General features: G+C 39.5%; 1 protein-coding gene across 7 annotated transcripts; it reads left to right on the forward strand.

The window, feature by feature from the left end:
- Positions 1-30,425: 30,425 nt before the first annotated feature.
- On the forward strand, positions 30,426-49,491 carry LOC149817717 (uncharacterized). 7 transcript variants are annotated; one of them, XR_016427291.1, is made up of 7 exons: positions 30,426-30,765; positions 32,038-32,156; positions 32,368-32,751; positions 32,912-35,994; positions 36,129-37,947; positions 48,856-48,958; positions 49,058-49,491. XR_016427291.1 is itself a non-coding variant. In XM_089985119.1 (5 exons), the coding sequence occupies exons 3-5, from the start codon at positions 32,521-32,523 to the stop codon at positions 37,555-37,557; spliced, it is 4,743 nt and encodes a 1,580-aa protein (XP_089841245.1). In that variant the 5' UTR covers positions 30,426-30,765; positions 32,038-32,156; positions 32,368-32,520; the 3' UTR covers positions 37,558-38,415. The 7 variants fall into 7 exon arrangements, 5 of the variants coding, with proteins under 5 accessions (XP_089841245.1, XP_089841250.1, XP_089841246.1 ...); XR_016427290.1 differs by having other exon boundaries at positions 48,856-49,491; XM_089985119.1 differs by lacking the exons at positions 48,856-48,958; positions 49,058-49,491 and having other exon boundaries at positions 36,129-38,415.
- Positions 49,492-53,633: the final 4,142 nt, after the last annotated feature.

Here is a 53,633-nt window from a genome sequence, read left to right on the forward strand (position 1 = left end):
CTGCAATGTCTTTACTTACGCCGTCGCGTCGAACGATGCCAAGGCTTCTGCTTTGTTATATATGTAGAATATTTCGTTCAGTTACACACCCTGAACAATAGTATATGCATTTCTTTACGCCGCCGCTGTATAAAGCACAGGCTTCTGCTTATACTACATATATAGCGCATAAATGAGCGTTCAAATGGAGATCAAACTCCAAATCGCCCATGCGATTCCTTGACCGCTCCTCGTTCAAGATTCTGCTTGACGAATGAAGCCCCTATTGGAAAGGCTTTGGTTTTTTGGCAAAATGCTCTTTACGTAATGACTAAGCCAATTTCGTATGGCCTGGCTATGGCCAAGGGTTCCTGCAACCTTGATGGATGCAAAGTACGCACAACGGTGCGCATCCATTTCCCGAATTAAGCGTGGCGATTTCCTACCAAAGAGGGGAGATGCCGCTGAAATGGATAAAAGAAACGCACGCTTTCTCCGTAAAAGAGAGGAAGTGCTGCTGAAATTTCTGAAGAAGCTATGAATAGCTCAGAAAGAACGTAGCAGGATACTCTGACATATAGCAGAGTGCTACCCAGTTCATGGTTTGCCCTCTACAACGTAGAAGGGTTTGTCGCACCACTGCCGGTAGAGCAGGGGAGGTGCTGACGAAATGGTTGGCAGAAGAGCTGCCGGAACCAATGGAACGGCATAATGATGTCCGTTGATGGAACGATGCCAGATCGGCTCGTATCCTTGTGCCTGCAAGGGCACCTTGCTCGTAAGGGCCGCTGAGCCGGAGTAGAGGTTGCGCCTTGGCTAGGTTTGGACTCGTTGCGTAAAAATACGCCGAGTAGCTGATCTATTTAGATCGAGTCATATGCATGCTCATTGAGAACGGTTACACAACCAGACTCGTAAGGGCCGAAGAGCCAGAGTGTGTTGTTTCCACCCAAAGAGGTGTGATGCTCGTGGTGGCCGAAGTGCCAAAGAGCGGTGTTCTGCATGCATATGAATAAGACTTAAGGTCGCACATACCCCGCGGTTGAAAATCGTGTTAGGGGTACCCCCTCAGTAATGACTGTGTTGGGGAAGACTGAATGGGGTCGGGTACATACTCCCGTAGTGCTGAAAGCACGGGCTGCCTAAATGGCATGCAGATTCTGTCCAAGTAATTGTAAGACTGGCAGACCCCTTCAGGAATTATGCTCACTGTGGAATGACAGTGATGGTACAGCCTTGAGTGACATGTATTTTACTTTGGACCTGATAGAGTCCACGATGGCCTCAGTCACTCATGGGTTTTGGGGTCGTGGTTATCCTTAAGATCTAAGGATTGAACCCAACTACTGCAAGTAGAGGATGCATCCGAATATGGGCCTAGTAGGATTCTCCCAGTTGAAACACACTGCCCTACTATGGATAGGGTCAACAGGCCTCTGGGGTATCTAAAATACATAGAATAATCAACCCCCAGAACGTCGCGTTGATGCCCAGACAATAGCTCTACCTGCGTACCAAAGGCGGGAGCGGTTAATTATCAAACAATGCATTAGTTCTAGGTACAGCGATGTTTTGAATGTATGAGTGGATGACGTGTTGAGTCAGTCCTGCATAACCTTTGTGAAGGTGTCATGTTCGGTATACTACTGGACCGACTGGGCAAAGACCCGTGTTGTATCCGCACGACTAAGCGAAGCTCGAGGAGTTGTCCTTAGATGCGTGGGATACGGATGTGCCAAGTATGAAGACTTGAGCTAGACATCACTTTGAGACCCGAAAGAGGTCATGGCTAAGTCGTGGAGACTTATGCGACTATTCAAATCACAGCCCGGAAAAGGCTTGCTCTAAGTCATGAAGACTCGAGCGGATGTTCAACTCATAGCCCTGAGGAGGCTCTTGCGATATACGCTAAGTCTTGGAGGCTTGAGCGTCGTTATTGCGCATTGCGACCCTGAGTGGTCATTATTGTATTTGAGTTGAATGGATGTATGACTGCATACTTACCAGACCATCAGTGGTTCTGACCCCGTTTTATGGGGATTTCAGGTGTTGGACCTGCGTGGCGATATACGGAGCAAGGCGGCATCAAGTTCCAGGGTTTCTCTAGACAGAGTTGTACTGCTTCCTTTTATTGAACCTATACTGCTTTTCTAAGCAGTAGTGTTGTAATAAACATATGTTTTCGATAAAATGGAACACTTTGGTGGTCAATGAGTTGCTTGGCCACATACCTGCAACGTGCTTGGAGTTTTCTAAAACTGACGACTCATTATCGTCTGATTCCGCTGCTAAAAGCTTTTCTAAGTTCCGCTGCAAAAGAAAAAAAAAAAGAAATTCATGAAAATTTTAACTTAGCTTTGTTTTGGAAATCCGGGGCGTTACATCAATAATCTAAAGAAAAACTCAAAAAGACTCAGAGCCAAGCCACCAGCAGAAAGAAGATAAATCTTGGTCCATATTGCACCACGCCATCGGCCGCCTGTGAAGTCCTACTCCTCACTTGCCCATGAAATGGGTCAGTTCTATAACAAACCAGTTGGTACACGAATAGATAAGTAGAATGAAAATAAAATAGGACATTTATGAGATAAGCAGTTATGATATTTAAACAATCAATACAATTGTAATCTATTCTAACAAGTGTAATATGTGCAAAGAACTGTTAGTTGAAGCATTTCAAGCAGTGTAAGTCTCAATCATTTACAACTATTCATGAAAATATTTTTTAAGTTCTGATATTAACTGGCTTGTGGGTACGCACAGACGCGAAACATAGAAACAGTCGAGACCAATCTGGGGGTTTATTATGTAAGGTGTTTTCATTATCCCGGATGGTTGACTGAGTCCGCTTCTAAGGGGAGGGTCAGTGACCAAGAGAGTAAATCCCCAAAGGCATTCGTGGCCCATGGATGCATCCAATTTCTGCAGAAGTACCTAGGAGTTACCACCTAGGATAATTTATGGTAATCTCAATTCCCCTAACTCCGATGACTGGGGAAGCCGAGTCTTTTGCCCATGGGGTGGTTGTTAACAACCTGTCCATCGGAGTTTTATACCATCCATCCTCTCTCTTGATGAACTGTGAAGGTCGAATGGGTACGACGGGGGTTTCTTAACCGCCGCCCCATCCTACATGCTCTGGTCTATTAGACCCACTCGAGCATCTTGCCTGTGAAGGCGAATGGTCACCATTTATGTGATCTCAGCATTGTGCTAAATGCACGTATTGAGGTTATTATAGCCTCATCCTTCAAACATCATAACACACAAGGGACGTACTTGTCCAAAAGTACAGTCGTACCTTCCTAGAGGTACGACTACGATGAGAGGGCAACAAAATGTCTTGTGATACTTTTGGTTCATACATGACATGTATTGCTCTATGAGCAAATGGCCCTGTGGAGGCCGATATTATCTCATTGATATCAATAAGGAGTTGCTTGATCACTTCGAGGTACTCAATGACCTCCTGTACTATTTGTATCATACTTGTCTTCAGGTCTAATTACGAAAGTAAATTTGTGGGTTTCTCGATAGATAACCCATCACAAAGTTTTATAAAAGTCTGTATTATACTTGGCATGCTCGAATACTAAGAAACAAGAAGTCTCATACAAGATTCATCAGGCAATAACCAATAAGGCATCTATAGTAACTTATAACAGTGAGCAAGGCGAAAATACAGTAATAAGGTCTTTCTAGCAATGAGTCTACTCGTAGAGCTCACAATAAGCATGTAATTTCAAAAGAATATAGATGCAGAAACACAACACAACCAATCACCAGTTAAGAAATTCTACGAGTAAGAATGCATGCCAAATAAACTATTCTATCACAGAATCCTTATAATTTTTATTTCATTCATACAAACCCTTCGTGCGACTTTCCCCTACCTCGGGATGTTGTGCAGCTGCGTGCGTCTACGCGTGTAGATGATACGAGGCTCAGGCCGCGGAGCCAGAGCGGGGTTCGATACGATGTCTGCAAAAGTATGAGAATTCAGCGCTACTCTATTTATCATGCGAAGAATAGAAAGTTAGGCATGTCCATCGAAAAAGAGAGAGGCAGCAGGGGTGTGCCCCTGCTGGCCGAAATCAGGAAAGCGACAGGGGGCGAGCCCCTGCCTGCTGACAATAGCGGGGCGATAGGGGATGAGCCCCTATCGAAACAGCGTGGCGGCAGGGGCCAACCCCTACCGACAGAGGCGAAGCGGCAGAGGCTGAGCCCCTGCCGACAGCAGTGAGGCGGCAGGGGCTGAGCCCCTACCGACAGCCACGAAGCGGCAAGGGGGGCCAACCCCTGCCCACAGCACGAGATGGCAGAGGACCATCCCCTGCCGGCACCATCGATGCGGCAGGGGGGGGGGGCAGCTCCTGCCGACAACCATGAAGCGGCAGGGGCTGAGCCTTTGCCGACAGCCAAGAGACGGCAGGGCTAGCCCCTGCCGACAGCGACAAGGAGGCAGGGGCCAGCCCCTGCCGACAGTCGAGAGGCGACAGGGGGCCAACCCCTGCCGACAAAGAGAGGGAGAGAGCTCGGGATGGGGGGGGGGTGTCAGGGAGAGCAACCGACCTTCCGTCGGTTTCCCTATCACCCACAGGGGTGAGGGGGTGTCGCAGGGGCCTCTGTTCCTTGCCGGCACTCCAGCAAATTTCCAGAGGGAAAAGGAAACGACAGGGGGCCCTGATGGGCATAGAGGAGGCCGCTGCAGGGGCTGTGAGCCGCCTGTCGGCCTCCCGGCGAGGTGACAGAGAGGGGGGGGTGAGGAAGAGAAGAGGGAGGAGAAAAGGGAGGAGGAGGAGTGACGTACCTGGGAGGCGGTGGTCGGCGTCGGCGTGGGGTGCAGCGACGGCGGCGGTGGCGAGCGCAGAGAAGGAGGAGAGGAAGGTCGACACGAGGAGGAGGAAGCTCGAGAGGGGAGGCGTGCCTCCCCTCGCCCTCCTGCGATGCTCTTAAAGAGCTTGGGGGACGATAAATGGGGAAACCCCGATGGGTTTCCCTTATCGGGTCACAGGCGCGGTGGAGGGTGTGGCGCACAGGGGAAAGGGTTTTAACAAAACCCTTTCTTCTGTGTCGGGTTATTAAAACCCTAAAGAAAAGGGTCCCGGGTCGGGTCCGGACCCGACCCGACCCGCCCCGAGTCCAAAACAATAAATTTTTTTTTATTACGGGTTTTACATGCACGACCCTAGAGCCCCTCACATGCAAGTTGTTGACAGAATTCTAAGATACATAAAAAAGGCACTCGGGCAAGGCATCCTATTCAAAAGAAACAATCATGTCAAGATTGAGGGATACTCGGATGCCGACTGGGCTGGAGACCTCGATGACCGAAAATCGACCATAGGATACTGCATCTTCATCGGGGGTAACATAGTCACCTAGAAGAGTAAAAACCAAATTGTCATAGCCAGGTCAAGCGCTGAAGCGAAGTACAGGGCCATGGCATCAACTATAGGGGAGCTCGCATGGGCTAAATCCCTTCTGGAGGAACTGAACTTCAAAACTGAAGCCCCTGTGAACTTGTATTGCGACAACAAGGCAGCCATACACATAGCCGTGAATCCAGTCTACCATGAAAGGACCAAGCACATCGAGATCGATTGTCATTTCATTCTAGAAAAAGTTACCAGAGGTGAGATTCAAACCCCCTTCACCAAAAGCTCAGAACAACTGGTTGATGTTCTTACTAAGGCTACAAGCTCAGTTCAATTTGAGAACTGCATAAGCAAGTGGGGATGTTTTGACATACACGCCTCACTTGAGGGGGAGTGTTGAGGATAAGCATCGTTAGTCCTGACGGGTCCCACCAGAATGGTAACCTTCCATATTGTTGAAGATCCCCTAACGTCTCACTGCTGAAGATAATGGTAACCTCCTATACATCTGCATGGATGACCAACATCTACCAGAATGGCCACAACGGCTCCCTCCTATTTCGGTGCTTTTCTGTTATATGGTGTAGCTGATATAGTTTTCCTATTTTGGAGCTATGGTTGTTGTGTATATAAACCCCATCAAGGGCGTGTATCATTTCATGAAAGCTTATAATGAGATTCAGTAGGAGTTCTCGTGGATGTAGGCTGATATAAGCCGAACCACGTACATGATCTAGTCCTCATGCGTTACTCTCTGCACTCTTTCTTACGCTTTCAGGAGGAGCATGGGCCCCACTGAAAAAGGGGAAAACTTTCCCAACTGAACTTCCCTCCCCCAACTGTTGTAGCAAGGGGTGCACACCCTGGGTATCTAATTTGTGGCATCTTTCAAGCCTGTCTAACCTAGCCTGGTGTACAGAGCCCTTGTGAGTGCATATTATTTAAGATTAAATAAGAGAAATTATAAGATTGAGCCCTACCCTGGAGTTTCCTTCAGCAGTGTAGGTAACCTCAAATTATACTGCCTTTGTACAATCTGTGTGTAAAGTTGTATGTGAAGGGGCTTGGCCGCAGAGTGTGTTATGTTGTGGTTTTGGCTCAAAATTTGTAGCCTTTTAAATTAGGCGCTTTAGCCAAATAATAAATTCTTTGCCTAAGTTTTTGGAAAATGAGCTTTTGAAGGGAAAATTCACTTTACTAAATTTGCTTAGTCTCACCATTGAACAATTTTAGAAACATAATAGGTTTAAAATGTGTATAGTTGCTTTGAGGGCAAAGTCCTCTTTGGGGTTGGTCAATTGAACTTTGAACTTTGGATTTGGATTTCGCTTTAGAATTGGACTTGGAGTTGGCCTGACTTAATTATGTTTGGTCTTTAGTTGGGTTTGAGTTTGACAAATCCTTTTATCATTCTTTTTTGGATAATTTTATATAACTTAAAAAATTTATTTTTACCTAACTATTTTGGTGGTTGACCAAGGCAATTAAAGATATTCTTTTACCTTTATGAGAAGCGACACTTAGCCTCAATGGCTTTGGCATGTTGGGATGGAGAGTGAGTGCATGTAGCCCATTGTGGGTGACTGTTTGGGCCTTAAATGGGTGCATGCTACTCTTTTGGACCTTAGATGGGTGCATGTCACCAGTTTGACCTTTATGGGTGATGCAGCGCATCTAGGCAAACTCGAGTCTGGTCACTCGGACTCAGCTCACGCCAAGCATGATGAGTTTGAAACTCATTTTTTAAGTAGATTAGATTTCTTTTATGCATTTATAATTTTTATTTTAATTACGATAGTTCTGGTTGTCATTAGGATTTGTTTAAGTCGTCGAAGGATGTTGTGGGTTATTTGAGTTGTTTTATAAATTTTCTTAATTTTATTTTTATTTTTTTAGTTTATTTTACTATTGACAAAAAACCCAGCTAAGCTAGATCCAAACTGAGTTGGGTCCAGTTAGGCACTTAAGGTGCCCCTCCCACCCATGGGACCCAAGGACCCACGAATGAGGTCTTGGGAAGCTATGAAAAAAACCAAAAAAATGATAGAGAAGTTTGAAATGTCTTTCTCTCTGCCCAACTTTTTTCTCCCTCTCTCTCTCTCTCTTCCTCCCCAACATTTTCCTCCCTCTCTTTTGCTCTTAAGAAAGGAAGAAAGGGAAAACATGTGAGAGAGGCTCCCTTAGGCGATGGCATGTAAACCAAGTAGGAGTTCTCTTCCTTCACATTGACTCTCTCTCTCTCTCTCTCTCTCTCTCTCTCTCTCTCTCTCTCTCTCTTGCTGCTTATATCTGCCCCAAAAATAAAAAAAACATGAGTAGGTTGTTGATTTGAATCCATTGAAGAATCATGAAGAAAAAGAGGATGCCCAACTCTCTCACTCTTGAATCTGAATGTGTATTGTATCACCCCCCTTTCGATTCACCTTATCAGAGTCTTCGATCATGCAGATTGCCCTTGGGAAGGCAACTAGAGATTGATCTTGGTTGGTCCATTTGTGAGCAGTTGGAGCTAAGGAACATGAAGAATGTAAAACCCACATAAAAATAACATTTGGACCCGGGTCAGATCCAGACCCGAACCGAGTCCTTGGAAAACCCTAAGGGTTTTCCCTTTAAAAAAATTTTCACTACTCTCTCTCTCCCTACGCAGCCGCAGGCCTGCGTATTTCCCCCTCTTCTAAAAAAGGGAAACCCCTTTGGGGTTTCCTGATCTGTGCCCTCCCCCGCCCTTAAAATCATGCAAGGGTGAGGGGAGGCCTTCACCCCTGCGCTCATCCTCCCTCTCAACACCTCCTCCACTCTCCTTCTCTCGCTCCCTACGTGCGGCAGCACAGACGACGCTGACCGACGATGTCAGCCCCCTTCCCAGGTATGCCTCCCCTTCTCTTTGTCTTCTTCTTCTTCTTCTTTTTCTTCTTTTTCTTCTTTTTCTTCTTTTTCTTCTTCTTCTTTTTCTTCTCTTTCTTCTTTTTCTTCTTCCTCTTCCTCTTCCTCTTTTTCGGGTTGTCAGAAAACTGACAGAAGGCCAACTACCCTCTGTCGTGCCTTCCCCTTCTCCCCCTTTCTTCTATGTTCATCGGGAGGTTGACATGAGGCCGACGCCCCCCTGTCGTGCCTCCCCTCTCTCTACGTACGTCGGGAGGTCGGTAGCCCCCAACCACACCTACCCTCTCTCTTTGTGTTCGCCGAGAGCCCAACAGGCAGCCAACGACCCTCTGTCGTGCCTCCCCTCTCTCTATGTGTTCGTTGGAAGGCCGACAGGAGGCCAACGACCCCCTGCCAACCTTTCACCTCTCTCTCCCTTCTGTTTGTCAGGCAGGGAGCAGGCTTCTGCCACCACGACCTGCTAACAGGCAGGGGTCGGACCCCCACTTGCATGCTTAGTTCGGAAGGTAGAGGCGCAACCCCTGCCTCTGCAAATTTATGGAAGGCAGAGGCGCAACCCCTGCCGCTATCCTTTTTCTGTAGGTAGGGGCTCTGCCCCTGCCGATGTTTTCATTATGGCAGGGAGCTTCTGCATATTTTCTTTTTGGGTTGGGTCAGAAGGGGGTTGAGCCCCTGCCACCTGAGCCAGTCCTTATGGGTCGGTAGGAGCTGAGCCCCTGCCATCTCTAGTCCTTTTTTACAGACTGGCAGAGGCGATGCCTCTGCCGCCAAGGCCTGCTCATTCAGATAGAGGTTCGACCCTTGCCTCTTGCATACTAATCAACTAGGGAGGGTGAGCCACCCTCCCATCTTTCTTGTTTTTGCGGAGGGTGCTATGGCACCCTCTCTTGTTTGCTTGGGCTGACAATCGATGAACAATGATTCACCAATGCTCTCTGCCTCTTTTTTTGTCACTTTTATATTATAATTGTGTTTTCTGCATATTACACGATGGATCTTGCTCGTGCCCCGTGGCTCGAACCCTACATCACCTACACTCGTAAGCGCATGTAGCGACACAACCTCTCAAGGTAGGTGAAAGTCGCATGAGGACTTTGGATAAATTAAATAAAATATTAGGATTCTAAAATAAGAACAACCGATATTGCATACATGTGTACACCTAAATAAAGATGACTTGTTACTGTCTGTCTTGCACTTGCTTCTTCTTATGCTTCTGAAATTTTACGTGTTTTTCTTGTATTCTACATGTATGAGGTGGTTCTATATTAATTTCCTGTTAATGTTTTTCGTACTTGCTTTCGGTTGATGTTGCACCATAGATACTTAGATTTGCTTGTACATATTTGTTCTTTTGCAAGCCTCAGGCAAGCCTTGCAAGGTGTGCAATTGCGCGTACAACATGTCACACCTTTCAATAGGGGTACAAAATTGAGTATGGACACTATAGTGTCAAGAAGAGGGCCTTCTTGGTGCAAGGCTCAACTTCTCGAGCACGAAAGCCCACCTTTAAAGCTAGTGTTCTCTATGTAGATTGCTTGATGCAAGTATATGCACCCCGAGTCGGTTACTTGGGAGAAATACTTGGATCCACAGTGGTCCTGAGTCTTTTGTTCTTGTTTCATAGAAACTAGGCTTGCTAATTGAAATCACATATACTACATCCTACAAAAGACACTGTTGGGTTATCCTTCGAGAAACCCATAATCCACTATTGTAGCTGGACCTTTAGATAGGTATGGTATATACACTATGATGATTGGTATGAGAGGTCATTGAGCACCTCAAACTGTGCAATGAGCACTTTGTTGAAATAAATAAAGATATTAATGTTTGCCTTCATAGGCCAAACACTCAAAGAGCAATGCATGTCAAGCTTGAACCAAATGAGTTGTAATATATTAAAAGGTTACCCTCTCATCATAGTCGTACCTTTAGGTAGGTACGACCATACTTTTGGATAAGTACGTCACACTAATGTTACGATGTTTGGATAATGAGGTTGTGGCAACCTCGAAGTGTGCATATAGCACAATGTTGAGATCACATAAATGGTGATAACTCACCTTTACAGGCAAGATACTCGAGTGAGTCCAGTAAACCAGAGCATGTAGAATGAGGCAATGGTTAAAAAACCTCTATCGTGCCCATTCGACTCTTGTGTTTCATAAGGAGAGATGATGGATGGTATAAAAACTTCAATGGGCAGGTTGCTAACAACTACCTTACGGGCAAAAGACTTGGCTTACCCATTCATTGGACTTTGGAGAAATGGGACTACCATAAATTATCCTATGTGGTAGCTCCCAGGTACTTCTCCAGAAGTTGGATGCATCCATGAGCCACAAATGCCTTTGGGGATTTCCTCTCTTGGTCACTGGTCGACTCCTTAGGAGCGAACTCAGTCAGCCATTCGGGTTAATGAAAAATATTTGACATAATAAACCCTCGAATCAGTCTCGGCTGTTTTTATGTTTCGCGTCTATGCGTACCCACATGCTAGTTAATATCAGAACTTAAAGAATATTTTGTTCACAATAGTTGTATATTAATGAGATTCATACTGCTTAAGATGTCTCTTATATCTTGTGATGAATATTTCTTTCAGTACAGTAGTTCTTTGCATATGTTTCTCATGCTAGAATAGATTTACTTTCTTGTATTTCAATTACACATTCTAATTACTATTGTCAATGAAATAAATTGCTTATTCTATGATGTCCTACTTTATTTATTTTATATTGTTTATTCGTGTACCTACTAGTTATGAGACTAACCCATTTTATGGGCAAGTGATGAGTAGAACTTTACAGGCGGCCGATGTCGTGATGCAACATAGCTCAAGATTTTTCTTCTTTCTGTTGGCGTCTTGGCTCTGTGTTTTGTTTTGTTTTTCAGATTTTTGGATTATAGGAAGAATGCTTATTTTTTTTTAATAAACTACAAATTTTATTAATAATCTATGGTTTTGTTCCTCACTTCCTTCGAGTAATTGTTTTATGAATGTTGATAATGATTTTAAAGCTAACGTGCCTAGAATTTTTTTAACTTATGCACCTTTCTAAATTGCTTTCGTTGTCGATTTTAAAAGTAAAAATACTAAATTTTAAAAGGTTTTCATCAATGTTTTCGAAATCACAAGTTAAAATTTTGGGGCCTTACAAGGAATCTCTTGGCCATTATCATCACCAGAGCTAAGGATAATTTCCAACATTGGCCGACCCTTCTTGTTTCCCCATGTTTGCTGATTTTCGTGATTTGTTGTTAGACAATTTGGAAGAATTATAATCAAATATGTTACTTAGTGGTTAGACGTTAGATTTGATTTCTTGCTATTTTGTTGATTGGAATATTAGAAATAGTTTTTGACAAGTTTCATGCATTTTTCCATGTTACATGTTTATGCGTGTAATTCAATTTCATGATTTTGGTGAATTGCTTTGTGATTAACTATTATGCATGTGATAATAGAGATTGATTTTCTATTAATTGAGTTTGATTTGATATCTTGTGAATGTTGGTCTCCCTTTTTTAGATTGAATATATCAATTGTCATAAACTTTTATGTCGAAATAATTAGGAAAAGTGTTGAATTTCTGTTTTTGAAGCACTCACAAAGTGTTCGGTGAAATGCTTTAATGAGCTTGAACGTGTTAAAATATTCTAAATTGTTTTTGTATGTTTTAATAGGTTATATCATATTTGCATGTATTTAATTTTTATTTTTTAAATCATTTGGATGTTCGAATCAACGTTTTAAAATTCATCCATGGTTATTTTTTTGTTTTTGCATAGGACGTGTGTTTGTATTTGTTACAGATTTAGTGTTAGTTTAGATCTTAAATTTAGTTTAGACCTTGTTAGCATTTATTAGGTTTTTTTAGGGTGTGTATGCTTCGTGCATGCATTCATGGTTGAGCACACAACCTTGTCACGTGTCCTTGTAGGCATCGCCAACAATGAGCCCATGCAAACCCCAGCTACCTCAGGTCATTCCATCACCAAGCTTAGCCCTTCTTCTCTCTCTTCTTCATGCTCTCCTATTTTCTCTTCCTTTATGTCATTTTCCTGAAATTGTTCTAGGTGACTGTGTCATGGTGGCTAGTTTTCTTAGTGCTAGGAGTGTTTGGGATTGTACTTTAGGTGCAGACTTGGTTGTATCCCATAAGCAAGGTTGTGTCTGACCCTATTATACTTGGGTTCACTGTATATGGGGCAACTCCTGCCGTCTAAACATTGATTTACTCTGATAATAGAGTCTCACCGAGATGTTTCCAAAATGATGCTTGATGGTGCTGAGAATTCTCATTCAACACTGATAATGTCTATCAACAAGAGAGGAGATTCATCAATGTTTCACCCTGTCGTTAGAAGTAAACCCAACAAAAATCTCGGCTGCCATTTCTCGTGATAGACACTAAAGATATTAATCTGTAAAACTACCCTGACGAAATCTTCGAGGGAGGGGGAATTAAATAAAAAGAAATAAGAGAAGACGGTTCCCCCAAAACCAGGAATCGCCTTCCCCAAATCATGTAGATAGGGCGGAATGAGGATAAACTTCACCCCCCATGATTGACGAGTGGGAGTGAGGGTTATCCTCACCCATCGTGAGGGCTCTAAAAGCCCTCATGATGTATCTCCTCCACCCATCAAAAAAACCAGAGAGCGACAAAGAGAGATGAAAAAAAGAAATGAGGAGCAGTAGAGAGGGGGGCTTACCAAAATCTTGGTCGGCGACATCAAGTATGACACTTCTTCTTCTTCGTCTTTCTTTTTTTTTATTGAACATAGGACCGATAGCCATCGTTGCCTGCAAGTTGTAGAAAAAAAAAGTGAAACTCAACTATATATATATATATATATATATATAGAGAGAGAGAGAGAGACGACAACAAAGAAAAAGAGAGAAAGAAGGTCGACAACAAAGAAAAAGAGAGAAAGAGGGCCAGCTACGGGGCTGGCCCTTCTATATCTAAGAAGACGGAAGGGGTTGTGCCGCTTTCGCCTTTTTCTTTATGCTTGGCAATTGAATCGGGTTGGTCTAGGTGCTACCCAGACCAAACTAGGTAAAAAAAACGGTACCAGGTCTAACCGGTTCAGACCGAATCGAACTAGTTTAGCCCGAACTGGTCTAAGTGTGAACCAAACCGAGTCAGGTCTGATTGGGTCTCGGTTCTCAGTTTGAATCTGGTCTGATCTCGATCAGACTGAATCTAGGTCCAGTTCGATCCAATTAGTTTGGACTGATCCAAATAGAACTGAATCTAGATAAATCAGGGTCTGGATCCCGTCTGACAGATCTAAATCTAGACAAGAATTTAATGTAGCTTGGATCAGTGTTGGATCTAGAATTTGGTTCGCATCAGTGTTGGATCCAGTACATAATTGTATCTGGATTCAACTAAATGAATCAATTCTGGATCCAGATTAGAGCTGGATCTGAATATAGTCTGACAGTTCTAGATCTAGATCAGAGCTGAATTCATATCTAACTCATAACTAGATGAATCAGTTCTAGATCCATATCAAAACTAGATCTGGATCCAGTTTGATAGTTTGGATCCATATTAGAAATGGATCTGGATCCAAATTATGATCGAGTTTGATTTTTGATAATCCAATTAAGCTTTTGAACTATACCGAGATGGGTTGAGACTAGGTTCAGTAAACCTAGTACTCTAAGCTCAGACCAAACCTATATTTGACCTAGGATGAGTCAGGTCAAATCATTAGTATCAAAATGATCAAATTACCCTTGTATGTACCCAAGATCTTATTAAGTAAAATGGGTATAACATTGCACTACAAACTCAAAATTAAGTAAGGTTTGTTGTGTTGGACTCGTATTGTAGAGAATAATTTTGTTGTCCTCTAGTTCTAATCAAATAATGAGCACACAAATCGAGGTCTGATGAGTCAACTCAAGAAGGGTATTTTGATAATTTTATCAAAATATAAGAGGCTATATGTATTAATATGAACATGCTTGTGTGATGATCAAATCCTATTGTTAGAGTCTCTTGGAACTCGTTTGCGACTAGAGTTCAGTATTTGTATTCAAAGTAAAAGATATTATAAGTAATTTTAGTTGTAAATAAATTTTTTTCATTGCATGTTATTGTTGATGTTGTGTATTAGCATGATTACAAATATAGCTTTTGAGTGTGAATATGATATGCATAAAATTATGAGATGATTAAATATAAATATTAGTCATAATATGTCATGCATATTAGAAAGAGATTATTTTTATGATAGCATATCTATGATATGATTTGTAAGTAACATGCATAATGATGAGTTTGTGATCAGACTTGAGTCTCTTTATTCTAGTCATGTCATGTGACTTTTACATTGAGATTAACATGCATAACCCTTTAAATCTCGTAAGTGGTGACCTGTGAAAAAGGCTACCTGGTTTACAGCCAGAGTGCAACCATCATGGAGAGTGGGCTGCCAGTGATTTAATGATGTAGAAATTCTACATCATTGCATGCTTAGTATGAGATAAGTGTGAACCCTAATGCCATTATAAGATTGAGAGTGAGATCTGTTATGATAATTTATGACATCACTCGTGAGAGAACGAGTGAAACACAAGCTTGAGAATATGGTTTAATGTATGAACTTAAGATGTAACTTAGGGTTATATTCACACAGTATTTGGGACACTAGACAACCACGGATGGTTGAAAGATATCATTGTTAGGATGTAGCATGAATCATCATGAGATTTAGTTTGAGCCTAACCTGCTGGCTACTTACCAGTGGGATCCTCTTTTTGTTTCACTGTAGTGTTTGGTGATTTGGGGATCACTGAAAGTGTATGGTTCATAATATGGCCAACATATAGAATTGGGGTATTGTATGTGGGTTGCTACGCCTATAGACGACTATAACTGATATAACTGACCTAGTGTTTTAATTTAGTGTGAGTGAGTATTTGAGAGAGATAATTAAAATATACAAACCTTTTGTGGTGTGTCAAAAACTAAACTCAGGTTAGGGGATTAGAGCTTGTTATAGTTATAAGTTAAAGTTTTTATTTGCTTATAATTATTTTTTACTGGGTTGTAGATTTACTCCTTGTATAATTATAACTGTAAGTTTCATACACACTAGCACAGGCAGGGCGTGATCAACTACTTCTTCTTTAGTAGAGTATTTGATAGTTTTATTTTCTTGTCATTAAACATTCATGCACTTGTTATGAATAATGAACTTTGTGGAAAAAAATGAGTTATTGAAAGGAAAAAAAATTAGCTATGTTTTTTCCTTTGTAAACTATGTAGGCTTTACTTTTGAGAAGTAATACCAATCCGACTTGAACTTCGAGGTTCCGGATCGAGGATATTGATCGAGGTTCCGGATCGAGGTGTTATATAATCTCTGTTCATTATGCAATTTAGGGATGTCATTGTCCAGCATAATCATTTCTACGCTATCACATGATCAATATCTTTACATAATCTCAATTCGTGCTCCCTCATTGCAGAAAAACAAGACTTTTGAACCTGTATTTTTGTCTAGCACCCACCTTCATAGATGATTAACCATTTCCCATAATTTTCAAATATTGATTTGAAAGGCTACCAGACAGGCCCAATGAAATATTTTGGAAGACGTAAGATGGTGTATTTGACATTTAAAGCACCGAAAGGTAGATGGAACTAGATTAGTGGGTAAATAATTGCCCAAATGAGTCAGCTTCTGCACTCTAACATAAATACCTGGGCATGGTGCATGCATTTCTTATATAGAGCCTAGCAGAAACAGACTGTGATAGACACATCTCAACCGTAGAATCACAAGCTGGACGGCTCCAATGAAATCCTCAAACAAAGGGTGTTGATTGAGTACATGTACATGTGTGGTGCCCTGTTCATGGTTATCAAAAGTGTCTCCTTTAAGAGAAGCGCCGTGCTTCTCCAAGAGGGGAAGCTCTCAGAAACTTGCTTCTCAACTGTGGGAAGTACACTTCCTATGTTATAAGAATTTCACTTGCTTCTTCCCATTCTTATTTGCTTTAGTTTACCACCCTCGGTCAAAAAGAAAAAAAAAATGCCTACCGTCCGATCTCTCCTGCTCCTTTTTCAAGGCAACGGATTAAAGGGCTTATGTGGTTAAAGTGGGTTCGGCCCCCAAGCTATTTACACTCCAGGCATACCTCTCGAGTATGGCAACATGTTTTATTTGGAAAAAAGGAAAAATTTCATCTAGGTGTTAACCTTTTCTCTTAATCTTAAATACGGTTACATGTTTTTTAAATTTCAAATACTTCCAAACGTTTTCTACAATTTATCAAACAAGGGCCTAAAGCCTAAATTTATTATTGTCATTTAAGCTAAGTTAAATCATAAGTAAAATTACAACAGTGACCTTCATCATAAATAGGTAGCTTTCAGTTTTTAAGGACAACACATACAAACAAAAAGGACTCACGTGGGTGTTGACTTGAGTAGGGATGCACAACCAGGCAAACTAGCTAGGGCTCGACCTTTTTAACTTAGGCTCAAACTCTTTCCAAAAACTAAATGAGCCAAAGTAGCTAGGGCTCGACCTGTTTAACTTCTGCTCAAACTCGTTCCAAAAAATAAATAAGCCAAACAATTGAACAAGGATACATGTAAAAACATCGAGTTTGAAGAGTTGGTCCAGCTTGAATAAGCTCGGCTCAAATAGGTATACAAAAAAAAACTAAATTTTATATATGTATTATTTTTTCATAATATGATCTTAAAAAAGTCTTATTTTAGTGGGTAAATTCTTGGTCTTTCCTAGAAGTGGGGCGAGTTAAAATCCTATTGTCTTCTTCTCTTTCAAAATGCTTTTGACACGATTTTAAAAAATGTAACAAAATTTTTTAAATTAAAGGTATTCAACTCCAGCTCGCCGATCTTGGGTAAGGAGTGTTCAAGTTCAAGCCAAGCTTGAATTTTAGAAACATACGGCTCATATTTGAAATTATGGCAAAACGTTGTGACCTAATTGAAATTTTCCTTTAAAAGAAACAATGGCATGCAGCTTTTGTTTTTAGTACAGCAATGCGTATGAATTTGCAATATTATAATCTCACGAATGCGTCCTCCTCGCGCTTATCGCCAAAGTTGCACCCTGCAACTTTCCATTACCATTGAATAAAAAACTCGTTGCTTGACGCAACTCAACATCAGCGTGGGAGACTATTTTGTATTTTCTGCTGTTCATTTTTTATTCATTGGTTCTATTTTTTTTAAAAGTTTGTGTCGGTTATGAGAGAACTTCTAGAAGACTAATTAACTTTCAAGAACGAGCGTGCAGGATCGTGCTCAACAAAATGTCTGAAGGACAAGCCAGAAAAGCTGACTCTCTCTCTCTCTCTCTCTATATATATATATATATATTATAGTCTTGGTAAGTGGTAGCAAATAACAATCGTAGGAAATTTAAGTTTTTGGTGCTAGTGGTTAATGCTTAATATCATCATTGGGTGTTTGTTTTAGCCTCATTTTAAAAGAAAAAAATCTTCTTTCATGAGAAATAGTCGCTTTCACTTAAGGTGAAACGAACAGCCCGTGAAAAAGATGAAGCAGGGCACACTCATTAAAATGTAAAATTGTAAAGTTTCCCTTTCTTATGAAAAAACTAGATCAGACCTCTCATGGGGAAGCACTTTCCTATATAGGCAACCCTTTCACTCTGGGTAGGTGTGTAACAAACACTTTCAAGCAATTTTTCAAAGAAAAGCATCGTGCCAGCACTCACTTCTTACCTGGGTGTAAGTCTGTCTGCAGACGAAGACAGACTCTATTTGAAAACTGGTAGTTAGAGGTAGGGATGGCAGTGGATCGGGAGAAAACGGGGCCCTGTCCTGCCTCGCCCTGTTTGGACTGGGGATGGAGGATATGAAGGCATGGAGGTTAAAATCAAAACCCGTGTGGGGATGGAGGTGGGGATGAACTTATGCTTTTCTCTGCCCTGCTCCAACGTTCCTGTCCTTGATCTCCGCCAAAGGCGTAGCTAGGGGGGGGGGGCAGGACAGGGCTGTAGCCCCATCCTGCCTCCCTGACTGCAGCAAATAGTTTGATTCGTCCATATGAAATAGATTTTTATTAATAATTGTAGCCATTTTTTATTTTATCTCAAAAAAAAAAAATCGGGCGGGCTGCCCCCGAACCCCCAACTATCACACAAATTTTTTTTTTACTACACCCCTGTTCCCCCCCCCCCCCCCCCCTCACATGAATCCTAGCTACGCCACTGATCTCCGCCTTGCCCCGCCCCCATCCTCGATCCTTCTTTAAAGATATCAGTGAACCGAGGGAAAATGGGGTCCCGCCCCACCTCACTCCATTTGGACCCAAGATGGAGGACATGAAATGGGGATAGAAGCAGGGATGAAGGTTAAAATCAAAACCCATGTAGAGATAAAGGCAGGAATGGATGGTAGGATTTTGAGACGGGGCGAGAGTGGAGACCTTGTTCCCCGCCTCCCGCCAAAGGCAGTTTATGCATACATTCATTAGTAGAAATAGAAAGACTAGATGACTTCTCTTCCCATCTCAAGTGCGTAAACTCCCATCTGCTGCTATTTCCTAAACATCCATCACAGTTTGACCAAGTTTTGCCAAATGCAATAACTCTCATCCCAGTTGCCAGTTTTCAAACGGAGCATTGACATTTTTCACTTTTTTACTCATTTCCCTTGAAAATCCCTTCACACCTCTCCCAGTAGGGCATGTTTGAAAGCCAGAAAATGGTAGACAGAAGGTAAGTAAAAAATAAAAATAACTTTTCCAGCCATTGCAAACGAAAGAAAATTTTTTAAAAAGTAAAAGTTTTTCTAAAAAGGGTGATTTTTATAGGAAAAATTCTTCCACCCAAGGGTGTGGAAGGATTTTTCTTATCAATTTTTTTTTATTATGGGTTAAAAAAAATGAAACTCTTGGAATATCATGTAAGTGCAGGACTCTATGAAAATTTGTTTGTTTTATATTATCCTTTGCTACCATTGAAGGTACTTGTAAGTTGTGTCCACTCAATCTGACTGTATGAATGTGGTCAGCAAGTAGGGGTGGCAATCGGGTCGGGTTGGCGGGTCAGCATACCTCAACCCGAACCCAACCCGTTTATTAAACGGGTCGGCTGTGGCAAACACGAACCCGACCCGTTTAATAAATGGGTAACTCGACATGACCGGCCAACCTATTTAATAAATGGGTTGGGTGGGGTAAACAGTTTTCAGGTTCGCGGGTCAGGTTGGCGGGTCAGGTTGGCGGGTTGACGGATCGGGTTGGCAGGTAGGCAGGTTGGCGGGTCGGGTTGACGGGTCAGGTTGGCGGGTTGGCAGACGAGTTGGCGGGTCGGGTTGGCGGGTCGACCCACTCGCCTAACCTGTTTATTAAACGGGTCAGGCAGGTTGGCGGGTTGGCATACCCCTAACACGAACCTGACCCATTTAATAAATGGGTTAGGCGGGTCGACCCATTTATTAAACGGGTTCATTTTTTTCAAACCCGAACCCGCCTAAGAGGCGGGTTGGCGGGTCGGGTTGGCGGGTCCTGTCAGGTTTTGCCACCTCTATCAGCAAGATTTGTTTACTGACGACGGCATCTTAAATAGTGTTTTTTTAATCTAAAGATATGTTTTTCAAGTCGTGAAATTTTAGTATATTGTGAGCCGTTGATTTGTTAAGGTGCTTACACACACAGCACAAAACCCGGTGTTAATTTTCTACTAAACAAACAATATAGTCACATCAGTGGGTCTGATCCCAAAGAAAATAAAAAAACAGAAGTCCAAGATGGCAACTGAAAAAGTTTGGCTGTTCTTGCCACTGAAGGCTTCCGGGAAGTTTCCTTCCCGCGTATTCTCCACCGCGTGAACTGCACCCACTTTTATTTCCCACGCCCCCACTCTCCACCATTCTTTGCTTAACGATTGGGGGCATTGTTGTCAGTATCGTATTGGCAGAAAATCTATATGATACTAACCGGTTATTTTTTAATAAATGTAAAAAAATATTTAAAATTAAATTTTTAATATTATTTTAATGGTTTTATCACATGTCACATTCTAATTGGCACAAAATATTTTTAAATTATTTTTAACCGATTCGGAATGATTCACTTGAGAATCGGTATTGGTTGGGATTCACCTAAATCATTGGTCAAACAATTCAGGGTCGATACCGATACTGACAACAATGATTTGGGGAGCCACAAAATGTTTTTGTGATGAGTAATCCTTACCCAGAACCATGTCACTTAATAGGTCTCGAGGCAAGCCAAGACTTACAAACAACAACAATAACTATGCCTTCATCTCAAAACAATTGTGGTAGGGGATATGAACCAAAAAAGAAAATCATTATGGGTCTTTCACATTAATCCTTTTCCTTCAATCATTTCTATCCAATGCCATGTCCTCGATGAGGTTCAAAGCATTCATATCATTTTCTATCATCTCCATCCAAGTCTTCTTAGGCCTATCCCAACCTCTTTTAACTAATATATTTTTTCATTTCTCCATCCTTTTAACTGGAGCATCATTAGGCCTTCGTCGAATATGTCCAAACCATCGTAAACGATTCTCTCTCATCTTATTTTCAATGGGTGTAACACCCACCTTCTTACGTATCTCTTCGTTTCGAATCTTATCTTTTATCGTGGCAAACCAAGACTTAGTCCCACCAAAAAGTGTTGAATATGGGCTGTTGGATTTCAGTAAGGGATACCGATTTGACCCGTACCAAACCCTATAGGGTTAGGGTTTGAAACGGTAAACAAGGAAGTTAGATCGATTAGAATTCAGGTCATAATCAAAGGAACCCATTAATATATGAAGCCAGATATGTTTTGTAAAATTTCATACCAAACCCAAGCCCAACCCGAGTTCCAACTAAGGTCTGCAAATTTTCAATATAAAAAAATTTAAAAATATTATTTTACCAAGTATGATCCGAGTATGGTTCATATAATCTTTATAGGACTTGGGTATGGTTTCTCTTATGATAGGTTTGATTGAACTCAAGTCTGAACCCGGTATCAGCATCTCAAATCAGATATGAGTTTGGTCTCACCTTAGTCCGAACCAAACCCAACCCAACCCGTTGACACCCCTTAGATTTGAGTCCATGTCATAGATGCACCATCACCTTCCCTCAGTCACACGGCACAAGCACCGCAAGATGGCCTTTGATGAGATTCCTCATCACATGGCATCGAGCATCACGTATTCCAATTGTTAGGTCCAATTCACTGAACACATGCAAGGAATCACTTAGCGCCATTCTTCTGCACTTGTCCAAAAAAAAAACAGCTAAACCCAATAATTTGGCTACCTTTTATCAACTCACACTTTACATTTGGTTCTCAAGACAGAATATTTTCTTCTTTTTTTCTTATAAAGTATGTGCAAGGAACTTAATTGGTTGAAAATATCAATTTTTGGTTAACGTTCCAGTAAGACATTTGATATTGAATTCCTATAGAATCAGACTCATTCATATGTTTAAACAAGACTCAATGAGAGAGACTGCCAACCTGAATGCAAGTCTAAATCCAAAAGTTCATCGTCTAAACCTGATACTGCTTCACAGTGCCTGCAGGTCTCTTCATATCATACAATGCATCGTTATAAATTTTTATTTTCTTAAGAATCTGATCTTGAATGCCATATAGGGTTCAACTTTTCAATGTAATCCAAGAGACCCTTATTGACTTTGCTGCCCATCTTAAATGTTCAACATATCATTTCTATTGAGAATGATGTATTAGGGATGACATTGAACAGGCAAATTGGTGCAAAGAACTTGATTTCGAACTGTCATCAAGATAAATATGATTTTCTTTATATATATAAGGTATAATAATAGCGTAAAGGCCTTTTTGATATAGTGGTGTTTAGATTTCCACCTCAGACTAGAGCATTTACTTGCCTTTTGGAAATACAATGCCCATCAAGGAGAGAAAGACCAATGATCCTAATTTTGTACCAAAAAGATGAGATTCTTTATTCTCTCTTTTATTTTTTTCCTTATTTACTACGATTAAAAACCTTCTTTTTCATACAACCAAACAAATAACTTGATAGTGACAATTAAAAACAAAATTGAGCCTTTTCTAAATTTTGAAATGTTAAAGTTACCTTTTTTCTTTGTTTTGTGATCCAAGATTAGGAGGTGGCAATTTCTTCTCTCTTTTTTCCTTGAGTTAAAAAAAATTACTTTTCATAGAAAATTTAACTTCATAAGAATTAGTAACTTAAATCCTTTTTTTGTTAAATACCAAATTGCCTATTTTCTGTTTTGGACCTCTTGATTAAGAGGGTGAGATTTGTTGACTCCTACGTCCTAGATTCGATTCCCACAGTATGTGCAGATGCCTTTAACTGGTAGGCTCTGTAAGGCTTGGGTGTCGGTGACCCAACCCAGGGTTTACCTCGCAGGGGATGAGGTGATTGAGTGACCCGGTTAGGGTTCTTCGTCGTAAAAACAAATGGCTAGTCTTAAGTTAAAAAATAAGCCCAATCTGAAAACTTTGAGATGCTCTTGTGTGAAAAGATAAGCCCCAAGTTGGATTCTACATCCACTATGCATTCTTTCCTTCTTTTTTCCTCTCTTTTTCCTTTTTAATCGTTGAAGAAAAGTTGGAATTAGAGGAAGAGGAATCCAGTAAAGAGAAAAGGACTTTTTGTGCCACTTCCTTTTTTTTAATTATGGAGTCATTGTAGCTCAATTATGTATAGAAGTGTCTATTTTTTGGGGTAGTAACTTTGACACAATAAGCTCTAATGTGATGTGTCAAATCTTTTCACTCCCTCATTGTGGAGTGGAACTCATGGTGAGATGATAAATTTGCAGTTATATTTGATTATTAATGCCATAATGTTCATCTAAATTGTTGGGGGTGTTTGAGCATTTCATTGTACACATTTGGCCCCTTAATTTGGAAAAGAAAAAATTATAACCGTACATCAAATTAATTATACAAAATCATGTGGTACTAGTTAAAAGGATGGAGAAATGGGAAAATATATTAGTTAAAAGAGATCGGGGTAGGCCTAGGAAGACATGGATGGAGGTGATAAGAAAGGATATGAATGCTTTGAACCTCACCGAGGACATGGCATTGAATAGAAATGAATGGAGGAGAATGATTCATGTGGAAGACCCATGATGATTTTCTTTGTTGATTTATATCGCCGACCCCAATTGTTTTGGGATGAAGGTGTGGTACAAATGCAATGAACAGAACATATTGGTGATTGAGTGTGGTTGTTTTCTCTGATTATTAAGAAAACAAAAAAAGAGGAGCAAAAGTTAGTAGCTATAGGTCATGTCATTGTCTACACAAAGCACTAGTGATCATGTTTTTTATAACGTAACGAGTATCATTATTTGTATTTGAGAATCTGAGATGAATAACAATTATGACTCACAAAATTAACACAATAGTGAGCTGACATTTCTTTTTTGTACTTTAAAATGTGCGCTAGTGTGCGTGTTGAGGGGATTGCTGCTAATTGTATTAGTAAAAAACACATTACCCTAACTAAGGGTCTAAAGTTTGAATTCCATGAGGGTTATCTTTTCTGTTCCTGCTTAAAAGAAAAGAAACTGAAATCCAACCACACTTGATTAAATTAAAAAAAATGACATAAAAATTCATTTTTGCGCCCAAATGGATTTTGGCATAGTGGGATGGGACTTAGGCCACTAGGCAGGTGGTTTAGGTGGTTTAGGTTCAAATCTCATGGGTCAAGCTGAAGTGTGACAACTCCCTGAAGGCAAGGGATAAGCTCACAGAGTTTTATGGCAGGCAGGGCCAGACCTGGTAGGTCTATGATCCTGAGAGTGGTTTTCTCGTGTAAATAAAAAAAAAAATCATATTGTTGCTTTGATTTTGAATTTTACCTATCTGAATATTTATTTTGACAAAGTTATAAGTTAATTAAAACATATTTAATTTGATATTTGATAAAGTTTATAAGCAACATTTAATGTGGTAGGGAATATATATTTTTTATCATGATATGCATTATGTATAAATAAATAGCACCTCCCTCCCCCGATCTCTTGCTCACCTAATAGAGGCAACCTGTGAATGCTACCAATTAAATTGATGGGACATCACACGATCAAAATTCATGAAGAGTGGTCATTACTGCAAGGTCAAAGGTAAATGTACTTCACTTGTGAGCAGTAAAACCAGTTGTAGTAGGAGGTATGCACACATGAGACGCAATTACATGGATTTTAACCTGATTTAGATCCCTCACCTCAGCACTCACACTATGTTGGTGTATCTTTAAAACAAAACCGTACTACTAATTCAACACATACTGGTAGACGTCATGATCGATGTGATGTGTGGGTGCTCGGTGTACTCCTCAACCTATCGAAGACTACGATGAGCACAAGCCTTCAAGTCAATGATGAGCAAAACCATGAACCCAAATGAGAATTACGAGGATACAAGCTTGAGCTTCTACTGCTCTCATCATGCAACCATGCCGCATATTTATAGTGGAGGATAAGGAGGAGGGGGGGTTCATAATGTGAACCCCTTCATATTCTTGTAACCCCTACCTTACTAAGTCCCACTAATGGCCCATAAACCGGGTTATACTATAGGTTAGACTCAAACCCAAATATCTAACATTCTCCCACTTGACCCATTGACACTAAAAAGGTACAAAATTGAAATTTATACAGTTATCTCAACTTAATTATTCATGTGATTTCACATGTTATCCTGTATCACAAGAATAAATCATATGAGTCATGGAGATGATCATATTTTTATGAAGTGTCATATTTTCATATATTATAATACAATTCATTTTCAGTGCTTTAGCATGTTAAGATTACCTTTATGAATAGGTTGGTATGTAACTCATTCTATTGATTATTTTAATATTGTTATTTTGTTATTCTCTCTAACCAAATGAGAGATCCTTTATGCAAAATCAATAATACATAAGGTTATAGAGAATCAATTCATTTTCACAAATATGATCACATAATGTATTGTCATACATTAGAAGGAATCAAACAGACACATCCCCTTTACATGTTAGAAATACAATCTCAGTGTTAGCCCTTTAGTAAGGAGATTCGTAGTCATTTCCTTCGTACAGATTATATCAATACATACCAGATGATTCTCGGTATTTTTTTTTAACAACAAAGTGTTTTAACTCTATATGTCGACATGAGGTTGAGCTCGTGTTGTTATTTGATATAGACACGATTGTGTTATTATCATAAGAGATCTTTAGTAGTCTTTCAATAGAGTCCTCAATCCCATAACTCATAATAAAGTTTATTATCCATATGGCCTAAGATAAAATCTCATATAAAATCAATAATTTATGTCTCAATGAATTTTATAAATTTCTTCACTGACCTGTAGTGAAAGATAACAACTCAAATATTCTGAGCCACTCACAATTACAAAAGCAATAAGCTATGAATATTCGAAAACACCTACTTCTCATAGACATCCTTTTAAGCGCTCCCACTTCTCATACACAACCTTCAAAGCGACTGTTCTATTCTCCGTATGAGTGGGAGATTAATCGTTTTATATGAATTTTATATTGAAAAGGTAAATATGAGACCCTTTATTATTCACTTTTTTTGAGACAAGTATAATTGGGTCATTATTTTAACAAACAAGAGACTTCAAGTTTTTTTTTAACCGAAGGATTGCCATTGTTCACCTATGATCTATTTTGTACAGTTGTGTCTAGAGTCTGTATGTAAAGTGTCGAATCACTTATAACTGGCTCTAGGCCACCCATGTACTTTGGTTCAGGTTGATAAATATCCTGAAGAGTCAACCCATAGATCTGAACTTTAATGAATCATCGGGCAAAAATGTGAATGAATGTAAATACGAAGAGCTTTCTTTTGTTCACCCTTATTGTGATTACTTTCTAGTGATTGCGATTTCTCTCATTCTCTATTATCTTGCTCTCTTACACTCTCAGTTATCAAAAGCTTTCGCGACAAGCGAGTGATCAAAAAGCTTGTGGCGGTAAGGAAGGACCATTGCACCACACTGGCCTATTGAAGAAGTAGGCCCATAACAACCACAGTGTGGTTGATAATTGGTTTCCCATTGACCAAGCAAAAAAAATCAAATAATGTATTTAAATGGTTTGGATTGAACTATCTTAAGTAAGAGGTCAAGAGATTCTAGCCCGTTAAAAAAAACCTAACCTAACTTGACCTACCCATCAAAAAGAAAGATAAATAAAAAAAGGCTACTTGTATATTTAACAATTTTAAACCCCTGCCCACAAGGGCTTCTTTCATCTTATAGGGGTAACTTGTAGATGTCACATCAAAAGTTAGAAATCCACACGTGGTGTCCCTTGCTACAAGGTCCAAGCTAGGCATACTCCCCAACGGGCATGGGGAGCCTCAAGTGTTTTACCAACCGGAGGCCAGCCAATGTGCAGTGGGTGACTGGAGGAGGGTGGTTCCCTTGAATTATCAAAAACAAAAAACAATTTGAAACGATCTACTTAACAGCATATATTTCAAGACGTTAAAAATAGTTTCACTAACCCCGTAAACTTGTCATGTAACTTGATAACAAGATAAAAAAATTTATTGCATTTAAAAAATATCTACAAAAATCAGCCCAAATAATCAATCACCATCATCACACACCTTATATATGCTTTTATTGCCTTTCATAAGTCAGATCAAATAAACGCAACCCGTTGTATTCAATTGACTTTGCAACTTCTTCACATTTATAAACTCCGTTAACCAACCTTAGCTATTTTTTATGGTAGCGAAAGTCCACCAACCTTACTAGTTAAACATAAAAATGCCGTTTCACTCATCTGGTGGAGGCAACTTGTGAATGCTCAACGTCAAGCCTACTCGTCGGTGGGCAGAGGGCCCACGGCCCTCAAGGGTTTTACCAACAGGAGGTCTGAAAAATATGTTGTTGATGATGGGAGTTTTCTCTTAACCTAATAAAGAAAAACACTAGTAACTAAAAAGATTGTGATAAGTAGGACTCGTTTGTTTCATGCAACTTTCATGGGAAATTGCTCGCAATCTTTTCTTTTCCTTTTTCACCGTAAATGAAATGAACATCAAAAGCCAACAAGGGGCTTCACTCATGTAGTAGGGGCGCGACTTGCGACAAAGTTGATAGGACCGTCACAAGTTCAAAACTCACAGGTGGTGTCCCTTGCCACAAGGTTGAAGTTGGGTGTACTCCTCAGTAGGCTGGGGACTTCAATGGTTTTACCAATAAGAGGACAGCCAATGTAAGGTCAGTATTTTTGGAGGGGGGTCCTTTGATTATTAAAAATAAAATTACACTTGGTTTTCAACATCAACTATTCTTTCATATATTCTCCCTATGAAAGCTTTGTCATGAGAAAGTAGAGCTGGTAAGATTTTTCATAAATCCATTTTCATTTGAATGAACAACCTTTCTTTTACATGGGAACGAATCGAACGAGACCTTAGATCATGTTTGGATGACAATAGACAAAACCTGGTTTTGGGAAAACCAGGTCTTGTTGGTGTTTAGATGACCCAAAACCTCAAAAACCAGGTTTTGAGTTTTTTTTTTTAAAAGCAAACTGGGGTTAGGCAGACCCCTACCAGTTAATCAACTATACCATTGGGTTTTGAACCTGCAACGTCCCACCACAAGGTGACGTGCACTAGTTAGTCCAGGTTTTGGGTTTTAAAGATTACAAAAAGGTGGGGCCATTTTCCGGCAAGCCAACAACTGAGAAATGGCCCGGCTAGTCCTACCTGGCAAGGGAGGGGGGGGGGGGGGGGGCAGTCTGTCGAAAAGCTTAAAAGTAAAAAGGGAAAGTGAAAAAACATGAAAAATAAACTAAAAAATAATAGAGCCATGCCATTTTTCTGACCAAGAAAAAATAGCAAAACCATTTTCCGACCAGCCAGTGGCCAGGCTAGTCCCAGCCAACAAGGGGCCACCAGTTTGGCCATTTTCCGGCGGGTGTCTGGCTGAACAGCCTAAAGTAAAAAAGTTAATTACAAATAAAAGAAAAAAAATGGTGGGGCCATTTTCCAACCAACCGTCTAGGAACCACGTAGTAAGAGTGGCACCAATCCAGTCACTCCCGTGACAGTGTCTGGCCGAAAATTCTAAAAAAAAGGGTGAAACAATGTTAAAAATAAAAGAAAAAATAGTGAGACCATTTTTCAGCCAGCCAACAGTTAGAAAATGGCCGAGCTGACCCCACCCAGAAAGAGGGCACCAGTCCGGCCATTTTTCAGTCGACGGCTAACTGAAAAAATGGCCAGAAAACCTAAAACGAAAAAAAAAGCATTAAAAAAAATGGCTAGGTCATTTTCTGATCAACCACTAACAGGAAAAAGGTTAGGATAGTGCCACTGGGTTGGGGTAGGGGGATACTAGCTTGGACATTTTCCAGTGGTGGCTGGCTAGAAATGGCTAGACTTTTTTTTTGCAAAAAATTAAAAAAATTGTGATTTTTCTGGCTGCTTGCCGACCAAAAAAAGATCGGGTTGGTGCCACTCTAACCAACTAGAACTAGTATGACCATGGTTTTGGAAAAAAAAAAAACTTGTGGTTGGGTGTTTTTACATAAGCAACAGTTTTATGAAAATTGAGTTTTGTGTCTTCCAAACAACACATAAAACCGAGTTTGCCTCTTCAAAACTTGGTTAACGCCCAAAACTTGGTTTTGGGCATCATCCAAATGAGCCCTTAGTAAGCTAAAATTTTCTTCAATGCATGTAAAATCTAAAGTAAGTACAATCCCTTTATAAAAAAAAGCATTCACATTGCAATCTCCATTGGTCAAAAGTAGTTGGGAATATCTTATTCCTCCATGTTCCTCCCCCACCTTTCCACTTTACCCTTATTCCATGCTTACGCACTAGGGCTGGCTGGATTGAAACCATCTTGATTGTGATAGTTGAGAATAGAATTTTCCCTTTAACCCCCAAAAAAAAAATCATAATATTTTACTGAGTTTTAAGCAGTCAAAATGTCTTGGCATTTTTTTTATTTATTTCTATCATGATGTATGTGTTTTTATCAACGGCATATATAGATAAGATAGAAAGTAGTTTTTTCACTTTTAATTTTATACATCTTTACACATATATTTTAATGTTTAAATATATTTATTTTGATGGTATTTTGTCGACGAAAAACTGAGAAATATCGAAAATTCATGTAGATGACCACCCCTTCCCACCCCCACCACGCTAAAACACAATCGAGGTAATCAACTAATCAAGAAGAAAAACATAAGAAAACAAAATTTTGAAAAAAAGAGAAAGAATCAATGTAGATTGGGGGTGTTAACGGGCTTGGTTTACTCTCATCGACCTGAACCAAACCCTATAAGGTTTGAGTATGGTGATAAATAAGAAGACCAAGGTTCGGACCCAAAGGTCCGATTCATATATGGACCTGGGTATAGTTTGTGAAATTTTATATTAGACCAAGACATGATTTGACTAGAGTTCCAATTAAGACCCGTAATTTTTCAATATAAAAATGATAAAAAATATGATTTTACCAGGTATGGTCCAGGCCAGGTACATGTAGTTATTATCAGGTCTAGGTATGGTTTTTTATAGTAAACTCGATTACACTCAGGTCTAACTCAATATCATACCCAAAAAATCTGGTCCAAGTCTACCAGAGTCCGAACCAATTGACACTCCTAATGTAGAGTAATTAAAACATGAAAACTAATGTGTGAACAATGATTTTCATGAATTTTTTATTTTTTTATTTTAAATCTAGCCGTATGGATGTGATATATATGTTTGGTTTTACAAGAACATGTGCTTGTATCATCTGATTTTGATGCATAACAATATTTTTTTTAAGACGTTAAAATCAATGTCATAATTTTTAAAATATTCAAGCATTAAAAATCTTATTTTTCATCAAAATACAAGATCCATGGTGAATTCCTAGCAAATTTACCATGCCGAACACATTTTACAAAAAAAAAAAAAAAGGTGTTGAAAGTGCTCATATTTTAATTCTTGAAATTCAGTTCTCATGTTCTACTCATGTTCAAGTCTCACACACACATATATATATATATATATATATATATATATATAAAGTGATGACATGAGATAATATTTGGTAAATGGGGAAAGGGAGGGAGCATTGTGGGCGACGTGCGTTGGGTAAATTGGCTGAAATGGTGGCCCCCAAATCTCTCCGCACCCACCTCCCCTCCCTCTTTATTTCAGAGAGACAGAAAGTAGAGAGGGACTAGAGAGAGAAAGTTCAGCGAGGGAGGGAGAGTCGAGAAGGCAAAGAGGAGGAAGACGAAGACGACGGTGGCGGTGAAGTCCAGGAATCGGAGGACGGCCACGGCACTTCCACCAATAGCGGCGTTCTTCTTCTTCGTCGTCGTGGTCGTTGGGGCTGGCGCTTAGGGTTTTAAACTAACGCAGAGGAGAAGGTCGAGGACGACGAAGACGTCGTCGGCGTCAGTGCCATTGCCTCAGAAGCGGTTCCCAGCGAAGGTACTGCGTCTCAAATCCTGAGTTTGTTGTGCGTTTTTTGTTAGGGGTTTTTCTGCGATCGTCTTCGTCAGCGGAATTCACGGTGGGGAGAGCGTTGATCTGGTTGAAGAGGCTCCGCCGGGTCGTTCTTTCAGAGAGTTGGGATTTCGTTTCTTCCCGGATGCTGTCCGTTTGGTCCAAGGACGGGAACTCGGGGGAGCTGGGGATGGAAGGGCTTGTGGGTTGAATCTGCAGTTTGTGGATCTCCGCTGCTCGCGTTTTCGAAGCGATGATCGGCTGCGATTCGCGTGGGATTAAAACTTTCTCTTTTAGAGTTATCTATTTTTCCCTGTGAATATCTCCTCCATCTCTTCATGTGATGGTGAAGAAAATGAAGTTCCTTGCTAGGCTTTCTTCTTCTCTCCGTTAGTTGGGTTTCTCAGAGCGGCACGCTTGGTGTTTGGGGAGATGCTCGCGATATTTACTACCGAAGCTTCGTTTAGCCGCGAGGTCCCTCCTCCTCCTCATGCTTTGTGCTTGTGAGACAGTTCTCAAGATGGAGATAGATGTTTTCTGGTTCCGATTGATTCGTGATTTTGTAATTACAAGGATGCCATTTAGGTTCTATTCTTTACATTCCCTTCTGTTTTTCTCTTCCCCGTCTCCTGCATCTAGCTAGCTCTAGCTGTGGAAAGTGGTGTTTTTTTATGTTGATATGGTGATTTAAGATCATGATTGATAATCACAATATATATGATTATAGAGCAAAAGATGAAAGGATATTAGATAGGCTTGTGCATTCAGGATGTCCTTGTATTTGTGGAGATCCGTTGAATACTTGGAGTAGGTTTTGAGCCTTGCAAGTTTATGAGTTTCTTGGGCATCTGGTGTGTTATAGTGAAACAAATCTGATCCGAATCTTCGGTTGGTTTTTCTGCAATTTTAATGCTAGATGGGTTCTGAATCAGGCATAAGAAAAGGATAAGTTAGAGTTCGATAATTATTGCATGGTTTGAATACCTCCTTAAGGTCTTTTTGGACGTGCATGTGTTTCGGTTAGATTAAAGCAGTCATTACTTTGGACTTCCTTGAAACTGTGCTTTGAACACAAGTTGTTGAGAAGACCTTGTCGCTGGTTAATGATCTGCCTTGAGGTAATATTCTTAGGAACAGGCAATGGGAGACAAGGTATACCGGCTGTAGGGCTTGGGCGGTAAAGCATCAAGTTGTGAAATTGTTGCTTAATAGTCTCGATCTATGGTTTGATGGTTTGTGCTCTTGTTTATTTTGCAGAGACATGGGACAGGTGATCATGATTATATTGGGCAAGATCATGGAACTGTCCAGGTGATTGGGGCTGACTGTGTTTATTGTGTATGTGGAGATAGTTATGATGGAAACCTGGGTCAGTGGTAGGTCTTATGTTTTTGGATTGATCATTTAATTTCTTCTGTATGACTTTATTATAAAGAGTATTGTTTTCTATTACAATTCCATGATCAGTTATGTTTGTCTTCATGATTCTGATAGTGGGCTTAAATGCAGACACATCCGTCTTGATGTATGGTATATTATGTAATGCTTATGATTGCTATTTAATCCAAATCTATGCAAACATTGCAGATTTATTATTGTACCTGCAGCGGAGGACCAGCATCTGCTCATGCTACATGTATTTCTTCTTCAGGTTCTCCTGCTAATCTAGCACATAGTAGTTTGTGTGAGATTTATGGTAGGAGCACACTGTTTGATGGAAGAGAACACATATCAGTAAAAATGCTAAGTAAAGTGGAAACTGAGCTTCCCAGAGTCATAGATCCAGACCTTAACTGGAAAACAGGTTCAAAAGCATCAAAAGGTAATAAGAGGGCCATCAGACGAGCGAGGACTGCATTAACAGGTAGTCTTAAGAAGCCACCCAATTCAGAAAGTTTATCTTGCATTGAAGATTCAAAAGACAATGCCCCCCAGAAAATGGAGGAAACACCAGTTTCTGAAACTGAAAAGGTCTGTATTTATCTCTTGCAGCTGCCTTTTCACTGTGCTCATTAGTCCATTACCTGTAATAACGTGCACACACACGCACATACTCTCTCTCTCTCATATGATCTAATCATGACTTTTTTCCATTTCTTATATGAACTAATCATGTCCTTTGTTTTTTCAGCTTGGTATCTCTGTCCTTAGTCGGCGATTTAGTGATGCAGTTGTTAGTGTTCCCATTAAGAAAAGGCGTGTTGCACTGGTCCAGTCTCCATCACCTCCACCTCAAACACCTTCCCCACATGCAACAGAACCTGATCACATTCTCAACTCTCCTTTGGAGCCTGAAGAATCTTTTCTAGATCCTCATAAAGATAGGCATGTTCCAGTAGGTGGTTGTGTTGCAGAGGAACTGCTGCAAATAAGCAAAGGCAAAATTAAGGTGGAGAATGTGCATCACTTAGAGCCAGAGATAGAAAAAGCTGTTCCTGTGGCACATATTTCCCTCTCTCAGCAACTTGCTGATATTGTAGATTTTTCTGGTATTTCAATGTTGGCAGCTGCTGCTTGCAAAAGTGATCTAGGAAGCAGTATCAGCCATTTTGAAAGTGTGGTTGAAGTTCTTCCATATTCTGATAATAAATATGGAATGTCAGCTGGGATGAATAATGAATTACTCTTGGAACAAAATGAAAAACGAGAACAAGATGGAAAGCTGAATGATCCCAAGGCCCAAGTTTTAAGCAGCAATGAATATGGTGATAGTGGGAGGGAAAATTTAGTCAGCATAAAAAGCAACTCTGCTGGTGCCTTCAGTGTTGGCCAAAAAGTTATTGGCATTGATGGTGGCCATTGCATGGATTCCATGAATGAAGTAGGTTCTCTTTCTCCAAATGACTTGGAAAGGTTTCCAAACACTTCTTTGGACAAAGAGAGAGGAATGAGGGAGAGGCCTGATTTCTCTTTTTCATGGGTGGATAGGACAAGCTGGGATTTGAATATTGTCATGGATGAGTGGGAGACTCCTTCAAATGACATTGCAATCGGTGAAGATGAAAGATGCAAGGATAATGTGGGCGAGATGGAAGGGAACCAGGTGAACATGGTCAGAGAGGCAAATCTTCGAACCAAAATGCTATCAGAATATGTGTTTGTTAAAGACGAGCATGAAGATGGCCATAGATCGAGGGACACAACTTGCAACATTTTACGACAATTGGATTCTAAGGTTCCCATGCGTATGCAGTTGTGTTTAACATCTGGTCCTGAATCATGTTGTGGTAAAGAGCTTGGTGATAATTCTTTGCGAAAGTCTGAATTGCAGAGGCAGGACCCTGACACCGAAGTGTCTGAAGAACCTGCTTATCCTTGCCAGAGTTCTCAAGTAGGTTGTAAATCAGAGGGTGATGGGTTTGAATGTTTTTCAGCCACTACAGATGTTGCATTTGTTAAAATGGATAGACATTTCATGGATACAATAACAAGAGCTGATGGAAACAGTGGTTCATCAGAGAAGGAAGAATATCCCTGTAATAAAGGTATTGCTGTCACTGATACTGAACTAGTTGTATCTAGTACAACGACAGAAGCTGAAGGAAATGGGGGACCGTCAGAGGGGGAAGAATATCCTTGTAGCAGGGGTCTTGCTAGCACTGATACCATACTAATTGGTTCTAGTACAATGTCTACGGCTGATGGAAATGAGGGCTCATCAGCAGGGGAAGAATATCCCTGCAGTGAAGGTGTTGCTGTCACTGATGCTGGGTCTGTTATTTCTAGTTCCTCTGATCGTGGTTGTGTACCTGCAGAGGATAATGATGTGCTTCTTAGTTGTGTTGTGGAAAATGTTGATGAAACATCACATCCTTCTGATGATGATTCTTCCATGGGATGTGCAGCCATGGTTGAGGAAAAGGTAGATGCAGTATCTGATCATGATGACAAACATTTGATGATAGCTAATGAGGGTGATTCACTGGTGGACGATGAAATGAACCGTTCTATTGTTCAAAATTATAATGATGATCCTGGAAACAGTTCCCTTGAGCTGGATGGTATTGCAACAGCTGATCGTGATGCTAATATGGTTTGCCATCCTCCTATCAAGGAAGAGTGCCTTGTTAGAAAGAATAATGATGATGGTGGAACTGTTGAAAAAGAACAGATTGATGAGGGCCCTGGACGACTGGAAGTTTCATTAGAAACAGTGGTTTTCAATGAGCAAGTGACATTTTGCCCTGCAGTTTCTGGTGGAAATATTGATTCTGCTGAATTTCAAGAAAGCAGTGAAGAGAAGAATTTGGTGTGCATGGGCATGGAACAAGATACAATTGCAACAGAGCCTGTTTCCTTTGATTTCAGTTGTCACAGTGAGGCTTCTAAAAATTATATTGATGATCACATTAACAGCTTGATTGAAGATGCACAGGGAGATAACTGTGAAAGTGACAATGAGTCAGATAGTTCTCGAAAAGTTCCTAAACTTGTTGCTATTGGTGTGGGAACCACAAGCAAGCCGCATGCAGATGACTCTCAATATGAAGATGGTGAATTCAGGGAGTTGGTTGTAACTGGTTGGGAGGAAGATGCTATTGAAGATGTGGAAGCTGAACATGTGGATTATGGATATTCAGACAATAGAGACATTGATGACTTTGGTACTACTGTAGATTATCACAATGCAGAATCCGTACTAGTTGAGAGCACAGATTGCAAAGGAAAAATGCCACTGGAATCTTTTCCTTCAGTCATTTCAGAGGATGCTACATGTACTGGGAAGAATATGGAAGCGGCCAGTGTTCAGAACCATCAGAATCAGTCCTTACAAACAGAAATTTCAGATACTGGGTCTGGCAGAAATAGATCTATGAAGGTATTGAGAAAAGTCTCTAAGGGACACACTGAAAGAAAACAAAGCAGTGTAAAGGTTGGCAGTAGCATTGAGATTGTTAAAGGATCCAGTGGTAGCAGGGATGAAGTGACAACTTGTAAGGAAGCTGCCATGGAATTGGGTAATACTGTCAGTCCACCTGCAAAATCATTACAAAGGGATGCATTCTCAAATGTACATAACAACTCCCAAAAGGCAGAGGCTGCTGAAGATGGTACTGATAGAAATAAGGATGTTAGCTCCAGTGGGCCCAATGCTGGAGAATCCGTGAAAAGAGGTGTGTCGACATTGGGCAGGGAGCTATTATCCCAGATTCAAGGTCCAGTCTCCTCTGACACTGATATTGGAAAAGAGGGGATACATGCACATCGAAACAGGCAATCCTCTTTGCTGCACCAACAGTTTTCAGTTTTCCCTTCCCTTTTTATTGATTTTGTTTTCATCATGACAGCAATTCATGAAATTTGATCTTGTAAGAATCTAGTGCTTACTTTCCTGTTTATTCTTCCAGGGTTGCTTATAATGATACACAACAAATTGGAAGGGATGCTGGTCAGGGGAGGGAATCTTCCATACGTGTCCATGCGAGAGGAAGAGGAGGTGATTGGTTGGACTCTCCAGGTGGTTATTGGGGTCCAAACCGATGCCGTTCACCTGCTCCTTATGGTGCTTCTAGTTTTCGGCGTACAGGGCCGCCAAATAATGCTGCAATGAAGTTACATAGCAGTAGCTTTATTATTGCTCCTGATGGCACCATTGTAAAGGCAGGTGGGATACGGACCAGCGACAGGATCGGTAGGCAACGCATAAGCACATCACCAAGAGGTTTGCATGGTGCACTTGTGAGACAAAGATCAACAACAGACCGAGATGAGGATTTGAGCTTTGATCTTCAGTTAGGACTTGGATCGGTTAGAGATGTCAGCCCTGATAGGATTATTAATGTGGGCAGGGACAGATCACGTGGATATGGTCCTAGGATGATTGGTTTGAGTCCTAGAGAAAGGTACGGTGGACCATTGGATGGTGACAGGATCAATTCGTACTTGCACACAGACCATTCTGCGAGCAGGAGAGAAAGGAGCTTTTCACCTGGTCATAGAAGGACATCTCCTCTCTGTGTATCTCCTTGTACCAGGTCTCCTAGAAGATCAAGAACTCGATCACCTCGGATGTGGACTTCCCATAGAGGAAGAAATGCACTTGTAAGTGATAGGGGGCAAGGTTTACACACACACAGTAGATCTCCAAATTTCAGGTCGGAGACTAGAATGGAAAGAATTAGATCACCTCGCCGCAGGCCTATTTTTGTCGAACACCTGGACAGTTTTATTCCATCATCCCATGATCGCTCTTCTTCATCTCATGCATCCAGATGGATTGACGAAAGGAGGGATATGGGGCAGTTCAGAGAGGAGTTTCGAAGAACTGCATTGGAAAGGAGCCCACCTGAAAGAGTTTTCTCACAAAGCGGCCAAAGATATGACATGTTGGGGTCCCAACGAAGGGTGAAAGCTAACGAGTACTTTAGGTCTGTGCGGTCTGCTAGGTCCCCTGAATTAGATGTTGATGGTCGAGGACCAAGGTATGATATATCTGAGGATGGGAGGAGGAAACATGGTGAACGATATGGGTTAGACCATCCTGGTAGGCTCTATGATATGGATGGTGATGACAGGCGCCTCCCATATGATGTTGAAGATGGGTTTGAGGGGCACAGTTCTCGTGGAAATGCAGCAAAGATCCAGAGGAGAGGAAGTCCAAGAGATTACAATCGGAGTATAGAGAGAAGGCTTGGGGATGCATCCAGGAGAATTTCACCCAGAGAAGATGGAGCAAGTCATTTTAGGTATGACAGAGAAGGAAGGAGCAACCCAAACTTCAAGCGTTTTGGAGTTGGTGATGACATCATGGCTACTAGAAGGGGGAGGCCTTCATGATTTTCAGGAGGAATGGTTCTCTTGGAGTTTCCTATTTGGGTGCTTCTGTGGCTGTGTAATGGATGATGCTGTAAATCTCTATTAGCAGCAAGAGGCATCATAAGCATAGATCTGCTTTCATCTTAACAGCATTGTAAGAGCCACAGCACTATTAGGAGTGCCTTTGCAGATTTTATTTGGGCTCATGTCTTTTTTTCTTTCATGGGTCCATTGCTGATGTAATTAAATATTGTACAAGGCTGTGCTATTACGATCATTCTGTGAGCATGGTTTATATCAAATCCCGAAGCTATCAATGGTCGATGGTTCAGCTGATTATTCATGTTAGTACAACTTCTGCCGCTGATTAGAAAAGTTAACCTTGTGGAAGAACAACCTCTTTAAAAATATGTAAGTGGAGAATATGACTGGATGGTTCCCATACATATTCATGGGGATGATGGTTATTCCTTGTGGATTCCTGCCATTGAAATGAAATTACTTCAGCATTGACAAATAATTATATGAAGTCCAATATGGAATCCAGATTCACATTTTCCTTCCAATGAATCTGAGAGGCAATTCTGCAAAAGTAATATAAATAATATGATGAAATTCTGGTGGCCATTTTTTTTCTTGACAAATACTGAAGTTCAAGGGCACTTTCTGTTCTCATCTCAAGATTTTGTTGCTGAGAAAAGCTTTCAAGCTAAACTTCCTTTTGTTAGTAGTTGTGAAATACAATAATTTCAATATGATCATTACTGCAGGGCTGTTAATTACTGGCGGTTGTGCACTAGGATACCTTGAAAATTTGGGATTGGACTCCTGATTGCAAGTCTCTTACCATTTATCTTCTGTAAACCAAAAAAATAAAAATCAAAGGGAAAATGAAGCTTTACTTCTACTGGATGCCTTGCTCTCTGTTTCTTCTTTAAAGAATTTAGAGGCAGCTGTTGAATAAATGCATAAATAAATAAATATATATACAAATATGTATGTATATGTGTGTGTGTGAATAAATGGGCATTTCTTGTTATAGACAGCTGAATAATCATCCATCCTATTCCTGCAGATTGTTTCCTTTGCTTTCCTGCCCTTTTAAAATAAGTACCTCAATGTAAAAGTTGATTTAATGCTATGTCAACTGTAAGCATTGACGGGTAGTCTAGGTTCAAATCCCATGGGCGTCACCCTGTTAAAATATGTTGTATATATATATATATTTATATATATAGTTTATGACATATACACATATATATATAGTCATATATATGTCTATATGTCTATCTATATATATAAATATATATATTTATATTGTAATACCCAATAGGGGTATTTATGTCATTTCACATGTACACGCATATCCTAGATATGCTTCTTTTTCTTTTTCCTTTCTTATTCTTTTTCTTTTTTCTGTTTTTATTTATTTCTTTTTTATTGTTAAAGGGGGTCCCACATAGAGACGTTGGACCCCCCTCCAACAGTCCTAAATATGACCGTTGGAGGGGCTCCAACGTCCCTATGGGAGCCCCTCCTTGGGTCCCTTGCTGTGTATAAATAAGGGGCATGGCCCCATGTATTTCTTAAGCTTCTTGTGAAGCATTTAGTGAATGAAATATATTTTTTTCTTCTTTGTGTGCTTGACCACTTTTTGTGGTTTATTGTGTGCCCTCTAGTGGCCTCTTGTGTATGTGCGTGCTTCCGTGCTTGCTCTTGGAGTTCTTGCCTCTCTCGGTTGGCATTTTATTACATGGTATCAGAGCCTCGTTATAGAAGCTTCATCGGATCCTCTTTTTGACAAGCAATATCCTTCTCTTTCTTGCCTTCATAGTCTTCTTCTACAAATGGCAAACAAGGATGCAAAAATCGATCTCTCATTCAAATTGGATGAGACCAATTATCGCATGTGGGCAGCCGCAATGGAGAACAATCTCAAAGGTAAAAAACTTTGGGGTTATGTATGTGGAACCGTTCCGGAACCATAATTGAAGTTGACTAAATTTGAAGGTGATGAGGAAAAAGCATTAAATGAAGAAGAAAAGGAGAAGGCTATCCTTGACTATTCTTCTAAAATAGAAGATTGGGAAAGTGAGCATGCTAAAATCTTAGCATGGTTCATGAACAATGTTGAATTGAAGATTTGTGCAAATCTTGCCAAATTCAAGAAGGCTAATGAATTTTGGTTTTTTATGAAAGGCATGTACACTCAAAGAGAAGGTAAGGGCTACCAAGCAAGGTGATATGAGTATTAGGGACTACTATAGTGCCCTATCCTCTCTATGGGATGAACTTGTCCTTCTCGAACCTCAATGGGAAGGTAGTGCTATTGCCATGAGGCAAGAGCAAATGGAAAAAGAAAGGTTCTTTCAATTTATTCATGAGCTTCGCCCCGAATTTGAGCAACTTAGAGGATCCCTTCTTCATAGGACTTCTACTCCTCTAAGTGATATTTTAGCCGATTTATGTCAAGAAGAAACTCGTTTGGCTTTAAAACGAGACGTTGATGAAGTTCATGCCGTGTCTAGACCCGGCAACAATGTAAGAACATATAAACCACCACATTTTTGGAAGAATAATGGTGGTGGAGGAAGGAAAATCATTTGTCATAATTGTAATGAACCGGGCCATATTCGTCCAGATTGCCCCAAGTTCAAAAAGAAGGTGGCTTCCGTTGGTGAAACTCCTCCAAACGCCAATGAAGATTCAAAGAAGGATGGAGACATAAAGGAGTCCATCGCTCATCTAACTGAGACTCTCCAACAATTCATAAAGATGAACTCTTCATCATCGTCTTCACCCTCCACGTCCGGCGCCGCCATCTCTTCTTTTCCAGGTATGACCTCTTGGATTCTTGACTCGGGTGCCTCATTCCATATGACCCCAAATGCATCACTTTTGTCAAAACCTAGTCTCAATAAATTTAAATCATACGTCTCCACTGCCGATGGAACATCCTTGGGTGTTGAAGGCATTGGAAATCTTGAGAAAATCTATGACCAAAATAAAGAATTTTTTGTTCCCAAAATCCGTATTATTCCAAAACTTAACCTAAATCTTTTTTTCGTTTCTCAAATAACCGATTTTGAGTGTAATGTCTCCTTTTCACCTACTCATTGCTATGTGCAGGATCTCCGGTCCGGGAAGCGGATTGGGCAAGGCCATAGAAGAGGGGATCTTTACTATATGGATTTTTTGTCTTTGCCATCCAAATCATTTTGTAATCATGTCCAAACTAAAGATATTGAGACTTGGCATAAGAGGCTTGGACATCCTAGTATTTTCAAGTTAAATCTCTTTCCATTTTTGGAAAAATTTTGTAATACAAATACGTTTACATGTAATGATTGTATTTTTGGAAAGATTCACTCTCTTCCATATTCACATAGTAATTTTGTGTCAAAAAGACCTTTTGAACTTGTGCATTCCGATGTATAGGGGCCGGCACCCGTCTTGTCCAAAGGAGGTTATTCTTACTATGTCTATTTTATTGATGATTTTACTAGATATACTTGGGTTTACATTATTAAAAATAAATCCGATGTCTTCACTAATTTTAAAGAATTTCATGTTCTTATTCAAAACCAATTTCAAAACAATATAACCATATTTAGATCGGACTCGAGAGGAGAGTACATGTCTAAAGATTTTCAAAATTACTTTAAAATAAATGGAATTGTGTACCAACGTTCTTGTCCTAAAACTCGCAACAAAATGGTCTTGCGGAAAAGAAACATAGACATTTAATTGAAACCACAAGAACTCTTCTTGTGTCTAAAAATGTTCTCAAAAACTTTTGGGCCGAAGCCCTTCTTACCTCAACATATCTTATAAATCGTATGCCTTCCTCCTCTTTAAAAAATATTTCACCTTTTGAAAAACTATTTAAAATTACTCCAGATTTTAATAGACTAAGAATCTTTGGATGCAAATGTTTTGTACTTAGTCAATGACAAGATAAATTGTCTCCTAAAGCTCTTGAATGTGTGTTCATTGGCTATGGGGAGAATAAAAAAGGATATAGATGCTATGATATTCGAAATAATAAATTGTATGTGTCAAGAAATGTGACCTTCATTGAAGAACAAAATGGTTTCGATATCCACACATCCAGGGAAGACATTGATTATTCTTTTCTATTTGACTTAGCTCCTAGACTTGAATCCCCTGAGGCAATTATTTGTGATACTACTTGTGATGGCATCTTACACTATAATGATATCTCACAACAAGATAATGGTTCCCAAAATGAAAGTCTAAATGATATAAATATATATACCCGGCGGTTAGGAAATGAACATCAACCTGCTATTGACAGATACTCTCAATACTTCTCCTTAGAAGAATCTATTGACAACAATCCACCTAGGAGATCTTCTCGTACTAGTAGGCCACCACAAAAAATTGTGTCTTATGAATCCTTTTCTCCGAATTATAGGTCTTGTCTTATGTTAATACATTCGTACCATGAACCTTCGTCATTTAAGGAAGCTAAAGATCATCCACATTGGATTGAAGCTATGAAAATTGAATTAGATGCTCTTAATAAAGCCCAAACCTGGAGCATTATTCCTCAACCAATAGGAAAAAAAGCAATTGGGTGTAGATGGGTATATAAAGTCAAAACCAAATGTGATGGATCCCTAGAAAGATACAAAGCTCGCTTGGTTGCGAAAGGCTACGCCCAAGAACATGGGATTGATTATGAAGAAACCTTTGCTCCTGTAGCTAGGATGACTAGTGTACGAACCTTAATTGCTCTAGCTTCCATTAAGCAATGGCCGATATATCAACTTGATGTTAAAAACGCTTTCCTAAATGGAAATCTGTGTGAAGAAGTTCTTATGGATCCTCCGCCGGGTCTTGAAATTGGGAAAGGAAATATTCTAAAGTTGAACAAAGCTCTCTATGGTCTTAAACAAGCACCAAAAGCTTGGTATGATCTTTTTAGCAAAGTAGTGCTTGATAATGGCTTTTCTTCATGTTACACAGATACTGCTTTGTTTGTTAAATCCTCTAATGAATACATTACTATCTTATTGCTATATGTTGATGATATGATTATCACAAGTAATGATAAGAAAGGTATCGACCTTATTAAAAATATTCTTAAGAAAAATTTTGATATGTCTGACCTGGGTTTTCTAAGGTATTTCTTAGGTATTGAAGTTGCATACTCCCCCAAAGGGTATGTCCTATCTCAGATGAAGCTTGCCTTTGACATTATTGCTAGGTCTGGGCTGACAGATGACAAAAGGGTGGAGACTCCAGAAGTAATCAATGCCAAGATGAGAGCCAGTGATGGCACTCTTTTAGCAGATCCCACGCCTTACCGTCAACTGATTAGATCTCTAACATATTTATCTATCACCAGGCCTGACATTTCTCATGCAGTTCATAGTGCAAGCCAATTTCAGACTGCTCCATCTACTATTCATATGGCAACAGTAATGAGGATTATCAGATATTTGAAAAATTCCATAACTAAAGGAGTATTCTTATCCTCTTCCTCACCTCTTAATTTACTTGCGTATACTGACTCCGATTGGGGGGTAACCCCGATGATCGTATTTCTACCACAGGTTATTGTGTGTTTCTTGGTGATTCACTTATCTCATGGAGGTGTAAGAAGCAGCATAAAGTCTCTCTCTCGTCTACCGAAGCAGAATATCGTGCGATGGCCACTACCACAACCGAGATTGTATGGTTAAGACGCTTGCTTAAAGATATGGGTGTCTCCTTCTCAACTCCTTCAAAGTTGTGTTGCGACAACAAGAGCTCTATCTATATTGCTAGCAACCACACCTTTCATGAACGAACAAAGCACATTGAGATGGACTGTCATTATGTCCGTGATGAGTTCTTACGGGGCACCATTCAACTCCCATATGTTCCTACTGAATATCAGCTGACGGATTTCTTCACCAAAGCCTTGCCATCGCCTCGCTTCTTCTTTCTCCTTAGCAAACTCTCTGTGATTTCCCCGTGTGTTTGAGGGGGGGTGTTAAAATATGTTGTATATATATATATATATTTATATATATAGTTTATGACATATACACACATATATAGTCATATATATGTCTATCTATATATATAAATATATATATTTATATTGTAATACCCGATAGGGGTATTTATGTCATTTCACATGTACACGCATATCCTAGATATGCTTCTTTTTCTTTTTCCTTTCTTATTCTTTTTCTTTTTTCTGTTTTTTATTTATTTCTTTTTTATTGTTAAAGGGGGTCCCACATAGAGACGTTGGACCCCCCTCCAACGGTCATAAATATGACCATTGGAGGGGCTCCAAAGTCCCTATGGGAGCCCCTCCTTGGGTCCCTTGCTGTGTATAAATAGGGGGCATGGCCCCATGTATTTCTTAAGCTTCTTGTGAAGCATTTAGTGAATGAAATATATTTTTTTCTTCTTTGTGTGTATAAGGAGGTTTATGACAAGTTGGATACCAAAGAAGGCGAGAAGGATATTTATAGGCTTGCAAAGATGAGAGATAGGAAATCGAAGGATTTGGGTATGGTTAGATGTATCAAAGATGAAACGCAAAGGGTTTTAGTCAAAGATGAGGAGATTAAGGAGAGATGGAAAGATTATTTTGATAAGCTATTTAATGATAGTCATGCTCAAGATCTTGGAGACTTCTCCATTCCTTTTCATGAGATAAATCGTGACTTCATGCGCAAGATTCAAAAGAAAGAAATTGCAGAGGCTTTGAAGAAAATGAAATCAAGAAGGGCAGTTGGCCCAGATGGTATACCTATCGAGGCTTGGAAATGCTTGGGAGAGAAAGGTTTAGAATGGTTGACAAATCTTTTTAACTTGATTTGGCGAACAAATAAGATGCCTAATGAGTGGAGGAAGAGTACTTTGGTGCCTTTATATAAGAATAAGGGTGATATACAAGATTGAACAAACTATCGTGGTATAAAACTCATGAGTCATACTATGAAACTTTGGGAGAGGGTGATTGAGTCTAGGTTGAGGAAGGTTGTCATGATATCGGAGAATCAATTTGGTTTTATGCCTGGAAGATCAACTATGGAAGCTATACATCTTCTTAGACAACTTATTGAAAGATATAGAGAGAGGAACAAAGATTTGCATATGGTTTTTATTGATTTAGAGAAGGCATACGATAGAGTACCTAGGGACGTTCTCTGGTGGACAATGATGAAGAAAGGTGTTTCTCTCAAGTACATTAGCATAATTAAAGATATGTATGAAGGAGTAGTAACCAATGTCCGCACTTGTGGAGGGGTGACAACCAATTTTCCGATAACGGTTGGGTTACATCAAGGATCTGCTTTAAGCCCTTTCCTATTTGCGATAGTGATGGATGAGATTACGAGATCAATTCAAGAAAATGTACCGTGGTGTATGTTGTTTGCTGATGATATTGTTTTGATTGATGAGTCTAGAGCTGGGGTTAATGCTAAGTTAGAATTATGGAGACAGACATTGGAAGCTAGAGGTTTTAAGTTGAGTAAGAGTAAGACTGAATATATGGAATGTCGGTTTAGTAAGCAACGAAGTAGTGATGGGAGTGTAGTGAAGCTTGGTGAGCAAGATATACCGGTGAATGATTATTTCAAATATTTGGGATCCATCATTCAAAAGTATGGAGAAATTGATGGAGATGTAAATCATAGGATAAAGGTTGGGTGGATGAAATGGAAAAGTGCTACTGGAGTGCTGTGCGATCGTAGAATGCCATTGCGGTTGAAGGGAAAGTTTTATAGGACGACTATTAGACCCGCTTTACTATATGGTACGGAATGTTGGGCTGCCAAGAGACATCATATTCAAAAAATGAGTGTAGCTGAGATGCAGATGCTTAGATGGATGTGTGGAAATACAATAAAAGATAAGATTCGGAACGAAGAGATACGTAAGAAGGTAGGTGTTGCACCCATTGAAAATAAGATGCGAGAGAATCGTTTACGGTGGTTTGGACATATTCGGCGAAGGCCTAATGATGCTCCAGTTAGAAGGTTGGAGAAATGGGAAAATATATTAGTTAAAAGAGGTCGGGGTAGGCCTAGGAAGACTTGGATGGAGATGATAGGAAAGGATATGAATGCTTTGAACCTCACCGAGGACATGGCGTTGGATAGAAATGATTGGAGGAAAAGGATTCATGTGGAAGACCCAAAATGAATTTCTTTTTTGGTTCATATCGCTGACCCCAATTGTTTTGGGATGAAGGCGTAGTTGTTGTTGTTGTTTTGTGTGCTTGACCACTTTTTGTGGTTTATTGTGTGCCCTCTAGTGGCCTCTTGTGTATGTGCGTGCTTCCGTGCTTGCTCTTGGAGTTCTTGCCTCTCTCGGTTGGCATTTCATTACACCCTTGCGTAAGTTGAAGCTTGGCGACTCCCTGGGGTTGAGGGGTAAGCCCTCAGAGTTTTACTTTGACAGGACAGCGACCGTAAGTACGGCAGGCTAAGCCAGCCCCACTAGATCTCTGCACCTGGGGCAGTTTCTCTGAGTAAAATATAAAAAAAACTGTAAGCATTGATTGACTTAATACAGTTGCTAACTGCAGTACCATGCCATTCCCAGTCTTATTGTCTTGTTTATGTTTATGACGGATAGCTGCAGGATGTTTATTATAATTCGTACTCTCATTATTGATCACAGGTGCGAAAAGGATACAAAATTTTAGTAGCAATAAGAAAAGTTTCAGAATCAATCAAGCAAATGAAAGGCATTCTTTATTATGCCCAATGCAGCATGATTTACATTTCTGTAGATGATTTATTGTTTGGTTTGCAAAATTTCTTGCATTTGATTGTATGCTAAAAAGTCATTTGTGTGACGACACATAACCTGGATCACTATTTTAGGGAAAAGTCTGATATTTATGTTACCTGGACAATCCAGACTGGCATGTACACTTTTGAACATCTCATTTTTTTCAGTTTATTTAGTGAAATATTGTGAAAGTTAAAAAATGGTAATGTATCATAAAAATTGCAAATTTATTCTTAAACATTTAAAAATTAATGTTACTGACTACAAAATAATGTCAATATCACATAACAAACAATAATCAACCACATCAAATGTCATACAGACAAGAATAAAGTTATTAATGATATTCATAACTAATAAAAAAAATGGAAATGATCCGAGAGTATCAAGAAAAAATAGCAAACTAATATGTCAAAAGAGAATGTAAGCTACATAAGTAAATACAAACAATCGGGGTATTTAAGACAGTTTTACAATCTGATAGCTAGAATCCCTGATAACTTGTGAAAGATTTTCAAGCAAACTGGGTTGTGCCCAAGGGGTAAATACTTAGGGGGAAAAACTTTTAATATTGTCTCATTCTGAGCTCCGACTTCTCTTCTTACTTGAATAAACACTTTCAACACCTACTCTTTTTCCCTAGAGTTAACTTCTGATGTTACACTATGGGCCATAGGATTGGAAGTGAAAGCTCTTCATCCTCATCAAAATCATTATCTCTATCGAAGCTGTAAATACCTGATTCCAACATCCATAATCTCTTTTTTCTTTTACATGTCTTGCTCAAGTCATTGATCATTTGTTGGCATTGTCATTTTACAGTTTTTAGGAGGTCCTCCAACGAGCAAGGGGCAACATTTTGGCGTGTCTCAGCTAAATGATGTTTTAACTGAGATACTGCTACAGAAATGGTTCTCTAGTAAAAATTGCATTTGATCTTTAACTAGTTCTTTTGGTTGATTTGGGCTCTCGATTACCATGCCAGATAATTCAAGCTATCTTAATCCAAAATCTTTTATAATTAAGGAAAAAAGAAGGATTTGTTACCTCAACTTTTCGAAGAATGGACAAAAGCAGTGAACTTCACAATGGTCGAAAATCCACCTCCTTCTTGCTCAAAACCAGGCTGTAAAATGAATAACACAAAACCCCCAAAATCCTCATTCTTAGAAATGCTAGATTTCACACCCAAAGCTTCCAAAATGACATAGTGTGTTGAAAATTAAAAATGACTTTTAAAGTAAAAAATGTCGGGCCAAAACTGGTGCACCTGTGACGAAATTTTAGAAAAGGCTCTTTGAAATAAATAAAAGGTTTAAACCAGTATGGGCACTGTACAATACATCCATATTGGGGTGTGTCGTATGATATGCAACTATGTCATACTATGTGTAGGATATAACACCAAATCACCTCTAAAACTAGTTTTAGGGTATATTTTATGGTTAAAGTGTTGTTATCTTAACATTTCATATGATATGTTACCACTTTGACAACACCTCCTTTTATCATTTCTTCCCTAAATTTTGTCTAAAATCACAAATATTTTAATGACTACCATCTATGTCACAGGGACTTGGCCAACTGGGTGCTGCACCCATGTCGACGCGACGCGGGTGCGGTCAATGCACCCAGGGTCATTTATGTCCAACTTTTGGATTTTATATATATATATATATATATATATATATATATATATATATATATATATATATATATATATATATATATATATATATATATATATATATATTTGCCGCACCCCCGCACCCATGTGACATAGACTACCATTGCTTTACTAATTTTACACCCTCTATATTTTTAATTCAATGAAACTTTCTTCACCCTCTCCCTTTGTTTTTAAGTGTTCAAATACTCCTCGCTTTCTTTGTAGTTCAGTGTTTGAATGTATTTTACCTCTTTCTTTATGGTTTGAACTTCAAAACTTCATGCTCTCTCTCTCTCTCTATATATATATATATCTGTGTGTGTGTGAATAGGTTTGCCACAAACTTATACCCCTAAAAAACTTCAAACTGACATGATAGTTATGCACCATTTGTCCATATCATTTTCATTTAATGGTTTCATAAAATAAGTTGCAATACATCATATATTTTAATGTATGTATTATCTGTTTCTGAAAAATTATTAAAGTACCCATGGTGCTGTCAATTAATGTGTAAAACCACCGTCATTTTTTTGAAATTGTTGAGTATAAATGTGTAGGGAACTTGTCAAATTCCTTGAAAGAAAACACACACACACACACACACACACACACACACACACACATATATATATATATATATTCTTTTTAAGCCTCAACATGTTTGACATATCGTGCTATGTTTGACAGTGACACTAGTACGTGTCTAGTTACATGTGTAAAAGTACTGCATTAGCAATAAAAGTTCAAATTTAAAATTAAAGGTATTACATACATTTTTAAGTTTTTACTAGGATTTGTAGTTCCATTTGTTCGTGATGATGTTTATTATCTATTTGTCATTTGTAATTGATATTAATATGTAGTTATTTTCCCAGGCTTCTCACCAGGTGTGTGCGGAACTGCTGATGAGGGTTTTTGTATATGCAGTTTATATGTTTTTGCAGACATAGCGGTACATGTTCAAGAAAACAAGCATGGGTATGCAATGCAATGCGCTCTTTGAATTATTATTATTAGATGCATTGTCTGTGTTTGTCATATGCTGAGAGTGGAAGTGCTGTTTGTTATTTCATGTAGATAAAAATCATGAAATGGTGGATTTTCTTGGAGGTTTTGGGATGAGGGCTTTATCAACTTGTCCTCTGTCTTAGTCTTTATGTTTGTGTTGGTTAGAGTGATAGTTGTTGATGCACTGGTTGAGCTTGTTCCATGGGCTTTCAGATGTTTTTAACACTGAATCAAACTTATTAGAGGTGGAGACACTGCCAAAAAATGTACCAAAGCTCAGGACATAATCCTAACATCAGGCTGAGAAAGCTTGTTGGATTCTATATTGAAACTTGGCTGTGGTTTCTTTTGAAGCCACGTTGCTAAATACTGCTGATCTTGCATAAGGTCAAGTTTAGTGTCTGTCGATTGATGTGTGGGCTTCCTGTTGCATTTTGGCCTTTTTGTAAAAATGACTCATGTAATTTATACAAGCATCAACTGAAGTTGGTTTTGAATCTAAAGTGGATAGTCTTATTATCAATGGATTTGTGATGATTAGGCAAGTTGTTCGGCGTAGACATCTTGAAATTGCTGGCAAGTGGTACTAATTTATCAGATAGAATCTTTAACAAAAAACATCATTGTGTCTTCAGAAATGGATTTGATGAAGAGTTGGAGGTTTGCATTGGCTAAGTTCACCATATACCGGACAATTCTGATTTGTGGTACCATGGAAACTGGCGTAAACTTTTGGCACTTGTAGTATCAGTATACCTGTACTTTCAGCTGCACTGTGTCTTTACTACATAACCAAGTTCAGCTTGATAAACTGAGTCTCACATCCATGTCCTCTACTTTGTACATGTGAATTGTTAACCTTGGGATTTGTTGATTGAGTTTTACAATGGGGGAGTATTGCCACATCATATTCATGCTCATGGTTCAGTAATTGGTTTGAGGAAGTACCAAAAAAACTATCTAGCGATCTGTTCCTCTCTCTCAGTTGCTGAAGTGGCTTATATTTAGCTCAATTGATAACAGATGGAAGTTGTGTTTTATTTTCTTGAAGATAATATCCAATTAGGCAATTTATCCATAATGTTAAGTTGTTTATGATGAGTATGTGTATGCAAATCCATTTTGCTATGAACGAAGCAGAATTATTTGAACATGGAATATATAAGTAGAGAAGTTTTTTGTGAACCATCTGTAAGTTAACTATTATTACAAGCACCGCCAAGTGGAGATAAATTCAAGAGAAGCAATTCAAAAATAAAACAACGATGCCAAATTTTCCATTGTTGCAGAAGGTAAAGTGGCTTGGTTATTTAAAGTAACATGTAAGGGAATTCATCGTTAGCTTTTGCTCTGTTTTTCAAATATTTGATGTGTGGTATTCCAGCCTGACTAGTGATGGAGGTATTATGCTGTGAGCCTTTGGTTGAAATTTCATGGATCACAGCTTATTCTTTTTCTTAAAAATCATATCTATATCCTCCAAAGCCCGGATAAAAAAAATTCTTAATTTGTTTAAATACAATGCACCAAATCACCTGAGGAACCTAAACTAGTCTGGGTGGTCAAAGTTGTTGGATTGGAAATGATGTAATATATATGTATGTATCTTGTTTATATTGTTTTTTTTTTGTAAAAGTTCCAGGTTGCTTTTCTTAAAAATGAAGAATACTAATGTATGTAGGTCACACTTTTGCTTCAGATTCATGCTTCCATAATTTGGGACCTGTTTTTTTCTCCCACCATGCTCCTATTGTGATTTGAGTGTGGTTCCCATAAATTATACACTTGTGAATAAACTCTGTGGTTTCTCTATGATCTTTATTCTTGCTGTTTCTGAGGCAAAAGTTGTCTCATAGGCTTAAGATATTGCCCATCCTGTACAAGTGCCAGAAAGTAATGCACATAAAGAAGTCAGAGATTAGAGATGTGCTGACTTAGTGTTTAAAGGTCAAGACAAATATCCTGGATCTGCCATGTGTGAATGTCAGAGGCAATCAGGGAACTGACAAAAAGGTTGAGGACTTCGGAAAAAGTAGCTATAACCTCTCCAGTGGCTAGACAGAATCTGAACAACATTTTTCAACTTGACCTTGTCAATAGGCAATCATTTGTGTGTGTGTACAGTTTCTTTTGACATTTCTTATAGTTTTCATGTTTTTTAACTAAAATATTTTAGAAAAGAAAAAATGAATTTTAGTACTGTTTCTGGAATGATGTGAAAAGTTAGAAATTATCAAAGCTGAAAATTAAGCTTAGAAAATTTGTTATATTTAAATTGGTAGAACAGATAAAGCATATGAAAGTATCTTGATATGATTTATGATATTACTACAATGTACTTGTGATGTTTTTAGGCTTTGATATTTTGAAAAAGTTGTGTAAACCTGAAATTTTAATGTAATACCAAGATATTGTTCTATGCCTATTTACTGTCCTTGCATTCTTATGCTCCCACGCTTGATCTTGAACTTGCTCTCTCTTCATACACACACACCTGAAGCCGACGCCGATCGACCTCTTCGCTGGACCCCGCCGCCGCCAACCGCTCCGCCGGACCTCTCCTCCTTAGGTACTCTCTCTCCTCTCCGACTGACTCCCTCTGCTCTCCTCCTCTCCTCTCCGACTGACTCCCTCTGCTCTCCTCCTCTCCTCTTCGACCCCTCCCCTGCACAAAGAGGATGCCGGGAGGGGGCTCGGCCCCTCCCCTGCCAACAAGGAGCGTAGGGAGGGGGCTCGACCCCTTCCCTGCACAAAGAGGGCGCAGGGGGGGTGGGGGGGGCTCGGCCCCTCCTCTGCACAAAGAGGGCTCAGCCCCTCCCTTGCCAACAGAGAGTGCAGGGAGGGGGCTCGCCTCATCCCCTGCACCAAGAGGGAGGACAGGGAGGGGGCTCGCCCCCTCCCATTGTTTTTTATTTCATTAGTGTTAATGTTGTTAATGGTTAAAACTTAAAATATATATATATATATATATATATATATATATATATATATATATATATATATATATATATATATATATATATATATATATATATATATATATAATTTTTTTTGCCACACCCCCGCACCCGCACCTGCACCCATGTGACAGAGGAAAAGTGATGCAAAATGAAAAATCCATATGGATTTTCCGACCCTTTCAAATGAAAGACTTTTTCGCTGAGAGTTTTTCTAAAAAGTATTCCTTTTGATAGGAAACATTCATGTGTGTGTGTGTGTGGGGGGGGGGGGGAAGGAATGTTTCCTACCAATAGAAAATTTATTTTACACTCCCCACCACCCATCTCACCATCACCACCACCCACCATCATCACCACCACCCTCCTCCTCTCTCATTTTTTTCACATTTTCCCACTCTGTTTTTCTCATGCTACACAAACAAGCGAAAAAAATTCTTTTAGAAAACTTCTCATATCAAAAACTCTCAGACAAAACTTTCTTTTCCTATGAGAGTTCTTCTTCCAAACATGCCCTTAATGTGGTTGGGAGAATAACTTTCATTCAGGACAATGGTTGATAATATGACTGCAGGTTATTTTGAGCTTCTACTCTTTGGAAGAATGGAATAACATGTTTTATTCGTTCAAATCTTTTGTCAAGTTAAAAGCTATGGTGTTAAATTTTTGGGACTCTGCTCCTAAAGAAGATGACGAGCTTTAGATCAGACCAGCTGTTATTATGATTTTGACTTCTGCTCTTTGGAACATATATCTTTTATCCACTCAAATCTTTTTTGAAATTAAAGGCCACGGTGCTAAAATATTGGTTGTTCTGTCTAACACAAAGGCATTAATATGCTCCTTGGCCAGTTCAACTTCAACCTCTTGTTCTGGAGTTTTTTTTTACTTTGTTTTTTTGGTACAACACTTTTGCAAACACTTTTTATAGTTTAATGATTGTTAGAAACCTTTTTCTCCCCTCTTGGAATTGATCAATGCAATCCACAACATACATCTCAACATGAGATCCATGTTTTTAAGTTACATCTATGTTTAACTTGCTATGATGCTATCTTGCTAAGTTTTTTCCTTAACATGACTAACCGTTTCCAGTAGGGAGGTATTCTATTATCGGTGCTCTGCTCTTTGAGCTGCTTGTTCTAAAATGAAAAAGGATTTTATGACAAAGTCACAATTTTGTTACATCTGCTTTTAGATTTAGACTGAAGTTGCTGTCGTTTTTCCTATGAATTTTTGATGCAGAATATTAATTTTCGTCTGTCATTGGGAATTTTATTCTACTAATGCTGCGACGGCTTTACTATTTATTCTGACCAAGTTCTGGTCCTTTTCGTTCCCAGAATTGGAAATTTGTGTTGGAAGCCATATGTAAGAAAGTAGTATTTCACTATTAAAGCCACATAAAGCTTCTTTCCATGCAGATTCCAGATTTCTGATCTACACTTCTGATTGCTTGAAATATTTCTTGAATCTGACCCAAAGCATAATCTTTTATGAAATTTGATGTTGGGTTGTTGCGGTTAATATTTTATTGTTGCTTGCAAATACCTTCTAGAGGCTGATGAGATTTACAAGCATCTCTCGTCAGTCACTTCCGTGCATGTTATTGACTGTATTCTACAAGATCACCAGCAACCTTTCAACTAAAAATACCTCTAATGGGGGGATTGTGCATTATAACTTTG

The sequence above is a fragment of the Nuphar pumila genome, chromosome 13 (genome assembly GCF_984573655.1).
Source record: "Nuphar pumila chromosome 13, dmNupPumi1.hap1.1, whole genome shotgun sequence".
NCBI lineage: Eukaryota > Viridiplantae > Streptophyta > Magnoliopsida > Nymphaeales > Nymphaeaceae > Nuphar > Nuphar pumila.

What these genes read in the sequence shown, in the direction of transcription:
- LOC149817717 (XM_089985119.1), top strand. Translation starts at nt 32,521, where the DNA reads ATGCTAAGTAAAGTGGAAACTGAGCTTCCCAGAGTCATAGATCCAGAC. An exon ending in CAGTTTCTGAAACTGAAAAG is followed by an intron (nt 32,752 to 32,911) that starts GTCTGTATTTAT and finishes TTGTTTTTTCAG; the next exon opens with CTTGGTATCTCTGTCCTTAG. An exon ending in ATACATGCACATCGAAACAG is followed by an intron (nt 35,995 to 36,128) that starts GCAATCCTCTTT and finishes TTATTCTTCCAG; the next exon opens with GGTTGCTTATAATGATACAC.